The sequence below is a fragment of the Schistocerca piceifrons genome, chromosome 2 (genome assembly GCF_021461385.2).
Source record: "Schistocerca piceifrons isolate TAMUIC-IGC-003096 chromosome 2, iqSchPice1.1, whole genome shotgun sequence".
Classification (NCBI taxonomy): domain Eukaryota; kingdom Metazoa; phylum Arthropoda; class Insecta; order Orthoptera; family Acrididae; genus Schistocerca; species Schistocerca piceifrons.
In genome coordinates, this window is record NC_060139.1 from 530,724,110 (window position 1) to 530,796,198 (window position 72,089).

Here is a 72,089-nt window from a genome sequence, read left to right on the forward strand (position 1 = left end):
GAGCGATGGCGGGTTATGACCGAATGAGCGGCGGACACTGCTCTCAACCTATCAAGGAAACAGAGCGGGTGGACCGGCGACAATGAGATGACTAGTAGTATATGAAGATTGTGTGTATGTCACTTACACTGGATGTATTAAATCAATGGTTTTTCCTAGATGATGCTGATTTTTACTTACACGAGAACCTGTTTCAGAAAATGCCGACACATCCAGAACGTGTGAAAGCACGCTGCTGTTGACCATTGAGTTGTTCGTCTGTGGCGGACAGTCAGGTATTTCGCTATTGTTACAAGGGGGGGGGGGGGGAGGGGGGGGCAGTCTTTCCGCGAAATACATTTAACGGCTTCCAGGAATGGTCCTTTTCTTGAGTCTTCCGTCAATCCGTGACTGATTTCTGCAGATTGGAAATTGTATAGCACTGCCAGCTGATCGATCTTTTTGCCTGGAATATCTGTATCCCTACATATGGGGCGCGGGGGCAAGGGGGGGGGGGCGGCTTGTGGTGTGGGTGGGGGAGGGGAGCAGAGGGAGGGATGAGGGGAGGTAGAAGGGCAGGTCTTAAGCTGGTTAGTGAACACAATGAAGTTAAGGAATTCTGCTACCTAGGCAGAAAAATTACCAATGACGGACGGAGCAAGGAGGACATCAAAAGCAGACACGCTATGGCAAAAAAGGCATTTCTGGACAAGAGAAGTCTACTAATATCAAATACCGGCCTTAATTTGAGGAAGAAATTTCTGAGGATGTACGTCTGGAGTACAGCATTGTATGGTAGTGAAACATGGACTGTGGGAAAACCGGAACAGAAGAGAATCGAAGCATTTGAGATGTGGTGCTATAGACGAATGTTGAAAATTAGGTTGACTGATAAGGTAAGGATTGAGGAGGATCTACGCAGAATCGGAGAGGAAAGGAATATGTGGAAAACACTGATGAGGAGAAGGGACAGGATGATAGGACATCTGCTAAGACATGAGGGAATGACTTCCATGTTACTAGAGGGAGCTGTAGAGGGCAAAGGTGACCCCACTCTCTCCCGGTGCGATCTTTGGGGTCCTCAATCATCAATGCATGTGTTGCTTTATGATCCACTGCTTACGAGTTTTGGTTTTTTCATGGTGATGGGTTATTACAGCAGTGTAGTCTTTTCCATTAGTTGAGATAGCGTGTATCATTCTTCCTGCACGTCTGTGATAGTTTGCTACCCTGTCCCTTCTCGCCATGTGTCTGTGTGCAGGTGGTTCCTCAGCAGCACAACAGTTGCAGAACGGTAGGAGGCAACTCTTCCCACAGTTCAGTGATCATCTGCTGTCATATTTCTTCTTACCACGTATTTGTGTACAATTTCATCAACAGCTATACCAAGATAACCTCTCCGGGGCAATGGAATAGAACGAAGTTGTGGAGAAATAAAGAGGGCAATTTATATTTGAATTTCGAGCACCAGGTCTCTATGGCGTTTGGCGAGTAGTGCTTACAGTGATGCAGTAGGAGGCATCTGTAGCGAACTCCAACGTCAGACAGCGAGATACACAAGCAGTCGGGGTAAAAAGGGATTGTGATTAGTGTGCGATGTCATCTCCTGTAATGTTGATTGACGGGCCAGTTCAGAAACAAAAGCAGTTCCAAGAAAAGCAATATTCTCTATGAATTGGGAAGTGCACGTTCAGGCCATACTGTTGAACCACCATTATTAGCTGAAAAGTATTCCCCCTTCGCTTGCCCATTATTACTTCCTTTCATTTTTCATGTAGAGAGGCTATGGACACAATCCTCAGCTGTATGATTACAGGTAATACACCTGTATCTTTCTTACGCGACCTTATTCAATATGTGTAAGGGGCAAAATTATACAAGTCACATTTAAAAGAAGTAAGTAAACTATTTAATATGTCAAATATAATTGCCAAGATGTTAATACCATCCCTTTGAGAGACAAGGTGATCATTGCTGTCATGCAAAAATGCCTGGGGATGCCTACGCAATCATAAGTGTACTCAGGCGTACAGCACTTCGAAGGAAATCGATGACCACGGCTGTCCATCTTCAGGACGCCAAAAACATGGATATCTCATGTTGCTCGTGTTTTTTAGAGTATGCTGTGCAAGTTTCGCGGGAAAGCTCGTACACATGGTCTATAGTCCCTATTTCTTCTCAAGCCATTTTTATATTTTTTGAGGCCGGAAGATATACCTGGCTGTCGATTTGTTTTGGTCGAAGAGATGCAAGACTGGTTCCGTAGGCAGCTGCAAACATTTTCCCATGAACGCACTGACCATCTTGTCTGACAGTGGGAAAAGTTTATTAACAGTTACGGCATTTACTGTTTGAGATAAGAAACAGTGCACTCGCTGTTTTCCATGTGTTTCATTTTCATTTGACTACAGTGGGATAAGTTTATTAACAGTTACGGCATTTACTTTTGATATTATAAACGGTGCTCTTGCTTTTTTCCATACGTTCCATTTTCATTTGACTACCCTCATACTCAGAGGAAGCACTAAAGGAAACCAAGCAAAGATTCGGAGAGGGAATCAGATTACAGGGAGAAGAAATAAAAACTAATGTTTCTGTTAGAGATAGCAAAAGACGTGGAAGAGCAGATGAATAGACTGGATAAAGTCTTGAAAATAGTTTCTTAGATGAAGAAATAAAAGAAGGGTATTGGCATATAGTAGAACTAAGTCAGGTGATTGTGTAAGAATTACATTATAAAATGGTACACTGTAAGTAGTAGGTGACTTTTGCTATTTAGTCAAGAAAAAACTGATGATGGGTGAAGTGCAAAGGATATAAATTGCACGCGTGGTAAGAAATATATCACTGAAAAGAAGAACTTTTTCTGAAGGTATTCGTCTGGAGTGTAGCCTATGCAGAAATAAAAAGTGAACGATGGGCAGCCTACACAAGAAGAGAATAAGAGTTTCAGAAACGTTAGGTTTTATAATACAAGTGGAGATAAGAAAGGTAGATCGAGTAACTCATGAACAGAATACAAATGGGGGAAAACAAATTTATAACAAAACTTAGATAAAAGAGGGGATCGGTTCATTGGACTTCTTTTGAAGTATGAAGGAATGATCACTTTTGTAATGGAGGCAAGTGGCTAAAAATGGCTCTGAGCACTATGGGACTTAACAGCGGAGGTCATCAGTCCCCTAGAACTTAGAACTACTTAAACCTAACTAACCTAAGGACATCACACACATCCATGCCCAAGGCAGTATTCGAACCTGGGACTGTAGCGGTCGCGCGGTTCCAGACTGAAGCGCCTAGAACCGCTCGGCCACAGCGGCCGGCTGGAGGGAGGTATTGGGGATAAAGATTGTATTAGGAGACCAAAACTTGAATACGGTAAGCTATTACAGTATCCGTAGGTTACAGCAGTTATTCGGAAATGAAGAGTCTTGAACAGGCTAGAGTAACGTGGAGAGCTGCTTCAGACAAGTCTTTGGACTGAAGACCGTTGCAGCAACATTCGCTGTCTCAATATCGTTAATGCAGAAGGCGCCTATTACTTTCTTACTGGTACTTATTACTTGAGAGAAAATTCCATTTGCTTCCGTAAAAGCAACAGTTCCCCGCCATTTCAGTTACTGACATATAAATGACTGAAAGTATGGCCAGTTTCGTATCAATAAAATTTGGGTCTCAGCACGAAATACGAACAGCTTCATACCAACGTTACGTGACGTCCTGATTTAATGTTCATTTGGATATCCTCTTTCCATACATATTCCCACGCAAACAGGCTGACGTCAAAAAGAGTGCAAGCTGTAATCTGAGAAGTATGAACAAATCGCTTAAGCCAGATGCCGGAATTGTTTCGCTGGAAAGAACACAGAATGATTTCTGTCCTCATCTTTTCCAAATCCGAGCCCGCACCTCATTTATAATGATGCCATCGTCAGGTGTAAAATTCTTATCTTCGTTCCTAAGCTGCTGATACTTGTACCGGTAATCCAAAACACAAAATTTTTCTCATTCAGTATCTTTTTGCCAACTCATTCTATTTCGAGAGAAATGATAATGTGTTCTGTAAGTAGTTTGTCGTTTGTAATGCTTTCCCACTGGTCAAAATGATAGACAGAAAGAAACTATTTATAAAAACAACTTAAAACAACGGTCGCAATTACATAATCGTGATTAGATAATATAATATGGCGTAAATCGTTAAATGTCTCTAGGTACTTTAACAACATAACTAAATAACTATCGCTTCATATACAATCAGTAGTAGGCTTGAAGGGCAAAATTTTATGATACGTAATTTACACCATGTTAATAAATCGCATCTATGATCTGCGATATACATATGTAACTGTTCTTAATAATCCACTACTAGGCGCATTTAATAACCCGTAACACTGTGGCTACCATCTAACTAATAAACTGCAAATAATACTTATATTTATAACTGTACAGAATATTCGTGTCTTCCCTTCAGAATACTTACCAATTTACACAGAAAACTGCTTTGTAATCGCCGAAAGAGTGTTTCATCTCCAGGTTTGGGTCTAATGATAACCCCGAAAGGTCTCAAAGAGTACGCGGCTGTTGCTGAGCTGATTGTGGAAGATTTATAACAGCAGACTGCAGACTGCAGCTGGCAACAGAAAGCAACCCGCCTGTTCAGCATGAAGTTTCGTGCTTTGCTTGTGGTCGCAGGTACTCGTATCGGACATTATTAAACTGTAATCTTGCTATCGTAATTACTGACCTTCTTTGGTAATCTTGCTACACGACAGGAAAAGTTTCAACGAAAGTGAGGCAGATGTGATCGGTTTTGGAGAATTATATCCATCTTCTAATCAACGTTATGTTGATTACGTGGCTACTGCCAGTCATCGCAAGCATGAACTCACTGGTGTTTTAATAGCACGGCCTCGAAAAGTAACTGCTGTTTTAAAAAACTACCTGACATTTGTTGAACATTTTTTCAAGACGTGGTAGCGATAATAATCTCGTGTTCGGAATGCAAACTTTGAAAGCGGAGACTGGCCAAAGTAGCGTGCGTTGGCACTGAAAGGATTGTGCAGGAGGTAGACTGCTAGTGTTTAGATGTCTAAGGAGTTTTTGATCATGATGCGTAACACCGTAAAGGTTGTGTGATCAGCATTCAACACATTCCGAATTCACCATCCTTACATAAGCTAGATAGATCATCAGAAAACGTTGCACCTTCCCGTCTAATTTTATTTCCGAAAAATTGTTTCACTTTTTTCATTTCGCAAGATATTGAACATTGGCTGCAATCTGTAATTCCCGTTTCAATTCTTTAATCAATGACTTCTCCCAATCTAAGTACAGATTATTGATACATCTTTACATGTTTTAAGGGAATCATGAATGGATGTAACTTCATCAATACAGTATAATTTCTACAAAACAACGTAACACGACATTTATTTCTTTTCCGGCAGATAACATCACTGTCCCATTCCGTAGATATTTACGTAACATGGATGACAGAATTTGCGTCATTGCTGGATTGTGTTGAAAGAAAAAAAGTACAACGTGTTGTATCAGATTACTTGGCATCAGGAAGTTAAGCTCGAACTAAAACAGTGGGGGAGTACAATTGGCTAGACAGCCAGCTGACGACCCAAGTTACAGTGGATATTGTTTTCCATATGAAATACGGCGCATCATGAAAAGGTATCACATATAAGGTGTTAATGTAAGCAACTGCAGAGTATTCATCTAGCGAGTAAATATTAGCTACATCATACAGAATTAATGACATCATTATTCGTAATCAGTGTAAAGATATTCATTCCTACAGTTATCACATGGAAGTAGGAATTTAAATTTTTCTAACTTTTGTTATCTCCTACGCTACGTCACACACGAGGCGTACGAAGAATGTGATAGTAGCTGGCAGACATTTCGGAGGCTGTCCTGGCTGTGTATTCAAGTGGATGAGAGCGGTGGAGAGTCGCTTTTGTCTTGAGTGATATTCCTATAAAGCAGATATGACAGAAGAAACAGAAATAATTCGGAGATGAGGTGATAGGATGCTGATATGGCGATGTAAGCCATAGGAATGTGTTATAGAGGTGCTCTCACGGGATTTAAATTGGAATTTTAGGAAGGAAAACAACGTTCTCCACTCTAATTCTTGTCGTGCTAATTTAGAAGATCCGTGTTTCAGAATGATCGTGCAACAACACAGCTGGTAACCTCGTATGTCTTCCTAAAGGACCGTGAGAATATCAGAAGAGCGTTTACATAGGCGTATTGACGGTCATTTTCCGTCTCCCAGAATACGAATGGAATGAACAGACGTTACCATTGTCGGGCGGAAGTATCTATTCGATATGGAGGTACAATGAGTTGCTACGCCTTCGAGTGATACGTTGACCCGGAGATGATGATGATTATGATGTTTGGTCTGTTTGGCGCTCAAGTGCGCGGTTATCAACGCCTGTACAAATTCGCAACCTTTGCTCAGCCCAATCTCTCAACTTTCAGGAATTGGCCCGGAGAGGACAACTGTTTGAACGTAACAACGACATGCCCGACTAGATCCGACCATTACTCAGTGCGAAAGAGTAAGAGTAGGGTTTAATGTCCGTCGACATCTAGGTCATTAAGAGACGTCTCAACAGCGGGGAACCGTGGCTTAGACTGGCTCTTCTCCTCTGGAGTTGGTTGACGAAACACTGAACTGGGGAGGAGGCAACCGAAGTCATTCAGTCCATTTTTCTGTCGGTTCTACAATGTTACCGATAGTCTCTGTTCAGCAGTTACAATCGGCAGATCTGAAACTCCACCCGCACTGAATGTTCATTGGACATGAAGGGACTACGTCTCGTTGCGGTAGAAACACCTGCAGCATCCGTTCTCCTGTGTTGTTCAATGCCGCATCAAATTATATTCAACTCCTTAACAATCTCCTCTCTAGTGCTAGCTTCAGCTCACAGCGGCTTCACCATATTTGAATTTCAAGAAGGCAGTGACTTTATAGTACTGCCAGATGTCACTGTACCGTTATTTCTACGCTCTTCTGATATTTTGCTGACGTAGAATGGAATGTTTTAACTAACTTCGTGTCTGTCACACTTTTCTAATTCCGATCTTGTGTAAAGAAGGACAGAATCTAAGAAACATTTTAAAATAGCAACATCATGTATGTGTAGACCAAATAATGTTTTGTCTGTAAGTAACCCTACACTATAAAAACAGTTGATTAACGACCACAATAGCTGTTCCTAAGCCTCCCCTAAGAGGCATACCACTTTAAATATACAAATGTGTCGATTTGCATTTACGCTTGACAGAGTGTCCCCGTTCCAACTCCCACCGAAAAGAACTGCATTTCCTTCGAACACTCAGAGTCGAGTGCTCTTTCTCTGTTTCCACAGCTGCAGACAGATCAAAAGACTCCAATAACAAGAGTTGCGGCAGCGCGGGTATGAAGGGATTATTTCAATAGTGGTACAAGTCCCTTTTTGTTCATTCTGAGATACAGAGTCCTAAGGTTTAAAGAGCACAGAAAAATCTGCAGTTGAGATACCAGAAATATTCAAGTACACATACTTGAATTTTTCTGGTATCTCAACTGTAAATTTTTCAGCGCTCATTTAACTTTAGGACTTTGTATCTCAGAATGAACAAAAAGGGACTTGTACCACTATTGAAGTAAGCGCTTCATATATGAGTAGACTTTCGTATATTTTATTTATTAACTTTCATTGATTTGTTTATTTATTTTCTCCATCAGTGTCACAGCCTCAAGGACCTCTGCTAGAAACACCGAAAAAGTATCAATGTTTTAACAGTATATTCATTATTACACGTATATTACCGTAGGTCTTGTATTTTGTATAAAATCTAAATTTTAGAAATAGTAATTAAAGACAGAATGGAATCAGTAACAGTCAGTAATCACACTTTACGTATGTTTTCGAATAGTAGAAGCACAGAGATACAGGGTGCTACAGTTATACTATTGGCCTGACACCAATGGACGTGAGGGAACAGACGGACACAGAATCGATTGGGAAAAGTAACTTAGTAACGTTGGGAGTAGTGGTATTAGCAGCAGTGGTGGTATGGACGATGTGGGCGAAAAGCTCACAGCAGAATTTGTTTTGCTTGTAGTTCTGGCGGCGCCGACTTCGGCGGTCTTCAGCAGGGAGTCGGCGTCCGACGACTCGTCAGTTACGGAGGCGCCGTGCCCGGGACCCTGTCCGGCGACGCACGGCCCCGTCTGCGCCACCTTTGACAATCGATACTACTACTACTCGTTCAGCAACTACTGCATGTACCAGCAGTGCCTATGTACTCTCAACTACCGTAAGTAGGCATCTCGTTCGTGCATATTACATATAAGTCGCAGACACTAAAGGGCTTCCATGAATAAAAAACACTCGGCAATATCATCGTGTGCAATTAGTTCAGATATTCGGTGTTTCAGTGTCTGCATTAAGTTTCATTGTCAGGAGCAAAGGAATGGTTTTGTTGCTCACGTAAAGGCGGGAGAGTAGAAACGTCTGAAGAGTAATGAAGACTGGGGCAGATTTACGAGGATCACCTTTGGGAGTTTTTAATTTTTTGTTGTTACACTTATCGTGTGTAAAATGTTCCGTCTTACAATGAAGAGACAAAGAAACTAGTACAAGTGAATAATAACGTGAAGGGTCCCCGCGAGCCCGCAGAAGTGCTGTGACACCACGTAGCATGGACTCGATTAATGACTGATGTAGTGCTGGAGTGAACTGATACCATGAATCCTCCAGGGCTGTAAGAGTACGAAGGGGTGGGGGTCTCTTCTGAACAGCACGTTACAACGTATCCCAGATCAATAATATTCATGTCTGGGGAGTATGGTGGCCAGCGGACATGTTTAAGCTCTGAGGAGGGTTCCTGGAGTCGCTCTGTAGCAATTCTGGACGCGTGGGGTGTTGCATTGGCCTCCTGAAATTGCCCAAGTCCGTCGGAATGCACAATAGATATGAATGGATGCTGATGATCAGACAGTATACTTACGTACGTGCCACCTGTCAGAGTCGTATCTAGTCGTATCAGGGGTCCCATATCACTCCAACTTCATGCACCCCACACCATTACAGAGCCTCCACCAGCATAAACAATCCTCTGCTGACATGCAGTGTCCATGGATTCATGAGATTGTCTCCATACCCATACATGTTTATCCGCTCAATACACCTTGAAACGAGAGTCGTCCGACCAGGCAATATGTTTCCTGTCATCAACAGCCCAAATCGGCATTGACGGACCCAGGCGAGGCGTAAAGCATTGTGTCGTGTAGGCTTCAAGGGTACACTAGTGGGCCTCCGGCCCTGAAAGCCACATCTTTGATGTTTCGTTGAACGGTTCGCACGCAGACATTTGTTGATGGCTAAGCATTGAAATCTGCAGCAATTTGCGGAAAGGTTGCACTTCTGTTACGTCGAACAATCTCTTCAGGCGTCGTTGGTCCCATTGTTGCAGGACCTTTTTTCGCCTGCAGCGATGTCGGAGATTTGATGTTTTACCGGATTACCCACATTCTCGATACACTGGTGCACGGTCGTACTGGAGAATTCCCGCTTCATCGCCACCTCAGTAATGCTGTATCCCTTTACTCGTGCACCAACTATGACACTACGCTCCAACTCACTTAAATATGGATAACCTGTCATTGCAACAGCAGTAGCCAATCTAACATCTACGCCAGACACTTGTTGTCTTATATAGGTATTGCCAATCGTAGCGCCGTATTCTGCCTGTTCACATATCTCTGTATTTCAATACACATGCCTATACCAGTTTATTTGGCGCTTCAGTGTATAACACATCTATTAAAGTGTAACTTGGTATACGTAGTTCTATTTCAACATCTGACTTAAGAGTGTAAAATAACTTTATATTGGCTCAAGTAGCCCTCTGTATGGGGCAGGTTCATGTCCATACGGAGACACATTTACGCATATCGTAGAACACAATAACGACTAAATAAAGCACTCTACAATTTTCGAAATATATTTTACTGGCAGTAAACAAAATTAAAAACTTGCTAACAGCGCTCATCATACTAAAATAAAAAATTTCATTGGCAATACAGAAATTTTTTGGTGAAATTCCATGAGTAAGCATAATACGGCATCCATAGAAATTTGAATGTTAATTATAGGCCCATTCATCGTTACGTCCGAATTGTAACATAAGCACACAGAAAGCAATGTCCCTCCCGTCGTACAATCGCAGTGAGTCCCAATTTTGCATCTATCGAATTGGAGGCATTTCTTTTTGATTGGTTGTATCGTTTCAACAAGCCAATACAAAGCCAGTTTACATACCTTTCATCAGTCTGTTGCAGGCTGTAAGAGAGAAGAAGAAACACTTGGTTGGTTATCCGTTGAGAGTTGAGTGATTGCTAACAGACGCTTTGGAAGGATTAGTTTATGAAAGGAGATTGGGAGGAAGAAGGAGACGTAAGGTAACAGACGGAGGCGGAACTTCTGCGTGTCTTAAGAGGATGGCTAACGACAGGAGTACATGGAGAGTTGCCGTGTGAAAAACTTTCTTTGGCAGGACACTAACGTCGATATCAAAAGTAGGCCCATCAGCAATTTCCCGTGTTCTTGCTCCTAGCAATTTTTTAGCCTTATTAATCTTTGCGCCCTTATATTAATTCGTTCAGCTTGAGGTTCATCGCCGACCGATGTGACCAAGCGGTTCTAGGCGCTTCATAGCAGAACAGCGCTGCTGCTACGGTCGCAGGTTCGAATCCTGCCTCGGTCATGGATGTGTTTGATATCCTTCGGTTAGTTAGGTTTAAGTAGTTCTAAGTTCTAGGGGACTGATGACCTCAGATGTTAAGCCCCAAAGTGCTCAGAGACATTTTGAAGTTCATTAGCTTTTAATACGCTCTTTTTAACAATGTCTACCTTTTATTTCCTTGTTCCTCTTTTTTTAGATTGCTTTTCCAACTTCTGTTCTCGTGAAGTTTTCTTAGCGCGGTATCAGTAAGGATGGAAATGCTAAACAGTGCGTAAACGTGTTCCGACAGACATGCGTAACGCTCCCATGCTTGCTTAGTTTCTGAAGTACAACAGTAACTTCCGCCCTTTGAAATTGTAAAAATGTACCTTGCAAATTAAAATAATCTATTGTAACCGAAGACATATTTTTCTTTCCTCAGTTGCAAAATGTACCCAAGGAGCTTCGTTATTTGTGTAATAAAATTTACTCGCCTTGCACAAAAACTCAAATATGTTCAGCGCGCTAAGACACTCATCATGCTGGTGCCGTGGAGTTTGTGAGAGCTGTCAATAGATGGCAGTACTGATCTTTCGTTCTCAGTAGAGCTCTAGCAAGAAAGGTTCCCGAGAAAGGTGCTCTGCATAAACGTGCACCGTGGGTTAACGACCCTCGATCTCCACTACAGTCTGTTTACGATGGCCTGACCGAGTTCTATCTGAGCTGCGGGGAGTAGAGGAAGCAGGCTCCACCCACAGAAACCTATGGTGCAAACGTCGATGCGCGGCTACAACCCGCATTTTCCTCAAGTAGCACTGTCACTCCACATGTGCTTAATACTTTAGCACCTCACCGTACAGTCACTCTGTAGCTCCCACTGTACACATAGACAGAATTTCTTACGGTCGCTAATCGCTAATGTTGGAACCGGTCAAGGATAAAACTATCGCAACTAAAGTCGTCTGACTTCAACTGACTTCTGCCAATTCAGGATTAGGAAGCCCGGTGTCGTGAACACACGGTACGTTCATAAGCCGATATATATGCAGAATGAAGTGAATAATGAATATTTGTGCCAAAGTCGGGATTTACGAGGCAGATGCTGAGACGTGAATGGGAGTTAAAATCGACAAGGGTAACATGCCAGGATAATCCGTGTAGTTGTGCAAAGCCTCTGTGCCATAGTGGCATAGTGGTTAGAGCATGTGGCTGTCGAACAAAAGAACCGGGATTTGAATCCTGGCTTGGTACAAATCTTCATTAATCGCTTCAGTGCGCGTATACACACAACAGTTTTTGAGACTTAAAAAAGTCTATGGAGACATGTAGTTCATTTAAAAAATATCATCTACCAACGAGGAAAACATTCACTGTTTCTTCCTCAGTCGCAGCTTAACAAACGTGCTTCAGAATACAACGCCATGCATCATTTTCCTATTCTGGTAGCATATATTAATTGATTTTAGAGTTTTGTTCATGGTTGCAGCAGCAACCATAGGATGAAACTGTTTGATGACTTAACAAACAGCCAATCAATTGCAAACTGGAAGATCTTTGGCTGGCCGCTGTAGCCGAGCGGTTGTAGACGATTCAGTCCGGAACCACGCTTCTGCTACGGTCGCAGGTTCGAGTTCTGCCTTGGACACAGACGCGTGTGATGTCCTTAGGTTGGTTAGGTTCAAGTAGTTCTAAGTTCTAGGGGACTGATGACCTCAGATGTTAAGTCCAATAGTGCTTAGAGCCATTTGAAGTTATTTTAAAACCCCTTGACCATGGTTTGAATCCCCATAAAAAACGTATTCTTCAGAAGGAAATATTAATAAAGAATTATTCAGACTCTGTTGTTTATTCTTGCCTATGCTCTACCTAGTATATACCAAAACGAAGCACATAAAAACGGGATTTTTCCGGAGCTCACACATCGGGTTCTATTAGTGACAGAAAGGTAAGCTCAAGTGTTCTTATTAGCCCTTCGGCTAGGGACCATTATATACCCAGCATAAGGATCGTCTTACTGAAACTATCCTACAGTACATGGTCAAAGTTTGAATATTACATACTACATCCAGCTTAGGCAAATGGAGCAAATCTATTGTTTCTTTTTGCATTTTATATGATCTTCGGTGGACCTTAAGAATCTTCTGGAAGTAACATTTAGTTCATGGGTGGATCCTGAGAAAACTCGAAAAAAAATGTTTTCAAGTAATAAAACTAATCCGCGATTTCCAAGACGGCTATGCCCAAAAAATTGCTGTAATTTTTACAGTACGCTCCTAAAGATTCAGATCTCGATTGACTTTGAATGTTTTCGTGATATCTGGATCTGTTTCGGAGATGCAGAGGTTCAAATTTACCCTACCCTTTCAAGTAAAATCCGGTGTTAGGTGAAACGTAGATTGTAAAGTGACGTCGCAAGGAGAAATATGCTATACAGAGTTTCCGTTATCATTGCAGTGGTTCTGGGAACACCATTTTGTTGCAGTACAGAAGCACGTGCTAAATTCTTGTACGCATAAAATCCGGTATGAGGTGTAAAATAACGTATTTATGCGTTATTTTAATTTCACACAAGTAAACTACGAAACCCTTATTGACGTATAAAGTTGTCTTCATATGGGTGCATGCCTTCTGTAACAGGCGAAAGAAGGGAACCAGTGGGATAAAGTTCCTATCGGACAACGTAAAAGATAAATACGCTCTTGTTTATTAAGAAACTCTGGCTGTATGGTGAGGTACCAGTTTCCTCATTCTAATTTTAAAAATTTTCCCAAGAATTTTGACGTGTGAACGTATTCGCACGTTTTATTCTGATGGTGGAGGAGACAGAGGCAGCCGGAGAAAGAAAAGTATTGAATATTCGAAAATCGTTGACGGCAGTTGTTGTGTAGAAAGAGCCCAGGAGAAAATTGCTGTGTGAGAGAAAGGGAGGAGCACAGTTCAATAGAACGTAGCTGACAGTGAGTAACAGTGCTACGAAGAGATTGAAGTAGACAGTGCCAGTGGGAGAGGAATAAGCAGAAGGAGAAAGTTAAATTGGGAGGAGCCAGTGATAACGAGACACACAGTCTACGACAATGGCAAAGATGGTGAGACAGATAGTGAGAAGAGGCAGCAGCAGTGAGTAGGATTGAACGAGATAATAACAATAAGGGAGAGAAAGGGGGAGGGGGAGACGTGACTGTGAGAGAAGGCAATATTAGTAGAAAACAACGAAGGAGTTTGTGACATCGAGGCAGCGGATAGTGACCGAGACACAAAGAGATAATGCCCTTGAGTTAGGCTCAAGCGATGAACTGGTTGGTGTGAGCCGGCCACAGTTATTGGAGCTTGTGGAATTGAGAGGGTAGTTGCATGTTAAAAATAGCGCGAAAGGTTTTGGAGAAATTCCGAAGTTGCTGAGGGAGGTAGAACGAGATAGCTGGTACCCGAATTTTGAGTCAAAGTCTTTTAATAACCAGGAAAATATTCGCCTTATTAGTGCTCCAATTAAAGCAATCTTATCGTGGTTGAGATACGATCGATTTGTAAGTTCTGTCTCGCCATGTAATTAAATAACACAAAACAAACTGAAAGATTCGCTTTGTTGTAGTTTTTTATGTTTATTTCATTTCTGTTACGAAAGATGACAGCTGTAATGTTTTAAAATTGAAGTGAGTTCGGTAGATCAGGTTACGGGAGGTTGTCGAGCACAACTGCCCCCATGCTATTATACACTCGCTACAACAAATGGTGTGTGTTCGCAGTATAGAATATCTGCATTTTAACGGAGCTTCGTGTTATTCTACAATGAATAACTTGAGATAGTTCTATGGTGAAATGAACGTCTCCGTGCATGTAAAAACGTAAATACAAAGAAACATTTTCTGTTGGGTGTTCCCTAGGAAGGTAAAGACATTCTTAATTTATACAGTTTCATAATTTATACAGCTGTATTATTTTCTTCGTGCAACTTTGTTTAAACTACAACATCAAATGCCTAGCCACAAATAATAAATAGCGAAGAAATAATTTGTCTGTTCCACTTACATCACTATTCGTTGACCAGATCGGCTATGAATGTAAAGAACAGGGCCCTTCATTTACGATTGCTTTGAGATAGCTCAACATGGTACTTACTAAAACTGATACGTACTCGAAGAGTGCTAGTAACTGATTTGTAATACAATCTATTGTAGACGTCCTTAACAATTTCAATGTGGATCATAGAACGCATACTGTTTGCAATACCTCACAATAAATGATTTACTTCTTTCGGAAGCACGTACTAAACTGTGGTTCTACAGTTAAAATACGGTATAACACCTGCAGGTATCATTTTAAGGTCTCTTTGTCGATTTACTAAACTTTCAAAATTTAAGTAAACAAAGATCTTTGTAACAGTGTTAAAGGGAATCATGAATCGTTTGCTAAACTCTGCATCCCTACCTGATGGAAATATCTGCATGTAATAACAGATATCCCCAAAAGTTTTTACATGTTTTGGAAACGAATAATGCGGTGCACGTAATATTTTATTTGTTAGTCATCGGTGTAGTAACATCAAATAAAAATAACTAATGAATGAATCAGTACTTATACAGTATGAAAACAGTTTATTAACAGTAAACTCACAGAATACAGATAGACATATGTTATATGTGAAGTTATACGTTTATGAATATAACAAAAGGCACTGAATGATAAAGCCTCGTTTGTCAGCATTCGTCTCTGAAACTTTTCAAAACAAAGTATCTATTAATTTTTTGATAACGGAAGACCATTTACAAGTACCATTTAATGACAAGTTTTTTAACACTTTTTCCAGTTTTACCAAGCTGTCATAGTGCCCAGACGACGTTCAAAACTTCATGGCATGAACCGTGTCAGCACAAATTTTATTCTACTCGACCCTAATACTTACTGAAACTTCAGAAAACGCCCTAAAATATTATTAAACTACTTGGACGACGTCTGGAACTCTCTACTACCGTCCGCCAATTTCTGGACGTGTTCGCACATGTTCGCTAGTAATATTTCTTGGCAATGACCTAACAGCTGTAAGTTTTGTACACCATCAGGACTCGAGGGCAAGCCCTTACCTGTCATAGTAGCATTAAATGTTGACGCCCTCGGGCACAACTCAGTACATACGTTTACATCTTAGTAGCTGCGGAAACTTCCTTTCCAGATTAAAGCTCTATAGAAATCCTCTACATAACTAGCTGACTAGCAGCCTTGGAAGAAAGGACACGGCAGGGGAACTGGTTACCCACAATGTGACAGTGTTTGCAGAATGATTATCTTACTCTGCGGGTATTGGTGCTCTCGCGAACCTACCTGACTGACTGAAATGGCCGGGATTCGAACATTCGTCTGTCCATCCTGCGCCTGTTAAGGTCCATAATCATACACGTGAAGAGACGTCTCCAAGAATGTTGCCTCGAAAGGTCAGAGCCCCATTTTATGTTCCTGTCAGTAGCACTATTTTTATATGTTCGTAAAGTTTGTCAGGAACTGACAAACTAATAAAGGTGTTGCAGGGTGGGTAGTGCTGGGAAATTAATACTGAGAAAAAATATCGATATGTTGCGCCGTTTCTTAGGTAATTATCATGGAAATTGGCCACTCAGGCCTTTGGGCGCACAAATTCAAGAGGCCTGCCAGAGATGGTGTGGCTAAACGTGTTCTTTCTTTGGTTTCTTAAAATCGAAGGAGAGAGCGATACAGTACTGGACAAAGGAAGGTGGTAAGAATCGAACCGGAGCCAAACATTAGGTAGTCTCGTACACTACCATCTGCAATAGGACAGCACAGAAACAGAAAGGAATGTTAGGGTTTAACGCCCTGTCGTTATCGACAGCATTAGGGACAAACTCGGAAATGTTTCAGGGATGGGGAAGGAAAAGGTCTTGCTCTTTTAGAGGAACCATCCAGGCACTTGCTAGGAACGGTTTAGGGAAATCACAGAAAACCCAAATCTCGATGGCCGGCCGCAAATTTGAAGTGCTGTCCCAACGAACGCATGTCCAGTATGTCAACCACTGAGCCACCATGCTCGGTGCTGTCAGAACAACTGACACTTATTGTTTCTGGCAGGCCCCTTGAATTTGAATGTGCAGAGTTCGTTATGGGTTAACTTGCTACTTTACAAAGAAACAGAGTAACTACTACATTGTTTTCCTTAATAATTTTTTCTCCTCACAACCTACCCTGCAACATCCTTCCCACATTTGCAGTGTTTCTGACCACACTGTAAATCCGCAGCAATGTATAAAGTGTTGTTCAATGTCGAGGCGACAATTTAATCTTCCACAGCTCTTTCTTTCCCTAAACCAGAGAGTAACGGACGAGTCTCCCAATTTTTCAGGTGCTTTTATCCTCTTGTTAATTTATTAACTCCTGTTCAGTTATTATCTCCGATGTAATTAAAACCTTCTGGGTCTCGGCTCTAATCCCAGCCAGTAGCAGGACAAGGAGAGCGTCACCACAAAGTAAGTCACCCCAAAATGGGTCACCCCAAAGAACCGTTATCCAACATGGCGGCCGTCACCCCAGGGGCAGCGTCATCCCAACGTACCATTATCCAAGACGGCATCCGTGACACAAGTAAATGACGGCACATGACGTCAGCTGATGATCCGATTGAAGTCGGCAGATGATGCAGGTACCCTTATCAAAGATGGCGCCTTTTTGAGGGAAGATAGCTCAATTGCGCTACCTCTACTAACCTATGAAAATGGCGGCATAGAAAGGGCCACATCCATTTACCTAAGACCACTCTTCCTAAGAACTGGGCGTAAGTCTTTATTTAAACAATTAGAGGCAGTACCACCATCAAATATGTTCACCATCCTCTTGGAAAATGTTCACGAATTTTTCTCTAAGACCTTCCTCCTGCAGCTGAGGCAAGTTAGTATGGTATTGTCGTTCAATTTGAATAAGAGTTTTATAAATTTGTTTAAATTTCCTTAAATTTGTTTAAATTTGATTAAATTTATTACCTAACTACAGCATTTGTGTCGTGTTACCGCCACAAGTTGCTGAGATATCGGTAGCTGTATTACATGCACTCATTCAGCCATTTTAACAATCAGAGGCAGTACCACCATCAAGTGTGTCCGCCATCCTCTTGCAAAAAATGGACGTTAATTTTGCTCCTAGAGCTTACTTCTGAAGGGTTACAGCGGTTGATAAGTTGGGCTTTTTACCTGCAGTGAGTGTTTGTGCGTTGAAATATTTTCGGGTGATTAAGCGTTGTGAGCGTGTTTGAATGCATTATATCAATGATCTACGAGTAGATTGCACGTTTGCTTGGTACATACTAAATTATTTCGGTAGTTTAGGAGATGGGTTGTTTGCAACAGGAGACCAGACAGCCAGATCATCGGTCTCGCCGGATTGGGGAAGGACAAGGAAGGAAGTCGGCCGTGCCCTTTTAAGGAACCATCCTAGCATTAGCCTGGAGCGATTTAGGGAAATCTCAGAAAACCTAAATGAGGATGGGGCCGAACGCGGGATTCAACCGTCGTTCTCCCAAATGCGAGTCCAGTGTGCTAACCACTGCGCGACTTCAAAATTTATAAGTTGTTTGCATCTCGGCACATCATTTTAATGTATTATTATTTAGGAGTAGTTTCGAGGTCTGTAAACTGTATATTGTGACTATAAGCACGTTAGGGTGAGTGTTTTGCATCAGCTTAATAAATAAATTAGGTGAAATCCGTAGTTAAATAAATTGTTCAAAAAAATTAATAAAGTACACTACCTCCTCTCTTCAGTAGCCAAAAACAGGCTCATTCCTTTTTTCACGTCAATTTTCCTCCCCTCCAGACCGGTGAGTGTTTTGTCGCAGCGTAATAAACTAGATGAGATATGTAATTCGATTTATGTAGGAAATGTGGTTGGATGATGTTGAAAGGTAGTTAAAACTAGGTGTTTGGAATCGTAGTGAACTCTTTTTGTTGCCTATATGAATGAGCAGCCTCTAGTGGGAGCGACACCATACTAACACTCCTCAGCAAAATTCATGCATATTTTCCAAGAGGATGGTAAAAACACTTGATGGTGCTAGTGGCTCTAATTGTTTAAACAAAGACTTACGTCCTGGGCATGTAGTACAGCTATTAAAATACCGATATCTAAGCCTCTTGTGGCGGTAGCACAACACCAATGCTGTAGGTACATAATAAATTTTAAAAATTTAAACACATTTAAAGAAATTTATACAAATTTAAAGAAATTTACACAAACTTAAAAAATTATAGTAATTATATTCGAACTGGATGGAAACACCATACTAACTCCCATCAGTTGTTAGAGCAAATTTCGTGAACAGAGATGATGGTTGTAGTGGGTCTAATTGTTTAAATAAGGACTTATGTCCAGTGATAGGGCTATCGATATCTCACCCTCTTAGTACGATAGCACGACACTAATGCTGTCGTTAGATAGTATATTTAATCAAATTTAAACAAATTTAAGGAAATGTAAACAAATTTATAAAAAATTTTATTCGAATTGAAAGACAATACCATACTAATTTGCCTCAGCTGCAGGAGTAATCTCTTAGAGCAAAATTCGGGAACGTTTTCCAAGAGGATGGCGAACATACTTGATGGTGGTACTGCCTCTAATTGTTTAAATAAAGACTTATGCCCAGTTCCTAGGAAGAGGTGACTTAGGTTCGAGGAGGTGGCCCCTTCTTTCCCGCCATTTTCTTAGGTTAGTAGAGGTAGCACAATTGAGTTATCTTCCCTCCAAAAGCCGTCATATTTGATAACGGTATCCGCATCATCTACAGACGTCAATCGCATCATCTGCAGATGTGAATCACATCATCAGTTGACATCGTGCGATGTCACACACTTACGTCATGGACGCCGTCTTGGATAACGGTAGTTTTGGGGGAGGCTGCCTCTTGGATGACGGCCGCCATCTTGGATAGCGGTACTTTGGGATGACCCACTTTGGGGCGACCTACTTTGGGGTGATGCTCTCCTTGTCCTACTACTCCCAGCCATTGCTTAAAACATCAACACTGATCAACTGTCAACGGCCTTGTCAAAGAGCACTTCAGATTAGAGAATGTTTCAGGGCACTCTCTAGTAGTTGAGATGAGGGATTGCCACTAAACAGCGGAAGAATCAGTAATGATCAACAACATGAGTTTGCAGAAGGCAACGGAAACAACTTGGTTAAGGACACATGTTATGTACCTGCAGGACATGTGGTCTCTAATTGAAGAAGTGTCATGATGATCTCTCCATTGGCAACACGTTCCGTATAGTCCCCCACTGTAATCTGCAGGGTTGGGGAAGTAACCGTGAGATACCCAGAAATATAAAACATATAGGAATTAAGTAAATGGAAGAGCAAAGAAGTCAAGACGGAATGGCTGCGCGAAAATGTGAAGAAATCAAAAAAGAAACTGTCGTCGGAAACATTAATTCATCGTGTAGAAAAGTCGAAACAATCTTCCATGAAATTTAAGGCAAGAGCGTAAACATTAAGAGCGCAATAAGAATTTCATTGTTAAACGCGTAGAAGAATGTGGGTAAGTGAAAAGCGAACACTGAAGGCTTCTATTTGGGGACTATTTGCCTGATGCTATCATGAGAAGAAATTTGATGTGGAAGAACTAGGGGTTCCAGTATTAGAGTCGGTGATTGAGGGAGCTTTGGAAAATATTCTACAGTTATTTCTAGATTATTTGGGGGAGTCACAAAATAACTACCATTCAGATCAAAGGGTAGAATACATGACAGACAACAACAGAGTTTACAGAGAATATCACCCAAATATCCATTGCAGGTAAGTCGAAAACTATCGTACTATCAGCTCAACGTCTCAGGCATCCAGGTTACTGACAGTGGCAATGTACAGAAGTATGGGGAAGATTATCGAGAAGTTGTAAGGCGACGATCAATTGGCACTTAAAAAGATAAAGGCAATTAAGTCTTTGTAGGTGATAATGAAAGTAAGACTGAGGAAAAATCAAGAAATGTTCGTTGGATTATTCAGCTTAGGAAAAGCTTTAACAATGTGAAATGGTGCAATATGTTTGATATTCTCAGAAAAATAGGAATAGGCTGTAGAGAAACACAGATAGTGTGTAATACTAACAAGAACCGGGAGGGAATAATCAAAATAGCGGTGCTTCGATTACAAAGGCTGTAAGAAAGGCGTGTAGTCTTTCACCACTACAGTTCAAACCGTACATCGGAGTAGCGATGCCAGTAATAAAAGTAATGTTCGAGAATGGGTTTAAAATTTACGCCAAAGGTTATCAATGATAGTGTTCGCAAATGGTAATGCTACACTCAGTAATAGTGAAGAATAAGTACACAGCCTGTTGAGAAGAACGAACGGTCAAGTAAGTTCTGTTTTCCAACAGTCCTTGCTTCAATATCATACAATACCGTGCTGCAAAAATGCACTCTAAATAATTTTGTCTTGATATTAAGTCTAAGCTTTGATCGTAGTAGACTGCTTGACCACGAATTTCCTCTTTTTCCTGTGCCAGACTGCTTATATCCTGAAACTTCCTGGCAGATTAAAACTGTGTGCCCGACCGAGTCTCGAACTCAGGACCTTTCCCTTTCGTGGGCAAGTGCTCTACCATCTTTTTTCTTTTGTTTTTTTTTAAATCTCATTTTGTTCGTTTCCGTTCGTTGTATCTGTTCTGGACGGACGTCGAAAGACACCCGTTTCAGTTCGTTGTTGATCCTTTAACTCAGTTTCTTTATTACAGAGGGCAGCTAGCCCTCTGACTGAACACGCTGAGCTACCGTGCAGGCGTACCATCTGAGCTACCGAAGCACGACTCACACCCGGTCCTCACAGCTTTACTTCTGACAGTATCTCGTCTCCTACCCTTCGCAGGAGAGCTTCTGTAAAGTTTGGAAAGGTAGGAGACGAGATACTGGCAGAAGTAAAGCTGTGAGGACCGGGCGTGAGTCGTGCTTCGGTAGCTCAGATGGACAGTCGGCTTTCAGCCGTGTTACCGTGCGGACGGGCTCGGTGCGCCGGGCAGTGCTCCGTAGGTGTTGTTGTTTACCCGCTAGCGCGCGGTCGCGTCGTTGTCTTGCCGTATAGTACCTGTACCGACCCGACATGGCGTTCTCATATCGAAAAGCTACAATCAAACTAACGTTCAACGCATCGTACACGAGACCGAAGGCCCATGAAATTGAACGGTTTCTACGAGACATCATGCACATCGAACCACAAGAACTGATAGGAATTCATCTGTCTATTGTAACCAGCACAGTGTACCTCAAACTGACTGACGAAGCGGCCTGCGACAGATTACTCTAACGATCTGCAAACGGCTTTCGCTTCTGTCACGCAGACGGTAACGTAAGGGTGGTAGGAGTTGACCATGCTGGTCTGTGGGTGCGTACCGTGCGCATCTTTGAACTACCGTTCGAAGTTCTTGCCAACCTAGTCGTTGATGCGCCGCGGCCATACGGCACTGTTCTGAGCCACACAGAGGAGAAATGGAACACATTCGAAACGTACCCTGTCCTTAACGGGGTACGACAAGTGCGCATAGAACTTAAGAAGCACGTTCCATCGTATGTTTTCGTTGGTGGCTGCCGCGCAATTGTTATATATGATGGACATCCGAGGGCCTGCTCGGGCTGCGGCCAGGAGGGCCATGTTAGAACTGAGTGTCTGCAGCGCCGCCTCGTTCAGGTGCCCCGCAATGAACTTCCCCAACGATCCACTATGACCTCTCTCCAGCTAACATATGTGGAGGCGGCACGACATGATGTGATGGATGCTCAAAACCGGCTACCTCCTCAAGCCGCTGCCAGCTCCGTTGGAGAGTCAGCGCCGTCGACGACGCCGCAGCCCAACGGTGCAGAGGTTCCTACAGCCTCCGCCCACCGCAGCGTCGTGGGCACCCAGCCACCGTCACTGTCGGGATCAGACACAGGGGTTCCTAGCGACCGAGACTGTGTCGAGCCCCGCTCTCCAGTGGATGTCGAATCTCGGAACCGAAAGCAAAAATCACCCAAGCGACACAAGAAGAAGCGATTGTCAGCTGACGAACAGGACAGGAATGTGAAGCCGGCGGAAGATATCGACTTCGTTGACTCGCCCACAATTGCAACGGACTCCAGTGGCATCATTCACCAGAAGGTGCCTGTAGACAAGGAACACTCTCCTAACTCTGGTGGCCCAGAAAACGAGGCGCACTGCGTCGACTCCCAAAATGTGGGCTCCTGTGAAAGCGTCCAGCCCCCAATGACATCACAATCGTCTCTTGGTGATTGGGCAGACGATATGGAGGCAGATGATGCACAGCAAACATCGATATCTCCACCAGAGCCCATGGCTGCCATTGAGCCCGGAGGGCTCTGCCAGTCAGGGACTCCTACGGCACAGTAAATTCACAGAATGCAGATGGATGGCTGTGTGGTGTGTGGTGTGTGAGATCACTGTGGGATTGCACCGGCACACTGCCTCCGCCACTTGATATGTCTCAGTCATATCGTGTAGGAACAGTCAACGTAAATGGTGCCCACTCCACTGTCAAGACCCGCATGTTACACGCCATGATCAGAGCGGCAGACTTGGACATTGCCCTTCTCCAGGAGGTCCGTCCCGAGCTGTGTTTAGACCTATATGGCTACACCACGTACAGCCTACCCGTAGGTGATGGCGCAGGAGGAACGGCCATCCTTCTCCGAGATGGCATAGACGCGACGGACGCGACGTACTTGCCGAACGGGCGAGGCATCGCACTCACACTTGGCGCAGTCCGCCTCATTAACGTCTACGCTCCCTCCGGTAATTCGCACCGTGGTGACAGGCATGTCTTCTATTCGGAGGAGTTGGCCCCACTTCTGCAAGGAAATATGGACCATTACATAGTGGACGGCGATTTTAACAGTGTTCTGCGGCCCGAGGACCAGATACCGCATTACGTCCCATGCCCGGCTCTACAAGCATTGATACGTGACCTCGCGCTCCACGACACATGGCTGTTACATCATGGGACCCAGAGTGGATATACGCACTTTACCAGCCATTCTGCCAGTCGTCTGGACCGGATTTACGTCTCGCGTGCCCTCCGCACAGCAACCCGTGATGCAGAACTCTGGCCGACGGCCTTCACAGACCATCTCGCGTACATCTGCACTGTCACCTTGCCCCGACAACTCACAAGACGCAGCAGGGGCCCGTGGACGCTGAACGTCTCCCTCCTTCGCGAGGAAGAGTGTCGGCGAGCAGTCACTGACACGTGGCGTCGATGTATCAGGCGCCTGCCTATGTATGCTTCCACGTTGCTGTGGTGGCTGGGATGTGTCAAACCTGCCCTCCGAAAGACCTTAATGGCCTACGGGCGTGACAGATCGAACTGGCAAAGGGCAACATCGGAATTTTACTATACAGCGTTACGTGAGCTGGCGACGCAAACGCCGTCTCCCGAACGTCAGATGTCCGTACAACGCATCAAAGCTCGTCTACTACGCATCAGGACAGAGCAGCTAGACGGTGTCCGCATCCGTGCGCGAGTGTATCACATTGTGCGTCAGTGTATCACATTGTGCACGAGAGGCGCCACCGCAAACGTCAGCTCATTACGGCGGTAAACACGGAGGACGGCGGGCGCGCAGTGACACAAACGGACATCGCGCACACGTTCGCCAGACACTATGGGACCTTGTACATGGAAGATCCGCGAAATGTACGTGATTATGACGAGGTGTTGCACGATTTTCCCGCCCCTCGGGACGTGGCACCCGATGATAGTCTGCTGTTGCCCATTACACCCGACGAGCTGACATCGGCCTTGGCACGTGGAGCACCGAACAAGTCGCCTGGACCGGACGGTTTACCCCTGGAATTCTACCGCACTTTTTACCGCCTTATGGGTGACAAGTGGCTGCAAATGTTTCAAGACCTGATCCGCCCTGATTTCACTGTCCCCACAGAATTCACAGAAGGCATCTTGATCCCAGTTCCGAAACCGAATGGTGGTTGTAGGTGGCAGGATTTTCGCCCACTCACACTTCTCAACAACGACTACAAGATCTTCGCCCGTATCCTCCGCGCGCGTCTCCACACCGGTATCGGGAAAGCCATCCACACCGATCAGACATGTTTAGGTGGTGTCAGCAACATTCATACGGCGTTAGGAGCATACCGCGACGTAATTCCTTTGACGGCGGCCTGCAAAATACGAGGCGCCCTTGTCGCCGTAGATTTTGACCACGCATTCGACCGCGTCGATCACGGCTTCTTACGCGCAGTTTTGCAACACATGGGCCTCTCTCCGGAGTCCGCACAGGTGGTCCTTCGACTGGTCCACGGAGCGCGCTCCCGCATGATGGTCAATGGTTATCAGTCTGGTCACATTGTTGTTGGACGGTCAGTGCGACAAGGGTGCCCCCTGTCGGGCATATAATTTGCTGCAGCGCTTGAACCAGCTTTACATGGTCTACGGCAGCGATTAACTGGTATCTCCTTGCGCATATCCTTCCCTTGACAGCTACGATGGCCGACAGATTTCAAGCAGCATATGGACATTTCGTAAGCACCGGTCTGATTTTTAAAGTCCGATACGCCACTCTGACACTGCCGCAGCGGGCGGGCGGTATCGGTTTAATTCACGTATATAACCGTGCACGATCGCTTTATCTCAACACTATGAGTTGCACGTGGACCTCTGCCCACGCCACTCTGACGGCCACCCTGATAGCGGAAGTGGCACCACACTCTCTGCATCCGCCGGTTTCTGTACGACACATTTCACCGGCACTCACCCACATCAGAGACTTCTTTATTGACTTCAGCTACTTACGGTCAGAACTTCCGACGACACGGAAGCCCAGCACAAAAGACTATTATCGCCTCTATCAGCAGCGGCAACCTGTAAATACGGTCACCCACAGACATCCTGAAGTTGCCTGGAACACGGTGTGGCGAGCGGTACACACGCCTTTTCTATCTACGACGGTGCGTTCATTGTGGTACGTGGTTGTGAATGGGAAGTTCGCTACTCGTCAGAGGTTACATTCCATACATCTGACGGACGACCCCTTGTGTCCGACATACTCAGTCGCTGACTCGGATGCACACCGTCTGATGTGTGCCGCGACCAGCGAGTGCTGGCTACTGACGCAGCGCATGCTGGCATTACTCTTGCGGCGATTGCCGGAGTCTATCTCTCCTGATGACGTATTGCGCCCCGACGTCGTATACTTTCCATCAACCAGAACGGACGCCGTTGACTGGCTGAAAGGCATGGCCGTTTACTACATATTTTGCGATGCTCCCAAAGGCACACTCGACTTTTGGTCCCTATTGATGACGACACATGCAGCTTTCAGCCGCCACCCGAAGTACAGAACTCGTTTCGCAAATTATTTAGGTTCATTATTTGCGGATCCTCCTGCTCACGGGGGCGTTCCGCGTATGAGACGCTGAAAATGAAGAAGAATCCTGGAGCATATTGATCCTCTACGGACGGAATAGGGGGGAACCCCTCCCAACAGACGAGAAGACGACTCGGACGCTCGGCTACGGCAGTTGTAGGATCTTTCTTTGTAATGAAGCAAAAATAAATCTATAATACAAAAAAAATGTTATAAGAATTAAAGAAATAACTAAATAAAAAGAACAACATCGACAAACCCACTCCATCCTCTTCCTGATCCTTCGATCCTCGAACTCGAACACGTTGCAAAAAAGATGGTAGAGCACTTGCCCGCGAAAGGCAAAGGTCCCGAGATCGAGTCTCGGTCGGGCACACAGTTTTAATCTGCCAGGAAGTTTCATATCAGCGCACACTTCGCTGCAGAGTGAAAATCTCATTCTGCTTATATCCTCCTTGTTCCGTCTATCATGGATTATTTTACTGCCTAGATAGCAGAACTTCGTAACTTCACTTTCCAGAATCCTAATGTCAAGTTTCTCTTTGTTCTCTTTCCTTACACTTCTCATTGCTGTCATCTTCCTTCATTTTACTCTCAATTCATATTTTGTATTCATTAGACTTGATTCATCTCAAGAGACTCTCTATTCTATTCCACTTTCACTGAGAACAGCAATGTCGTCAACGAATCTTATAATTGATATCCACTCATCTTGAATTTTAACGCCACTGTCGAACCATTCTTTTATTTCCGTCACTGCTTATTCGTTGTATAGACTGTACAGTAGAGGCGAAAGAATACAACTCCGCGTTACGCACTTTTTATACCAAGCACTACGTTCTTGGTCGGCCAGTCATATTATTCCCTCTTGGCTCCTGTACATATTATATATTACACGTCGTTCCCTATAGCTTACACCTATTTCTCTCACAATTTCGAACATCTTTCTCATTATTAGGTTGTTGATCAGTTTTGCTTCTATTGTCAATCGCAACATCAGAACTGCCTCCCTGATACCTTTGACTTTTCCTAAAGCCAAAGTGGTAGTCATCTAACACATAGTCAGGCTTTTCCCTTTTTCTAATTACTATTCTTCTTGGCAACTTGGATGAATGAGCTGTTAAGCTAATTGTACCACAATTCTCGCAAATTGTGGATGATGTTTTCCCTAAAGTCTCATGGTATACCGCCGCTCTCATATATCCCACACACCAAAGTGAGTATTCGTTTTGTTGCCACTTTCTCCAATTGTTTAAGAACTTCTGATGGAATGGTACCTATCCACCTTGTGTTATTTGATCCGAATTAGTCCAAAGCGCTTTTAAATTCAGGTTCTAACATTGGATCACAGTTCTCTTCCCTGTCGACTTCCGTTTCAACTTACATCAACTCATCACACAAAATCTCCTCCTTATAGAGGCCTTCAGGGTCCTCTGTCTACCCATCTGCTCTAGACTCTGCGTTGAACTGTGGAATCTCCACTGTACTCTTAATGTTATCGTCCTTGCTTTATATAATTTCACCGGAGGCTGTTTTGACTTTTCTGTATGCTGAGTCAGTCCTTCCGACAATCATTTCTTTCCCGATTCCTTCGGATTTTCAAGCACCCATCCCATCTTAGGTTACATGCACTTCGTATTTATTCCATTCGTAAGTACTTGTAGCCTATACCTGTAGTCCTGAATTTTTCCGAACATTTTTGTACTTATTTTTTCGTCCATAAACTGAAGTATTTCTTCTGTTACCCATGGTTTTTTCGCAGTCACCGTCCTTGTAATATTTCTAGTTTCTGTGACTGTCTTTGTTAGAGATGTCAGCATTCCTCTAGAAGTGAATTTCCTACTGAGCTATTCATTATTGCAGCATTTATAGCCTCAGAGAACTTCAAGTGTATCTCTTCGTTTCCTGGCACTTAAGTATGCCACTTTTTTGCACACTGTTTCTTTCTTACTCCTTTTGTTAACTTCAACCTAATCTTCATCATTAATAAATTGTGATGTAAGTCTGTATTCGCTCCTGCGTACGCCTGAAAATCCAATATATGATTTCGGATCTTTGCCTCACCGTGAGGTAATCAAACCCTAATATTCCCGTATCTCCCAGCATTTTACAAGTATACCTCCTCCTCTTGTTAGCGCTGAGCACAGTATTCGCTATTACCAACCGAAATTTATTGAAAAACTCTATTACTCTTTCTCCTCTCTCGTTGCTACTACCAAGCCCTTATTCTCCAGTAATTCATTCTTCCACTCCTTTCGACACAGTCACATTCGAGTTCCCCACGACTACTAGATTTTCATCTCCCGTTACGAACAAATTACCCGTTCAGTACACTCATATACTTCCTCAGTCTCTTCATCTTCTAATTTCGACGTTGGAATTATACCTGAACTATTGTTATCGGTGTCGGTTTGTTGTCGATTCTGATAAGGACAACATTGTGACTGAACTCTTCCCTAACTACCTACTCGTAATGAATCCTACTCCCTCTATACCACTTTCTGTTGCTATTGGTATAACCCTATACTTGTCAGACCAGAAATCCTTGTCATCTTTCCATTTGATTGACCCCCAATGCATCTGGCTTGAGCCTCAGATTTTCCGATTTTCTGATTTGTCTACGATATTCAATCGCCTTACATTCCACGCTTAGAGTCGTTGGTCGTTACTGTTTACTTCGTTATTCAATCTTTTTCTCATGGTCACCTGCCCCTTGGCAGTCTCCTTGCAGGAACTGGAATGGGGGCTATTCCGGAATCTTTTTCCAATGGCGAGATCATCATGACATTTTTTTTTCAATTACAGGTCGCACGTCCTGTGTCTTTAAAGCAGTGGTTTCCGTAATCTTCTTCATCCTCATGTCATTGATCGCTATTGATTCTTCCGCCTTTTACGAGCAATTTCCCACCCCGAGGGCAAGGGAGTGGTCCTGAATTTCCGCCCGCTTCTCAGCCCTCTTTCATAAGGCCGTTGGCAGAACGAGGGTGATTTCTCACGCCGGAAGTCTTCGACACCATTGCTAATGATTTTCATACAAAATCTAAGCAGTGGGGAGATTCTACGCCGGGACCTCCGACTTACTGAGTACCACTTTTTTGCCCAATACCTCTTCATTTTGCTCCTCATTGTCCTCATTTTCTCTGTGTGGACGTCACTTGACGACCATTCAGATTCATCTTTGAATACTTCACTCGGATTTTCTTCTTTTTTTTAAGTTCGGAGGGCAGCCAGAGCTATGAAAAAACACGCTGAGCTACTTTGCTGGCATTATTACATGCATAGGATGGGTAGCAGCAGTCCTTTGCAGGGAGCTCGGACGTAGAGTAGAAGGTCACCAAGAAACAGGCCGAAGAATACTATTTGTACAGTTTCACACAAAAATGAGGAAAACAGTGAAATCCAGGTGTACATGCCGACATTGTCTTATGACGAAGAAGAAGTGGAAATAGCATACACTGAGATGCTGTAAGCATCCTAGCATCCTCAAAGGATGAGGCAACCTATTCATTATGGGAGACTGGAATGCATCGGTGGGAGAAGGAAGAGATTGGACTATAAACGGATCTTTTGGGCGTGGAGGAATAAACGAAGGGCGGAGGGGGCATACTTTAGAAGGATTCCCAACAGAACATCATCTAGTACGTATCACGTGGTTACAACACCATCCACAGAGAAGGTATACTTGGAAAGTACCTGGTGGTATGAACAGTTATCAGATCAACATGATTCTAATGAGACACAATCAAATAAGAGGCTGCAGAAACAATCCAGGTGCAGACATTGATAGTGCCCATAACACAGTGACAGGAAAATGTGATATGAAGTTCAAAAGCCTTCCGAAAGAACTTGTGAGAAATAGGATGAAATGAATAAAGGATGATATGAATAGGTCGGCATACGAGGAACAAACACTAGAAACCTTGTAGACTGTTGGGAGTCCCCTCAAAGGGAATATCCTATAAGCGGCAAACGAGTGTAAGGAGATAGATTGCAAAGCATAAAAAAAGAATGCATAATAAAGAAAATAATATGATCTAATCTGAAGCAAGACCAAACTGAGGGAGTACAGACTTAATGTCCCTACTTAATGTACTATGATTGCAATATTTCGGTTGCGAGTGCCAGCGATGATGCTCTAAGTAATTTGATACGAGAATGCTCCTTGCTCTGATGACAACGCTCTTTGCTGAAAAAAAAGGAGCATCTATGTTTTTTTTAGAATTGTTGGAGATAAGTTTGCATAAAGAACTAATTTGAAGTGCAGGGGTCAACATGTAATCGTGATTATCACGAATAAAAATTGAATTTTTTGGAAGAAAGAAGATAAATATCGTTTACGAACCTTTATTCGATATTGGTTCCTCGGACTTTCATAAAAAGTATTAGTGTGTTAAGTAGTATAGTGCATAGTGATTTCTTCGTGAATTAGCAATACTGGGCGAATCTGCTACTGTCACGATCCGAACGACGCGCAATATTTTACCGACAGCTTGTATGTTCAAGACGTTCCCTTAGCGACAAGTTTGTTAGTCAGAAGATATCATACAGCCACTGTTGTTCAGCCTTATCATTCTGAAAGTGTTTCCAGAAAAGAAAATTTACGGTGACTGTGAACATTATAGCTGCTAAGAGAGACGGCGTCTTCATCGCGAGTTGTAGCAGTTTTTCTCCGACTCTGCGTGCCTTTATCTGAGAACCGGAGATGCAGGGACCTCCGGCCGCCAACTCATCCTGCACCTAAGCCGTTCTCTTCTTACAGCAGCCACGAAGAAAACACATTCATCTATAGTAAAAATTTTTGACAGATTGTTTGTATTAGATATTTAAATATTATATAATGTATGCATCTAAGCAAAAAAATTCAAAGGAGAGTTTTTTAATGCAGTACCTGTCTTATCTTTGTCAGTTAGTTAATTAACAAATTTATCTTATTAGTAGCAGTTCACAAAGTAGTGAGGAATGAAATCAACCGAGAGTAAAAGAAGAGTAAACAACAATTCTTGGAGGACCAGTGCAAAGAGGCGAATGAAATGATTAAGACAGGAATCTGCCTATAAGTCACTTAAACAGTACTTTGGAAACAGGCAAATAAAATCCAGTAGAGTCCAGAATGAAGATGGAATAGTATTATATAAACAGAAAGACAGAGTAGAAAGGTAGAAGGAATATGGAGGAAATAATGAAGATCTGATACTGGCGAACGCTGAGGAAATCTATCTGGAAGAAACGAAGGCTATATCTTGAGCAATCAGTTAGAGGTTGCATTCTGCCAGCTAAAAGCTGGGAAAGCCACTGTAGTTGATGATACATCACTAGGAATCGTCAAGGTCGCTGGAGAACAGTGGAGAGCTGGTCCATGTCTTACGTTATACAGGGTGTTACAAAAAGGTACTGCCAAACTTTCAGGAAACATTCCTGACACAAAAATAAAGAAAAGATGTTATGTTGACATGTGTCCGAAAACGCTTAATTTCCATGTTAGAGCTCATTTTAGTTTCGTCCACCTACGCTCAATGGAGCACGTTATCATGATTTCATACGGGTTACTCTACCTGTGCTGCTAGAACATGTGCCTTTACAAGTACGACACAACATGTGGTTCATGCACGATGGAGCTCCTGCACATTTCAGTCGAAGTGTTCGTTTGCTTCTCAACAACAGATCCGGTGACCGATGGATTGGTAGAGGCGGACCAATTCCATGGCCTTCACGCTCTCCTGAACTCAACCCTCTTGACTTTTATTTATGGGGGCATTTGAAAGCTCTTGTCTACGCAACCCCGGTACCAAATGTAGAGACTCTTCGTGCTCGTATTGTGGACGGCTGTGATACAATACGCCGTTCTCCAGGGGCGCATCAGCGCATCAGGGATTCCATGCGACGGAGGGTGGATGCATGTATCCTCGCTAACGGAGGACATTTTGAACATTTCCTGTAACAAAGTGTTTGAAGTCACGCTGGTACGTTCTGTTGCTGTGTATTTCCATTCCATGATTGATGTGATTTGAAGAGAAATAATAAAATGAGCTCTAACATGGAAAGTAAGCGTTGCCGGACACATGTCAACATAACATTTTTCTTTATTTGTGTGTGAAGAACGTTTCCTGAAAGTTTGGCCGTACCTTTTTGTAACACCCTGTATACGAAATAGAGGAGCACCCAACAAACATTAAAAAATGTATCATAGTGCCAATAGCAATGAAAGCACTTGCAGACCAATATGAACAATATACAACTCTCAGTTTGGTAACACACGCCTCGAAGATACTGACCTGTATCATTCTAGGGTGGATAGAAGGCAGGATAGATTCAGTGGTCACGCATAATCAATGAAAAAATGTAGGCACACGAAAACAATATTTGGCCTACAGTTGATCTTGAGAAAAGACTAATGAAGGAGCAAGACACAATATTGCTTTCATCGACTTAGAAAAATCATTTGGCAGAATATACTGGCTACAGCCTTTTAAGATGATGATAGAGACTTGCATAAAGTACGAGGACGGAATAGTAATCCAGAGACTGTACAGAGACGAGTTGTCTGTGATAAGGCGTGGAGAATATCAAGAAGAACCCAATGTTAAGCAGGATGTAAGGGTTGAACACTCCCTCCTATCTAGTTCAGTGGATTTTTTCAGGCGGCAGTAGATGAAGCTAGGGAGAAACCAGGAGCTGTGGGAGGAATTTAAATTAATGGTAAGAAAATAGACAAGCTGCAATTTACTGTTTTTGTTGTTGTGGTCTTCAGTTCGAAGACTGGTGTGATGAAGATATCCATGCTACAATAACCTGCGTAAACCTCATCCTGTCCGAATAAATAACGCAATTTACATTCATCTGAACTTGCTTCATTCATTCATCTATTCATCACCTTCTACAGTTTAACACCCTCCCCCACACTCTTTGCGCTAAAACTAAATTGTGGATCCGCGGTCTCAAAATGAGTCATACCAACCCATTCCTTCTTGTAGTTAGGTGATCTGACCATCTAATCTTAAGTGTTATTTTGCAGCACCACATTTCAAAATCTTCTATTCTCTTTTTATCTGAACTGTTCATCGTTCATGTCTCACTTCCATATACGGCTGCAATCGAGACAAATACTTCCCGAAAAGACTTCTTACTACTTAAATCTCTATTCGATGGTAACAAATTTCTTTTCTTGATAAACGCTTTCCTTGTCGTTGAAAGTTTACATTTTATATCCTCTCTACTTTTACCATCATCAGTTATTCTGCTGCGCCGGCCTGTGTGGCCGTGTAGTACTAGGCGCTTCAGTATGGAACCGCGTGACCGCTACGGTCGCAGGTTCGAATCCTGCCTCGGACATGGATGTGTGTGATGTCCTTAGGTTAGTTAGGTTTAAGTACTTCTAAGTTCTAAGGGACTGATGACCACAGATGTTAAGTCCCATAGTGCTCAGAGCCATTTGAACCATTTATTCTGCTGCCCAAATAACAAACTCATCTACTACATTACTTGTTTCGTTTCCCAGTCTTGTTCCTGAGCATCACGTGATTTAATTCCACTAAATTCCATTATTCTTGCTTTGGTTTTGTTGATGGCCTCCTTTCAAGGCACTGTCCATTCCGTTCGGTTGCTATTCCAAGTCCTCTGCCGTCTCTAACAGAATTAATAAAATTACAAGTCATTGGGAAACTTCAAGGTTTTTATTTCTTCTCGCTGAACTTATTGCCGATGATATGGCAGTGTTAAGTGATGATTCCGAACAATTATAAGGAATGCTGGTCCACATGTAAAACATCCTCAGCTCTCCATACAGCATGAAAATTAATAATGTTGAAACAAAAATCTTAGTGGAGAGCATATACTTAACATTGAGCGACTGAACACCCTTGCACACTTTGCTACCTAGGGAGTAAAATTTCATCAGACGGAAGGTTAAGGAAAGATATTTCAAGCAGAATCAACCAGAAAAAAGCTGTTTTTAACAAGAGAAGAAGTCTTTTCACATCCAGGAGCATAGATAAATATCTCACGGGAAATCTCATGAAGACGTTTGTTGGGACTGTGCTGCTGTACGGAAATGAAGAATGGACAGCAGAATGGGACAGCAGAAAAACATAAAGTACTGTAGCAGCGCTCGGAATGTGGTGCTACAGCAAAGTGCTCAAGATTTCCTGGGTAGAAAAGTTATCAAATGAAGAGGTGCTACGGAGTGGAGGAAGAGAAACCTAGTCTCCTGAAGGTAATGAGTTACGGGACTCATGGATCGATCGTCCATGTGCAGAGACATGATAGTATCATTTGAAGCATGATGAAAGGACAGTAGAAGCAGAAAATAAAAGACGCAGTCCGAGACTAGGATACTGGAGGCAATCAGCTGCACCACCTTTACCGCTCTCAAGAGGAAGGACGAAGGCAGAAAAGACGGAAATGTACGGTAACGTGCTGCTGACCAACCTGATTGTTGAAGAGGTAAGAAAAAGATCCTCAGTTAACTCGTGGATTCCATTTGAAGCCGTGCAAAATTCACTGTCTCATAGTAAAGGAGTGAATACCTCGTTTAGGACTCTAGTAAAATCTTTGTCTTTCTGGTTGGTTTCTAGCTGCTCGTATCTTCTTCTCGTGGGGAGAGGAAGGGGACAGGATCTTACTCAATTGCTCTATTCGTCGTTTATAGGTGTTTTACTGTTCTCTTTTCTCGCCCTTCGGTTTCTTATATTCGCATCTTAGTTACTGGATCTCTGAATCATATTCTAGTTCTGTTGCCTTAACCTGTTTTTCACTGTATCTCGGAAAGTGCTGGAGCCCCGCCAACTCGGAGTGCGTCCTCCGCTGTCTCTCACGCGCTCCCTTCGTCGTCGCTGAGGCTTTTTGCATATGTTGTGAGTGTGCGCGTTGGCACATTTAACACAGGCGAAGCGATGCTGCTGACAATTCGCGACGCGCCCTAGTTGCTGACTCCAGAAACACCGCGCCATTGTTCAGAGCTTCAAAATGGAAGTATATGAAAATGTAGAAGCTCAAAGATCTTCAATTCGACGTTAAATGTTGTTACGTACCAAAGAACGAGGAAGACGAATTCCGCCTTTCTTAAAGCAATTTTGCTAGAAACTGAATCAAAAATTATTCGGAACTTCTTTTACATCTCCAATCGTCACGAAATACAGCACTTCTGTGAATTGATCTTGGTTTGGTTGTTGCAATTCTCTAATGCTTTGGTGCCTGACCTATGAACACGCGAGCTCTGGCGAGGAAAATTTTTTCCTATGTCTGCAAACTCTCTGTACTAATGAATTACACTACTGGCCATTAAAATTGCTACACCAAGAAGAAATGCAGATGATAAAGGGGTATTCATTGGACAAATATTTTATAGTAGAAATGACATGTGATAACATTTTCACGCAATTTGGTTGCATAGATCCCAGAACAACCACCTCTGGCCGTAATAAAGGCCTTGATACGCCTGGGCATTGAGTCAGAGTTTGGATGGGGAGTACAGGTACAAGTGCCCATGCAGCTTCAACACGATGCCACAGTTCATCAAGAGTAGTGACTGGCGTATTGTGACGAGCCAGTTGCTCTGCCAGCATCGAACAGACGTTTTTAGTTGGTGAGACATCTGGAGAATGTCCTGGACAGTGCAGCAGTCGAACATTTCCTGTATCCAGAAAGGCTCGTACATGAACTGCAACATGCGGTCGTGCATTATCCTGCTGAAATGTAGGATTTCGCAGTGATCGAATGAAGGGTAGAGCCACGGGTCGTAACTCATCTGGAATGTAACGTCCACTGCTCAAAGTGCCGTCAACGCGAACACGAGGAGACCGAGAAGTGTAACCAATGGCACCCCATACCATCACGACGGGTGATACGCCAGTATGGCGATGACGAATACATGCTTCCTACGTGCGTTCACCGCGATGTCGCCAAATACAGATGTGACCATCATGATGCTGTAAACAGAACCTGGATTCACCCGAAAAAATGACGTCTTGCCATTCGTGCACCCAGGTTCGTCGTTGAGAACACCATCGCAGGTGCTCCTGTCTGTGATGCAGCGTCAAGGATAACCGCAGCCATGGTCTCCGAGCTGATAGTCCACGCTGCTGCAAACGTCGTCGAACTGTTCGTGCAGATGGTTGTTTTCTTGCAAACGTTCCCATCTGTTGACTCAGGGATCGAGACGTGGCTGCACGACCCGTTACAGCCATGCGGATAAGATGCCTGTCTTCTTGACTGCTAGTGTTACGAGGTAGTTGGGATCCAGCACGGCGTTCCGTATTGCTCTCCTGAACCCACCGATTCCATATTCTGCAAACAGTCATTGGATCTCGACCAAAGCGAGCAGCAATGTCGCGATACGGTAAACCGCAGTCGCGGTAGGCTACAATCCGTACTTTATTTAAGTTGGAAACGTGGTGGTATGCATTTCTCCTCCTTACACGATGCATAACAACAACGTTTCACCAGACAACGCCGGTCAACTACTGTTTGTGTATGAGAATTCGGTTGTAAACGTTCCTCATGTTGCCACCGGCTCCAACCTTATGTGAACGCTCTGAAAAACTAATCATTTGCATATCACAGCATCTTCTTTACGTCGGTTAAATTTCGCGTCTGTAGCACATCTTCGTGGTGTAGCAATTTTAATGGTCAGTAGTGTATTATTGTCTTCCAAGTTTTGGAGCTCTCCAGCACACTCTTCAGCAAAACATTAATTGTGAGTTCGCTGTTAGCCATATGGACTTTGTCACACCGTTTTTTACTTTTAGTTGACAGTTCTTGCATGAAAACCACATTGTCTGATTCGACCATCTTGTTGCTTTGCCCAGGCACCGTGGACTGCACTTTCACTTCACATATGGTTCACGAGATAGAAAGTACGCTTTGGCATGTGATGTAGCCACAGTGGCTAGCATGTCTCGTGCCTTGTCACTAATACACGAGAAAAGACGGATTATGAATCACCATTTACTTTAAATGGATGAATATACTTCCAATCGTTGATAAGTACCTCTTGAACTGAAAAGCAAATATTATTACTGTTCCCTGAGAAACATGTCACATAACAGGGACAAATTTATGCTATCACAGGGAAGTACGCGGCACGTCGATGTAATCCTTTGTAGTTGCGGTATAGTTACCGGAACTTTCCCGTAATTAGGCAACAACGAACTCTCACTTTCATCAGGTCAGTCTCTTCCACCACCCTTCTCACGATTTTCCTTCTCACGATTTTCAGAATCTGTCTTACGGCAGGTCAGAACAGGACGAAGCACAACACACCACCTATCTGTTGCTGCTCAAACTTTTCCTAACATCCCGATGTCCTGAATGGATGGGGAGAAAGCCTTTGTAGAGTGCAGTTATGCTGTGGTTTAATAGTGGGCGAGGTGAGCGCTGAGCAGATATGAAACAGCTTTAGTGACTTACATTCTTCAAGTGAAACATAAAGCGGCAGTGCATCAGTAACAATGGTTTTTATCTCAGCACTGGGGGTCGTTGCAGCATTAGAACAGGCACACAGTACCCCATAATAAAGCTTTTGATATAAAGCGATGTAAGTATAGTCACAATGTATAGGCAATGTATAGGAGTTGTATCACAAGGGATTATGTAAAATTGATTTGCTGTTCCCTTACGAATTGAAAGTGTTGAAATAATTTCAACCAGTACATCCACAACCAGAAGCAGAGAGAGAGAGATAACTACGGATGATCCATGGTCATTATTTAAATCACAGTACGATGATGAAGTCCCAGACTCCGCGATAGAGCGTAGGGGAATGATGCGGGATACTCGTACTGCCGTACTAGGCAAGGTCCTAGTGGAGTGGTTTGACATTGCATGAAGATGATACAACAATACCCAGTCATCTGGAGGCAGGGAAAAATCCCACTCTGCGCCGGGAATCGAACCCGGGACCCCTTGCGCGAAAAACGAGAATTCTACTGCGAGACCACGAGCAGCGGATAATCGCAGAATAGTAGCAAAAAATATAATCCATAAATTTGGTGCCGCGGAGCGGTTTACCATACCTCGTAGTATGTACAAGACACGTATTATATCTAGGCATTCTTGTGATCACAGCCTGGGCCTGCTGCTGTGCAGCTGTAACGGCGGAGAACTTGGCGACTATCCCTCAGTTCTTTGCTGGGCCACTCTGACGAGGTTTCAGGTAACAATTGACTGTAAACCTCTGCTTGTACCTCCCTGTATCGATGTTCATTACTAATAAATGGCTCTGAGCACTACGGGACTTAACTGCTGAGGTCATCAGTTCCCTAGAACTTAGAACTACTTAAACCTAACTAACCTAAGGACATCACACACATCTATGCCCGAGGCAGGATTCGAACCTGCGACCGTAGCGGTCTCGCGGTTCCAGACTGTAGGACCTAGAACCGCTCGGCCATTCCGGCCGGCACTTAAAGTAACAAAGTATTTTGTCCTACTTCATGGATTATGATGTATATAGGATGGTCATAAACAGTCTGGAAAGCTTGTAGGGTGTTGTATGGCTGTATGGTACGTTGTGCTGAGAAATAAATATCACGGAAAAGAAAAATCAATATCTTGCACCTTTCCCGAGTTCATTAGCATTCCAGTTACCCAGTCAGGCCGTATTGTGCGCAAATTCAAACGGCGCATCACATTCAATTCATGCCAGTCATGCAGGTCATTGCGCGCGAGACTGATCAGCTTCTGTCTCTTACTCAGTCCTTCCTACCATCGACTGCTCAACTGTTGTGTCGCTCTCATGTCAGGTGTTAGGAAGAACGCCTTTGACGATAACATCTCACGCAGGCCCTTTAATTTTCGCGCCGCCTAATTTGCTAACTTCAACTTTTATCAACCCAAGGATGGTGTAACGCATGAAATATTTTTCTTAACAACTATTTGGCAGCACAGCCTACCCTGCAAACCATTACAATCGTTTCAGATTGAATCTGACCATCCTACAAAACGAAAAACCTTACCATTTATTTGATCGATTTGCCAGAGTGTTGTACCTGGAAACATGTAGGTCACTGTTCCAAGTCTCGTTCATGACGGTGTGACGATCCCATTACTCAAGGGCAGTAAGAAACACAAAATTGTGGCTTCTTGCAATAGTGTTCGTAGCATAGGAGTTTATAGAAGGGTTTTTTACTAATTAAAATTTTAGTGGACATAACAACACGAAACATTATAGTCATTCCTGAAGTACCATTGTCACATTGCAGCTGTCCAGTAAAAATTGCCCACCATTCCAATCTAAATATTAATTTCAAATTTAAATTAGAAAAATATTACATTCAGAATGTTGATGAATGATAGGAGAGAAAGAGAAGAGGGGGAAAAAGTCGTTTTATTATTGATCTGTGGAGAAGTTTGTTATATTAAGTTGACAAAGAAATTACAAGACGTCAGTCAGCTTCTTGTGCCGGGCACGAGACTGATGGGGGCTACATGCCGTCTAGGCGTGGAACAATTGGCCGAACAGCACCGACTCCACAACCCATGTTGCCATGGCGAAAGGATAAAACTCTTATATTAGTTATTTTGCGACATTTCTGGACTGACCGACATGCATGATGTATGTATGACGCTTTTTTTAGGCAACAGGAGTAAAGTTGTGTAGCCTGTATGACTGGCTATTGTTGTTATCTGATATTACTTTTCAAAGACTGTTGGAGAATTAAAGATTACACGCGCAGTATCTGTAGTGTTTCACTCAGTAACATATTCAGTCTTTCAATTTAGAATACGAAATGATTGAAAGTGAGAATATTTATTTTCAGTCAGTTTGCAAAGGTGCATTATTTAAATTGCTGCGTGAAGCTGAGACAGTTCTTTGTACCTTGTTTTGTCATTTAGTCATATTCTTGGGACCTTAACGGAGCCCTCAGCAGCCGAACTCCTTTAACGGCAGTCGAATATCTACTATAGGCCCTCAGTCTTCTTTTACGTGGTAAATTAATATTTCAAGTCGATTTTAGTTTTAGGCCCTGCTGGTGGTTCTACTACCGCGAGACACGAGCTGCGGACCAACTACTTATCGCTACAGAAAGACATTAATTGGAAACATGGTGCAGAAGCCATAGAGACTTGACCATGCAGCAGTGGAAGAAATCCACTTCTGTAGATGAATCTTATTTCACAGTGTACACATCTGGCTGAGTATACATCTCAAGAATGAAATACGGCTAGGGTTGAATGAGTATTATGGACAGACATAACATGGTATTCCGTGAGTCTCGAGGTTACTCTGCAAGGTCGCATTGATGGCAAGCATTATGCGACCATTTTGACTGATCAGGTCCCTCCTGTGGTATGATGTTTGTTTCCCAGTGGTGATGTTATATTCCAATACGACAACATCCTTTTCCACACAGCTCGTATCTTGGTTTTGTGAGCAGGAGGATGAGATGTGGCAACCTCCCTAGCCACCATCTCATCAGATCTCAATATAATGGAATTTCTGTGATCTACTTTGCAGAGCAGGGTGCGAGATCACTATCCACCTGCATCGTCGCTATCTGAGCTTGTCACTATTTTGCAGGAAGAATGGTACATGATTCCCTTGAAAACCGTACAGGTCTTGTATTTATCCATTCCGAGAGGACTGGGAGATATTTTCAATGCCAGCGGTTTTCCTGCTTATATTTAGGCATGTAACAAGTTGTATTCTGGTGTTTCCGTAATCCCCCGCCCCCCACCTTTTGTATCTAACTGCAATTTGTGAACTTGTATGCGTTTATTTATTAATTACTATATTTTCCTAAATAACAACACAACACAACACGAATTAAACAATTTTTGAAGAAGGCACTAAGGTATCTGAAATTATTTTTGCTGTGTAGGAGCATCTGGTGTGCAGCAATGGTATTGTAGGGATTGAGGGAACTGACACACCTACCAATACGAACAGAAATGCATTGACAATAATGGTTTTTTCTTTCATTAATACAATTAGGTATTAAACGGAATTTTTTCTGTCTATTTGATGTCTTTATGTAAATCAGTGTAAAGCAGGTAAACAGTGGTAGTAATAAGTGTGCGAGAGTGTAATTAACACAAAGGCTGCCAGAATTAGCTTCAGAAGGAAAAGGAACTTTCTTTACTTGGCTTTCATCTGTGTTTGTGAAGTATCGACACGTTGTGTCTTACCTTCCATCGATATACGTAATTTTTTCTTTATCTTCGGGTTTCCCCTTTTCTTGATAAGTTTCGTATTTGTAATGGAAGATAACATAGCCCACTGGCTTACATTATTGGACATGCTACTTGTTAAGTGCAATTATACAGGTGATATTATATTTACTGATGAAAGTGGGTAAACGTATGTGATAATAGTAGCAAATATGTTTCATCAAAAATGGGTCGAAAAACGATTGATTTTCTAAGTAAGAAGCTACCATTGATTTCAGATTGAAATGTTGTCCTAATTAGTTCAAATGTATAACTGTAACCTCTATGATCAGATCACCACCTAATTGTGCTCAAATTTCACTATTGGTCTTCCTTAGCAAGCACTACTTCAGAACGTTACGTGTTACAATTTGTGTGACTGAGCGGTGTCTGTTCTTTCGGACACAGCACATTGAATCCGCAGCTGTGATACGTCTATTGTAAATTGAGAGTGGAGTGGGAAGACACAAAAGGAGAGAGAAAACAGTTGTTGTCAGCTGCCTTTGGACTTTATATGGAATCAGCGATACCGTGTGAAAATGTCTACTGGAGGAGGACTCTAAACCGGGACCTCCCGCTTACCGCTTGCTGGGCAGTTGCGTTAACGAGTGCGCCATCCGGACGCAGCGTTTATTATGACTGCGCGAACCATCTCGTACGCCTCCCAGCCGACCCACATTCACACCTAGCGCCACCTGTGTGCGGTCCCCGCACGGACACCACTCTTTCATTAAACTGATTCGCCTCAATGAGCAATGAATCCACAAGGTTCAGTGTGGACGCACAATTACGGTCGACCTCCTGAATCTCATGATGAGAGTCTCATAGTGAGCGTGGAGGACATGGACGGAAACCGAGGATACCTGGCGCTAGGTGGGAATGTGGGCTGGCCAGGAGGTGTACCGACATAGTCCATCCAAGTGCGATAATCACTCTGTCCGGATGGGGCAGTGATTAACGAAAGTGCATAATATGCTGCAAATCCCATGCTCGACTTCCGGTCTTCCTCATATTTTTGCTCAACACTGCTCATTCTGCATAAATTTCCGACGCAGCTGACATCGATAGTTCCTTCCCTTTCCTTTCCTTTCTTCTCCATCCACCTTAGATTTACATGATATTTTACTGCTACTCTTGACAGTTAAAGGAGATGTTCCACGTGGCCTCTCGCCTTTGAGTGCAACACTGCATTTGTGTCTATAGTAAGTCACCAGTTGATTCCAGCACCCACGGATCATCTCGTAGATCTTGACATGTCTGTACAGCTCGTTGCGCCTCAAACGTTATCAGTGAGATCCTCGTACACCTCCCTTTTGAAGCAAACTCATTAAAATCCCAAGGACACTAGGCAGATGATATTGGACGCCAAGCCGGCCGCTGTGGCCGAGCTGTTCTAGGCGCTTCTGTCCGGAACCGCGCTGCCTCTGAGGTCGCAGGCTCGAATCCTGCCTCGGGAATGGATGTGTGTGATGTCCTTAGGTTAGTTAGGTTTAAACAGTTCTATGTCTAGGGAACTGATGACCTCAGATGTTAAGTCCCATAGTGCTTAGAGCAATTTGAACCAGTTTTTGGTAGGCCAAGGCCCACTCCCTGCTGTAGGTACCACTGGACTATATTGGTGCGTCAGGTGTCATGTTACATCCAGTTACATCAGCAGCAAAGTGTGCTACATCGTACATCTACTGCATTCTCCGAAAATAGGCCATGAAAGAGAGCCGAACCCAGTTAGGTGAGGGCTCACTCGAAAAGTTCAATTTCAAATATACTTGTAATCTCTAGCAAATCATTGCATGCTGAGGTCAGCGGCGGGTGGTTACCTCGCTTGCACGGCAGTCTCACAACCGGTATGTTATCACTAGATCATCCTGCTTCTACTATCGTGTATTTTAATCAGTTTAAATTTGAACCATTAATTATGAAAAAGCTTGTACAACATTATACGTAACTGTGTACAAATTGGCAGCACTTGGACGTCGCTCCCTACCCTGTTGCAGAATTCCCCCTGGTGCCTCTGTTCCGCTGCTTCTTCAAGGTGAGAAACGTGTGTCCAGCCCGCGGCAAACTCCGGCAGCTGAGGCCAAACGACGACGACGACGACCTGTCCTACTCACCGCATCTGGAGGAAAAAAACAACCTTCGGTCCACCGCGCAGGGCTACCAGACCAGCTCGGAACAGAGCGGAGAGGTTTTCGATTGAAAGACTGCGGCCTGAAGAAAGATCTCTTTCTGTCATAAATAACATAAGTGAAGTTAACATTAATTTGCAAGTACACTCATCCGATATGTGATAAGGAACTGTTCAGTAACATAGAAAGAATTTCTGATCAAACGAAAAAGAATCAAGATAAATTAAAGGTCATATGTAGATTTTAATTTTACGCTTACAGGAAAATTGTTTAGGATAGTAAATTCATTCGATCTCGTAATTTTTGTGAGTGTGTGATTAAATTTTCTTTACTGACAATTAGTGGCTGGCTTGAGTGGCCGAGCGGTTCTAGGCGCCACAGTCTGGAACAGCGCGACCGCTACGGTCGCAGTTTCGAATCCTGGCTCGGGCATGAATGTGTGTGATGTCCTTAGGTTAGTTGGGTTTAAGTAGTTCTAAGTTCTAGGGGACTGATGACCTCAGCAATTAAGTCCCATAGTGCTCAGAGCAATGTGAACCATTTGGCAATTAGTGATCCATTTTACAGCAGCTTTAGCTCCGTTGTCTCCACTATTTGGTGCAGCCCGTTAACAATGTGTTTTACGAAACAGTCTTAATGAAATGTGCATGAAGTGAAATAACACCCGTTTGTAATAATTTGAGCATCGATGTCTATCTTAAAACAATCTCTGCCCATTGTAGACACGTTCAGTGTCAAAGTTAACTTAGCAGCTGAAATTTAAGAGGTGGAATAAATTACACATGAGGCTCTATTGAAGGGAAGTAATTGAGACCTTAGTAGTATCTGAGAGTAAGTTAAGAATAATGTATTTAGGTGATACAGATCAATCACAAATCGTCTTGTTAGATTTAACATACTCTCAAATGGCATGTGGTCCACTGTACGTCAGAGCTCTTAATATATCTGCTCAATGCATTAAGGTCCGCAATCAAATACATGGGCACGTGTTACTTAGAGAAAAATGTGGACAGTACATTATCCTGATAAACTTTTTAAACTACTGCAAATACATGAGAAAGCTAATACTGAACAGCCAAAGAGCACTGAAAGGGAAAAAGAAGCTAGGATGTTGCACGTGGTTCCACAAACAATTTTAGCTGGCAATTAATCATTACATAAATTTCGTCACGTACCCAGTACAAAGTCCTATCTAAACACACAATATACACTAGAGATTACACCGGGCAATGATGTTAATTTCTCATGACGTATATAATAAAAATACTGGATACACTTAGACAGCTTCCTACACATTCTTCTTGTTTGCCAAGGAGCGGCGTCAACAAATAGTGACTGGGTGTAACATGACATGAGAAACCTGCTTCAGTAAGTGAAATCAATAGTTTACAATATACTCTGTCACAAAGTTCACCTCTGTCCTACCGCTACAGAGTGTTCTTTTCCAAAGACACGTCCTATATTTTTAATCTTTTTACCTATTTTGTAAAAACTGATTAATAAACATTAGCGGGAAAGGTGAAATATATCGTTTTGTGCAGTACTTCCTATGCCACGGTGAACACAGATTTTCTAAGGAGTGGTGCAGCAGCTGTCGTCGTAGGGAAACTGTACAGGAGCAGAAACAATTAGTGAAGACATAAATACAATAAACAGAAGTTTACTTAAGTTATATCTTTCTCCGAGTACTGCGAAGAAACTTTACAAAAGAACAAACGGCAATAAAGTCCAGCAAACTGAAGAGGATCATGCAGTGTGATACTCATGTTACTGAGACACGAACGGTCAAAGGCTGCGTAAGACTGCAGACTGTCGGACGCTGAGACTGAGACAGGACGTGCTGCTGAAGACGTGGCTCAGTGGGTGCGCAACGCTGGATTCGCTTGGTCCCTATGCGTCTGCTATCGGTGCCTGTCAGAAACGTGCGTTTCCTTTGCTTCGCAACAATGCTACAAGAACTTTGCCAGCAGTTCCCAAAGCACAGGGCGCCGTCGGTAGTGCGTGGCTCTAGATGACGAGAGGGGAGGCAGGCATTCCTTCTCCGAAATACGACACTAAAGCTTCTACTTCTGAGCAGAAGCTGATGTTACAACATCCACCAATTTTACTGACAACACGAAATCGTCTTTGTGCAAAACCCGAACTCAAAATATCAGCTTGCCGTGAGACTACCAATAGTAGAAGAGGGAAGGTTATGTTTGTCTCAGTAAACATATGTTAAGAAGATATTAATGTTGTTTTCGCTATGATCTGTGGTTTGATGCAACTCTTCAGGCTAATTCCTGGTGGCTGAGGATCTGTCCTGTCAACCGATCTTATCTTTTAGTCAGGTTTTTCGACTCAGTACCTACCTCCTCGTTTCTTATTCGATATATCCATCTCAACTTCAGCATTCTTCTGTAGCATAACATTTCAGAACCTTGTATTATCTTGTCGTTGAACTGCTTATCGTCCACGTTCCAGTTCCATATGAGACTACCTTACAAAAAGTAAATAAACAAATAAAATCAAAATAAAACTTCAGAAATGACTGCACTTTCTAAAACTTAAAATACATTTTAGAGTCAACAAACTTCTCTTTCCAAAAATGATTTTCTTACTAGTACCATTCTGCATTTTATATCCTCTCTACTTCATGCACCTGCAGCTATTTTGATGGCCAAATGACAGACCTCATGTACCAATTTTAGTGTCTTCTTTCCTAATCTAATACCCTGAGCGTCACCTTACTAAATTCGAGAATATTCCATTGCCCTTGTTTTATATTTGTTGATGTTCATCTTATAACCTCTTCTCAGGATAGTATCCATTTCTTTTAACTACTGTTACAAATCTTTTGCTTTCCCTAGCCGAATTACATTGTCATTTACAAATTTTAAAATTTTTATTTCTTCTTAATGGCTTTATTTTTTTCCAAATAGTTGCTACAGCCTGCACAATGTACAGATTGGATAACATTGGTGGTCAGCTACATCCCTATATCATACGTTTCTCAGTCTTTCGCTCACTTTCACATTCTTTAAGTCTTTTTATTGTAGTCTGGTTTCTACACAAGCTGTAAATAATCATTCCCAGCCAGGTTTTATCCCTGATATATAAAATTTTGAGCCGGTTTTGGCCAGTCAATACTGTCAAAAGCTTTCTCTAAATGTAAGAATACTGTAAAAGTATCTTAGACTTTCCCGGCGATTTGATGACATCTCGTGGAAATCGGGTTTTCTGCCGGATATCAGCGTCTTCCAAACATTTGGAACACCTGATGAAGACGTCAAGTAATGACGTCGAGATATCATGTTTGGAAGACGCTGATATCCGGCAGAAAACGCGATTTTCACGAGATGTCACTGTAAAAGTACTTTTACTTTCCTTCAACCTAACTTCTACGAATAGCCGTAGGGAATTATTTGGTCATACGTTCCAAAACTTCTCTGGAACCCAAACTGATCCCGTAAGTTTGGCGTGTAACAGTTATCCATTTTTTTAAGGTAATCCTTGCAGTATTTTGCAACCATGACTTAATAAAGTGATGGTTAGGTAGTATACACTCCTGTCACTATCTCGCTTGTTTGGAATTGTAGTTAGTGGATCCTTCGTGAATTGCGAGGGTATTCCACGTGCCACATATATTTATCACACCAGATGGAGTAATTTTGTCATCGATGGCTCTCACAAAGGTCTCAATAAATTAGAGGGAGTGTTGTCTACTCGGGGGCATTGTTCCCATTTAGGTCTTTCAATGCTCTGTCAAATTCCTTTCTTAGTATCATATCTGCCATCTGATCATCACCTGTCTAATCTTCACCTACTTCTTTTCCAACTATAATACCATCTGAACGTGTTTCTCTTATATAGACACTCCCTATATTCCTTTCACCCCTCAGCGTTCCCTTCTTTCCTTATTATTGGTATTCCACCTGAGCTCCTGATATTCAAACAGGTTTTTATCTTATTTTCAAAGGTCTTGCTTTAGGCGACATCTATTTTTCACCTAGGTCATTTTATTATTATGTAGTAGGACTAAATAATTAATATACACATTTACTATCATCCACAAAAAATGTGACCTATATGTCATCTTTTATCTTCTGCAACTGTGAAGAATAAATGAAATAATAAGTTCTCCTAGTTACGGACGTCCTACAGCGCTACATTTGACCTCCGGCAGTTCCAGTTCAGCTATTTTTCATACATCTGAATTCCTTCTTTCGTTTCAGTTTCCGCACTTCATATTTTCTCCTTTCGTCACTTAAATTCAGAATATTCTATGTTACCCAGAGATTTCTAAGAGGCCTTGTCTTTTTACAGGTGTGATCATCCACCGACTTCCGTATTTTATCTCTGAAAGCTACCAATTTGTCTTCTGTTGTTTCAGTCCAACGTTGCCTGTTGTACCCTCTAATACTTTCAACAATATCTCGTTCTTACAATTTATTCAGGCCGCATCTCATTAATTTCCTAAATTTTCACCATTTACTAAGTTTTAATCTGCAGTTAATAACTGATAAATTGTAATCGGTCTTTTCATTTGCCACTGTGAGCGTCTTAGATTTTAAAATATATTTTTGAAATCTCTTTCTTACCCATGTGTAATCAGTGTGCAACCTTTCAGTGTCCCCAGGACACTTACAAGTATATTACCTTCGTTCACGATTCCTTGACCAAGTGTTAGCTGTGTAACTCAATGTTCTCCTGCACTATTTCCTGCTCTTCCTTTTTCTACTACGGAATTCCAGTCACACATCACCACAAAATTTTTTCCTAACTTCATTTGTTGAATAATTCCCTTTCTTGTACATTCTTTCCATCCCTTCATCACCTGTAGAACTGGTTGGAATATAAACTTACAGAAATGGCAGACGCAGATGTGTAGGGGTTACGATTTACTTGATGTACAATAAGGCAAATCTCCCCTGTGAATGTCAGACTTGGATCATCCAGAACCTTGATGATGTATAATCCTGCCATAGAGTTCCCATACAGTACGACAACTAAACACTGTCACATCGGAATGGAGCACAAATATGGCTATTGCGCGGTTACACCAAACATCCAAATAGAGACTTACATGAGGCCACTTTCAAACTCGGTCAGGTGCTGATAACATTTTCTCAAACAAGTATCCTTCATTTCCATCTCCTCAATATTTTACACTAGACATGTCAATTATTTACTGTACGAAACCTGATTACAGCTCTAAACACGACAATACTGATATTCTTGTGACCATTCTGCTTGTCGAATAGAGTTTCAGCTCAGATGATTTACATATTCACTGACGGTGGATATCTGACGAAGTCTTCTAGGTGCCTCACTGTTCTTGTCAGACAGTGGAAATAGCTAAATCTATGGAGAGGTTAGACAGAGGCTACACTAAGATATGGACCCTGAAGAGGGGTAGTAGACTTTTTAGAAGTCGACGGGGGGAAAAATTTGTGTGAATGAATCATGTGCCCTTAAATCATTATGCAGCATTGCGTTGCTTTGTTAGTATAGAGAAACAGGTGAAATCAAAGCAAAACTACATCCGTTATCTTATGTGAATTTCTGGACAAAACTACTCAGGATGTTGATGTCATAAGAAAAAAGAAATCTGGCGTTATGTAAGTAGGTGTGTGGAATGTTAGATCTCTTAATCGCTGCGATAAGCTACAGAATCTCGAAAGAGGAGTGAGTAGATACAATTAGATACAGTGAGAGTTAGTGCGTTGGCAGAGAGAACAGGATTTATTGTCAGCTGAGTATGTGCTATCAACATAAACTTACATAATCCTATGCAGGAGTAAGTCTAATTATAAAGAAGGATATAGGAATGCAAGTTAACCAGCATGACCTGCGTAGTGAACGGATTATCCAGATGAAAAGAAGCCACGACTCACAACAATGCAACACATATAGATTTTTGCTGACTCCACAGACGGATGAAAAGAAATTTAAAAGAACCTTGGCAATAAACTATCCAGTACGTCAAAGGACTTGAATATTTAGCAGTGGTGGGGTACTACAGTTCGTTAATGCAAAAAATACAATAAGGAAAAGGGCTGTAACACATGAGCAGGAGGATTGGAATGAAATGACAGAATGCCTGGTAAAATTTTTCTTAGCTACTGGTTTTAACGTCATGGATGAAAGATGCATATGCAGAAGATACCTGAAGGCATCATGAGATTTCATATAATGTACATAATGGTACGGCGGAGATTTAGAATGCATATTTTGAACTCTAAACATTTCAAGGAGCAAATGTGGACTATGACAGAAATATATCACTTATGAACTATACTATGAAGTTCAACGATTTGCAGAAAGGCAGGAAACGGGGTTTACATAAGTGGAAAGAATCACATTGTTGAGAACAGAAACAACAGATGGCGTCTAACCGGAATGGGGTGATGGAACGCAGGGAAAGATGAATGTGCAGCTTTGATATATTAAACAGTGAAGACAGAGATTGGTGAAAACTAAGCAGCAAGAATAGGCCCACCAGACACTTGTGGATAATGGGATATATTATAGATTTGATACATGAAAATTGGAAAGACAGGACATGCAGCAAAATAAAGAAGCAAGGGAACACTTAATTTTAATAAGTTATATTTACAGAACCTGTAACGCTTTAAATTGGGAATGGCTAAAATAGAAAAGCAGAAACTGTTGAAGCAAGCATGTGTGTAGGAAAGGTAGACGCTACTTAAAGAAAAATTAAGCATTGTTTTCGAGAAAGGAATAGAAACTGAATAAAGAGCCAGAATTATGATGCTACACTGCTACTGGGCGAAGAAGAAAATGATGAATGGTAGAGTGAATGCACGAAAAAAGTATATAAACATGAAAACAATATTATGGAAAGTGGATGAAGAAGTACTGTGAAATAGATCTGACAAAACAGTGGTAAACATAAACCGAATCAGTACATCTGGAGCAGGTGACATTCCGTAGGTTGTATATGACATTATAATTAGATAACAATTATAATTAGATGTATATGACATAATAATTAGATAATCAGATAGGTCAGAGAATTTGTAAAGTCAGCTACAAGATAGTAAGATGAACATCAGTAATGGATGAATAAAGTTGTTTCCTCCTCTCTTCAAAATATGTTTAAACTGTAATTCAAGGAACGTATAACGGTTCATTATTTTTAAGATATAGTGTATTGCCTTGGATAAGCCTGTCAGTCTTCTTTTTCTTAAGTAAGTAAGATATTGCTGCAGGTCTATGATGTAGCCTGTTACAGGGTAGGAGGGTATGTAGTTGTCAGTCTGGCTGATAACCTCACTATTCCTCGCAGGCAAGACAGCTTTCCGTGTTTGTCAATATACACCACATGAGTGATAGTATCGCACGTTACCGCTAATTTCCTGTTGGAGCAGCACCTGCACCCCTGTAACAACAGATATTCAGGGCTTACTGACCTGCACTGACACGACACAGTGTGGATGATGCTTTTACTCAACTTTGACGATGCACACCGAGCAGTTGGTTGTTCAGGAGTTGCTTCCCGTAATATGTACAAAACGTTCAAATGATGCAGACGATAACCCATACGAATTTCTCTTCTTGTTACTCCTCGCTAACCATGCACATTGTTTCCTTTTTCAGACACATTTACCTGTCTTCTCTCTGTCTACCAGAACATATTATGTTTTTTACTAGCAGCTTGGTTCTTCTAGTAATATGTCAAAATGGTGCACGTATTGCTAAGTTACTTCAGATATTCAGAAAAGTAAGATTTTGCACTTCGAAGGCGCAAGAAAGTAGTATCCTATGTCTGCATTATCAGTGAGTCACAACTGGAATCAGTCAGCTCAAGGAAACACTGAGATGTAGCAGTTTTTAGGCGAATGAAATGAGACGTAGAATCAGTTGCATGTAAAGCAGGTGATAAACTACACTTCATTGAAAGGATACTCAGAAAATTCAGTTAGTCTACAAATGAGATTAAAAACCACCCTTGCTTCTCACCTTAATAATATTGCTGAAGTGTATGGGCCCCATACTAAATAACGCTGACAGGGGATATTAAATGTACACAAAGAAGGATAGCATGAATAATGATCGTAGGTTTGTTTGAGCCACGGTAGGGCATCACCAAGATAGTGAAAAACCTGGACTGACAAATGCTTGAAGACAGATACCCAAAGAAGGGATATACAATCTACGAAGATACTCAAACTCTAAGGTGTCACTCCCAAACGTACTGCAAGATGTCACTCCCGTAACGAACGTATAGATAAGCTTAGACCAACTACAGCTCGTGCACAGATATTCCGCATCAGCTTCCCGAACGTTATTAATATTATTACGATTATGATTATCACCAACGGTTTCCAGTTCCTGTCTTTATGAAATTAATCAGGTTTGCCATTCGCTACTGTAAAGATTCCTGTACTTTGAACACCGAAGTTAGGGACAGTTGGTAAAGTTGACACCCGACCTTCGAAAAACATACATTTCTTCAAAGATCTTGATTGATATGCGAAAGTTCTATTGTTAGCTGTAGAAAATTTCAAACGTTCTGCAGAATTTCACAAAAAATAATTCTGATCACAATTATGAATAGCTCCCCAAGAATTCTACAGAAAAACCTACTGAGATTCTTTTGTGCACACAATAGATTATGAGATAAATGCAATCATGACCGAGCCATTTTCACAACATAATATATACAAAATCGCAATAGAGTTCTGACAACAGTTCTGGTACCCAGTGAGTGGTATCGAAATCCTTAATGTAATTGCTTATGTCCCTACTTCATTCTCCTTTTCCTTTTTTTTTGTTCTCATTATTGGAAACATTGGCTCTCAAAATTTATTTCTGTGATATAAGTTCTACCACATAGGCAATGGAAATAACTGTAACATGCCTACCTTTTTAAGAAAGGTTGAGGACATGTGAAATTACTTTCACACATAGTCATCACCATGAACTTTATACAATTTTAAATCCACTGAGGGACCCATAAGTGCGCATCTGTGTAGCTAATACATGTTTTCCAATGAAATCCATCCCCGTCTCAGATCTTGCCTCTCGCAATCAAGCAAAGCTCCATCTTGATTTTCTTGCCATATCAACTCCGTGTAAAAATTCGAGCTTTCTTCGGTCACCTCCATCACCATCGTCAGGTGCAGCTCATGTTTGTGTCTGCAACTGTGGTGACACAGAGCAGCAAATGGCTTGAGATTAATCTGCGTATGCCGTCATTATGTCATGCATCCAGAGACTGCGCCAGTGTCAGCCTTGGTTGGGCCACTGCTCTCTCATGAAACTAACCAATTCGGCTGAATCGCCAACGCGGAGACCTCACTTCCTCACTGCACTGAACTTATAAGACATAACCCGGGTTGAAGATGTTTTTGCACCCTTTTTTATCTAAAGCTCCTTTAGTAAATGAATCTCAACATATAGAAGAGTGAGAAATTATATCATTATCATCGTAGTTCTGGTTTGTTAGTGAGGCTCTGACCAGCAACTGATGATATCTTGAGTTCCCGATTTTTAACGTACCACTGGTGTTTTGCAGAGCTGTCGGCAACGGTACAGATGGAATGACCGATATAGCTACTTCTGCCCTCTGCAAGTGGAACCAATATCCCCTTCGTCGTCCTAGGTTTTAATCCTAGTTTTCGAGGAAAAGTCTTCTTGAAGTAGCACCACAGAAGAGTCATTAGTGATTCAGTGTCATAGTTCAACATTTTGGTTTCATGGACAGCTCTAACTTAGTGCCTCAATCTTGACAGCCAATATTTCGAACCAGTCCCTTAGCTGATTAATGTCTTAATCCAAGTACATCAATGTACTTCAAACGGCTCTCTTCTGGACTGAATGAGGAAGTTTTCGTAGTCTGGGAGCACTGTGTATCACCTTGTGGGAGGCAGATTGCCGGAGGGGTCATCCGGCTTTAGTTAATCTGAAACATAAATGGCAGCTTTTCTTCTCTGGGTCTCGACAGTGAACCAGACGTTCAGGTGGATTCTATTTTTTTGGTTCAGAAACAACTTCGGCACCGTGTGACCAGCTCATAAAACTGCCGTCAACATATCAATGAATTAATATGGTAGAAACGGAGACAAATTTAATCCGGACTGCTCAAAATGTTCCGTAAAGAAAGTGACCACTGCAGGAGAGCGCGCTGCTATTCCGTCAGTCATTTCATGCTATATACCGCATTACAAATGGAAAGTGGTCGTCAAAGCTTGTTGGATCATTTTTGTGGTTTAAGGAGGAATGTGAGTTGCCAAGTGATTCAACACTGATGGTAACGCTCTTCAAGAAACGGGACACGATGAAAGTTGAACAGTCACACGATGATCCATCTTCGACCTATCGTCCCCAAATAATAAGTATTTCTAGCAGTATATTTTGTTACGTCTCTCATAGTGTGTTTTAGGAAGGGTACAGAGAGCAACGACGTTAGAAGTAGACAGGCTTGATGCACGGTCTGAACTTCAGGCCACAACTACTTCGGCTGGAGATCCACCCAGCCACAAACCCTAACATGTCGTCAGAGCCTCCAACAACGCTATCCGTCGTATATTGTGTACGAGGACCAAAAGATTTCGACGAGACAGTTTGGTGAAGTTGGCTCCAGACTTTCGAGAAATAAGTATTTTTTTTACGTTCTTGATAGATATGCTGCGAATTTATAGTAGTCTGTACAAAATTTGAGAAGATTTGCAGAATTTCAAGAGAAAACAGGTGATCACATTTCTAAATAGTTCCCCAAAAGTTCTTCAGATGAACGCTATGTCGTTTTTTGTGCAATAATATATACACAAAAACGACGCACAGTTCTGATGAGAGATATGATCACTTTTCTGGATAGCACTCAGAGAGTTCTAGCGCAAAGTCTAATGTAATTTTTGAAAAGATAATTGTTCAGCAGATAATGTGGTAATGTATTATGGTTTACAAAATTAGTTACACCAGAGCTATGACTGCCCAGCTGCACCGGCTGAGCGAGCACAAGCTGTTTAAACGAGTTTGAGTAATATTCTTGCGGACAATCCTTATATATTTCTTAGTTATCGTCTTCTGTTTCGAGTCTTGATATCAACTTTTTTGTGAATAATCTGTAAATTCTTATTTTTAATAAATGCTAGAAGAGTACCCGGCGTTTTCTGGGTATATATTTGTTGCAGACTTCTATTAGTCAACCTCCTGCACCACTCCCAAACTATCTGCCAATTTGTCTCTCGCTGAACTGTACATCAACTTCGGATCCTCTGTTCGTCTACTTCTTCCCCTATATCCAGCTCCTCCTCTACCTATGTCCATCTCCTCTCCCCATCTATCTCCTCCTCAGCCCTTCTAATACCATCTCTGCATTTCTCCCACGCGCTGTCAACCTCTTCCTCTCTACTCTGCCTGTCCAGCTCCTCCACTTTCCTTTCTCCGTACATCTCCGCCGCTCCCCTCTCTTTCTCCCGCTGTTTTCGATCTCCTCCTTCCTTTCTATCTTCGTCCTCTTTTCTCCCCTCTGCATCTTTTCTTTTCCCCCTCTGCCCATCTCCTTCTCCTTTCTCTAAGTCCCTTTCCCCCAACCATCTTCTCCTCATCCCCTCTAACTCCATCTCCTCTTCCCCTCTCACTCACTCACTCTCTCTCTCTCTCTCTCTCTCTCTCTCTCTTTCTCTCTCTCTCTCTCTCTCTCTCGTTCCTTGGCCCCCCCTCTCTATACATATCTCCTTGGCCGTCTCTCTTGCTGTCTAACAAAATAAAGTGTGAACCTAAAAAAAGGCCTGTGCGTTACATCGTCGAAACCTATTGACAGGATGAAGAATTTTAGGCAATAATGTAGAAGTATGGGTCTCCCAATAGTACATGAAAGTGTGGGTAGTGTACCGTTTCTACAAGACCAATAGATTTTTGCTGTGGATAAAGAAGACGTGAGTTAGTTGATTAGAAAATTGGAGACTGAATGCGAGAAGTGGGATGTTGATCGGAAATATTCAAGGCACAACTCTCGTGAGTACTTCCTGTAACTCATACCGCGTGGAATAGCTCAATCAAATAGCGGTTATATCGTAACAAAACTGCTGAAGTTTTCGTTTTATCAAAGGTTCTTTACCCTCTTTGGAAGGCTGAATGCGAATTTAATTTTTCAGCATTGTAGGAGGTCAAGTTTTTAACGAACAACGCAAAAATCCTCAACTTTTTCGCTGTTTTTCGCTTTTCCACTTATATCTCGATAACAATGCGTTTTTTGACAATGAATGACCACTCCATAGAATATTAAAGTACGGAAAATATCCAACAAAATGCAGTAGTTGGATCTCATACTGTAAAGAGCGACACCGACGCTAGAGCTCGCTTAATACCAGCCATTTTTTGTCCGTCTGCGAAAGTCAAAACAGCTAACTCCTACCTACTACAACTCGAAAAATGTACTTATTATCAACAGTAAACTCTACACAACGTGAAAGTGCATTAAATGTACTCCAATGGACATCCGAATCATGTAATTGTCTCATAACGGGGAAGAGAGTAAAGTGAAAAGTACGAGAAATTTCTTGGATATTGGTGGTCCATACCACGTTTCTTGGCCACTACAAGGTCCAGGTGAGGTATCTTTGGCATTTGAAGGTCCTGCAAAGGTCAGGAGCTGTGGAAGATTTAGTCCGAACAATGACTTGTTGCTGTTCTTCAATTGAAACATTTGTAATTGAACCATCAGTGTTATGACAGAGAAGTATGAATAAGCACTGTGTGACTGGTCCCGGCGGAGGTTCGAGTCCTCCCTCGGGCATGGGTGTGTGTGTTTGTCCTTAGGATAATTTACGATAAGTAGTGTGTCAGCTTAGGGACTGATGACCTTAGCAGTTGAGTCCCATAAGATTTCACACACATTTGAACACACACATTAATAAGCAGAGGTACATAATGCTGAAAAATATTATATGAACTAATTCCTTCTTACGCCTCGGCTTCAAATGCTTCAAATGACTCTGAGCACTATGCGACTTAACTTCTAAGGTCATCAGTCGCCTAGAACTTAGAACTAATTAAACCTAACTAACCTAAGGACATCACACACATCCATGCCCGAGGCAGGATTCGAACCTGCGACCGTAGCGGTCGCTCGGCTCCAGACTGTAACGCCTAGAACCGCACGGCCACTCCGGCCGGGGCCTCAGCTTCTTTAGACAACGGTACAGCAAGGGGCTTGTGAAGGTCGTCTTCGTCTTTTACATTAAAATTGTCTCCTATGTTGCGCCACGACCCTTGTCACTGTTGCACAACTCCGAGCAAGACAGTCCTGCTAACCTGCACACACCGACCTTAGCAATCTGTCTTCTATCTCCATGATATAAACTAAAGGAACCTATCTGAAGCTGGGGATTTCAGTGTGGTAATGAGAGCGAATCCATTCTGTGTCAACCCCCATCCCTACTGCCGTGGATCCAATTAGGACGAATACGTGATTGATGCGAGCATTATGTTGCACAAGTTCATCGTATGGCCGAGTGGAATTAATTTACGATTCATATATCCATTATGTCCAAGTAAATACAGTCAGAGAGCGAAAATTGTGAATGATGGGTGGTCGAATGAACAGAAGATTATAAAGTCCATGGAACTCTTGTGGACGGCGAACTAAAAGCAGTGTGTAGAGGTACAGTTCAGCAGCGACGTGACACCAACACTTTCACAAGTAAATTTCTGTCTAATGTGGAAAACAGTGACAGACTCGTGACAAAATGCAACGAAAGTGTAATCGTCTCCAAGCAGGAAGATGATGGTTCAGACATACCGATAGTGTGGACACCTGAATCCCTGGCTTCAACTCAAAAGAGTGTCGCAACTTCGAAGGAAGATGTTAAGATTCTGGTCATGATGACGTGTCTCCGAACTCCCCCCTCCAGTGTAAATTTCCTCAAGCCTCAGCTCCTCTACCATCCGGGATATGCAGTGGTGAATAGAGTCGCCAACCACATGCTCTTCCACCAAGCAGTGAATCGTGACGACGTTACGTCCGCGTTATTCAACCAAGGGAACGTTATATATTTGTAGATCCTCTCCAAAAACGGGATCTCACATTAACAAATTGACCGATCCCTCATCCCATTCAAAAGAAATAGCCGCTCATGGTCAAATATTCCTGATTGCCCTCTATGGTGGTGACCATCCAACTACGACACTCAACAAGCTGTGGTACAAGCAGTACATGGCAACAGTCCACAAGGTAACAGCCTACAAGGAACCAGAAAACACGAAACACGGCTTCCATTCCTCCAACGAAAGCTGCATCTCAACAACACACACTCAGAGTCCACCAGCAGTTGCATCGGAAACCACTTAAATGCAGAGCAGTGGGTGTGGGAGTTGACAAAAAACTGATTGGCTTTCATTACCACAATGAAAACCCCAACTCCCCAGAGGCTTCTCCAGCTTGTGTCTTACAAATGCCAGACTGATTGCCGAGATCAGTTTGTGTAGGCTAGCAGGACTGTCCTGCACGAAACTGTGCTCTCAGTGTCGTGGGTCGTGTTGCTACGCCGACGACAATTCTGATACAGAAGACGAACACGACCTGGATATGTTCCTTGCTGTACCACAGTCTAAAGCAGCCAAGGCGATAGATGCAACTATTTCATGTAATATTTTGCAGCATTATGCACCTCCGCCTATAAATGCCTCTCATAACATTATTCAACTGAAGAAAAGCAACTCATTTGTTCATCCTGGACTTTCCACATCCCTGAGGCATTCTAGACCTTCAGCTGCCAATGAACCTTCACCTGGACCTCGTAGTCTCCAAGAAACATGGTCTGGCCACCAACATCCAAACGGAGACGAGTAAACTGCGCGCATTACATCAGTACAGGCATTTATTCATACATCGATTGTTCGCTATAACTTATCTTTCTATTCTATACATATTCGATCACTAAAGTTTTCTTTCGTTTCCAGATGAAATACCGACTCAATCTGATTACACATTTCTGAGCCCAATTCACTCATATCATGATTCATGTACATTACTACATACAGATTTAACTTTCACCTTTCTATTCAGTGCCATGTAAATAAAATGTAAATATAATTTGCTGATGTTTTCATCAAATTTGCGTTCCCGTCAATCACTTGAAAAAATCACATTTAAGCGTAATATACTGAATGTATAGCTCCGAAGAGAGACAGAGAAGTGGAAGCGGTCGTTTGTCTGCATGGTGCAGAACATTTCGCTGCTTCCTCCCCCTTATGAAGGAACTGAATGGTTCGGAGGTCTCTTGCAGTAAAATTAGTTGTGTAGAGATTTTTTGTGTTGAAAGTAACTACATTTTCACGTTGTAATGGGTGGGAGTGTGCGTTTTTAATGTTTCACAGAAGGGCCAAAATATCGCCGCTTTTAAGCTTGCTCTGGCGTAGGTACCACTTGTCAGAATATCAGACTTGGCCAGTGCATTTTGTAAGAAATTTAGCGTAGTTTAATTCTGTATGAATTGGTCATCCACGTATAAGCGAAAAACTGAAAAAGTTTTGGAGTTCTTTTTTTTTTTTTTTTTTTGCTTTTTTTCGTTGAGAATCCGACATCCTACACGGCAGAAAACATAACATTCGTCTCCAGTATCCCAAAAAACATAAAGGACGGTTCAGAAAAGAACATTCGCAATTTTGTTCCGAAAACCCCTATTTTGATCAGTAATTGACTTGACTAGAAGTGATGTTCATGATCTACGAAACAAAACATGAAAAGCAGGTATTGTATCTAACTACGTCGAGTATCATGGAAGGACAATATTTTCAAAGCTACAAGAAAGAGACTGCACAAGTGTTTCGTGCAAAGCACCGTGTGCTAGAAGTGTGGACATGATAAAGGAAATGGGCCGCGTGGGATTAGCCGAGCGATCAGCCGGCACGGTGCCTCAGCGTGTTCGGTCAGAGGGCTGCGTGCTCTCTGTAATAAGAAAGCAGCGATCAATTTGAACGGATGTCTTGTGACGTCCGCCCCGACCAAACGCAACGAACTATATCGAACATAATGAGTTAAAAAAAAAGCGGTCTAAGGCACTGCAGTCATACACTGTGCGGTTGGTCCCTGCGGAGGTTCGAGTCCTCCCTCAGGCATGAGTGTGTGTGTTTGTTTTTAGGATAATTTAGGTTAAGTAGTGTGTAAGCTTAGGAACTGATGACCTTAGCAGTTAAGTCCCATAACATTTCACACACATTTGAACATTTTTTTTTGGACAAAGGAAATGGTAGATAGATTCCAGTCCATGGAAATCGTGTTTTGGAGAAGGTGCTATAAAGACATAATAATCGAAGGATCAGGAATAGCAATTTATACGAATGATTGGATTACAAAGCAGTGCACTGGATAAAATTAAAACAGCTAGAATGGACTGCCATATGAGACGTATAACCATCTGAGTATAATATTACATGTAATGCGGAAAAAAAAGCGATTTAACTGAACTCCGGGTTGGCATGCTCACTGGTTTTCAGCCCAAGGGCGAAAGCAATTTCGAAAGCGCTAAGTTTTTGCCTCCTTGGCTAAAGTATACAGTGCGTGGCAAAAAGGCTGTATCCAAAACAGGTGGCGAGGCAAATGCGGTGCACCACACGTTACAGATTACGGCGGTGAACGATGTGTACTGGTGAATAGATGTGCAACTGTTGAGCAACTGACCACCGAGGTGAAACAAGGGATGCCAACAGTGTCTCCTGCACGACAATTCAGCGACCGTTGCTGCGTATGGGTTTCCTCAACAGGTGATACGTTCATCCACCCATGCTGTCTGCTGTTCATAGGCAACGAAGGCTGAAATTTGCACGTCAGTACCCCAAATCTGAGTGGTGACACATGCTCTCTTCAGATGAATCACGTTTTATCCTGGACAGATGGCTGCTGACGTGCACAGAGTGAAACGTCTGAACACAAGCTGCAACATTTATCGGAATAGTCCGGTCGAGACTCGTGACGTTGGGTAACATTTTCGTGTCTTTTCCTGAGTGATCTCGTCATTCTGGAATGCACAATGGATCAACACAAGAATCTTCTATCCTTTTTAGTCTAAGTAGTGTGTAAGCCTAGGGGCTGATGACCTCAGCAGTTTGGTCCCTGCGGTGGTCTAGCGGTTCTAGGCGCGCAGTCCGGAACCGCGCGACTACTGCGGTCGCGGGTTCGAATCCTGCCTCGGGCATGGATGTGTGTGATGTCCTTAGGTTAGTTAGGTTTAAGTAGTTCTAAGTTCTAGGGGACTGATGACCTCAGATGTTAAGTCCCATAGTGCTCAGAACCATTTGAACCATTTGAAGTTTGGTCCCTTAGGAATACACACACACACACACACACACACACACACACACATTCACACACACATACACTTCTCGACAGGGTGACATCTACCAGCAGGACAATGCAACGTTCAATAGAGCTTGCAGTGCACTTGCGTGATACGAAGAGCTCTAGCATGAGTTTACCGTACTCCCCTGACCACCACAGAAGTAGGACCATATCATTTGGCTCTTTGCACCGTGGCTTGTCAACGGCGAAACTTAGCGCAGCTGTCTACGGCACCAGATTCCATATCCAGCCGCGTGGGGTACCCGTGCGGTCTGGGGCGGCTTGTCACGGTTCGGTAGCTCCCCCCCCCCCCTCACCCCCCCCCCCAAGTCAGAGGCTCGAGTGCTCCCTCGGGCGGCGTAAGTTAGTTTAAGTTAGAATAAGTAGTGTGTAAGCCTAGGGATCGATGACCTCAGCAGTTTGATCCCATAGGAACTTACTACAAATTTTAAAAAAAGAAGAAAAAACATTTTCTCCGTCAGGTGTCGGGTCCTTCAGAACAGCATGACTCTCTTCCTGAACGCGAAGCGGCGGTCCGGTGCAGTAGGTGGTTGATCAGTGTTTTTACCCGTGCTCGCACTAATGCGGCTAGACAGGGTAGCAACAGTATCTGTTACCTGGATTCGTACCTTATGATTTCGAAATCAGGTTCGCAGTGATAGAAAGCCCCGCTGGAAATGGGTTGGTCATGATTGCCGGTCCCTATATGCAGCAGACACAGAGATACGCTCTGCGTAAAGGCTCGTGTTTTCTTACAACACAATCGGCCGGTGTTTCTGTACGAAGAGTGGTGACCGCCGTGTTACGAAATGGACGACCAGAGAGTTTTTCGCTCCCGCTCTGCCGCAGCCTTGCAAAACCTAGCACCGCTAGCATGCACGTCGCCTGCGTCTGTCGGCGCGACGCTCATAAAAAAGCACGCATAAAGGTCATCACGCCACTCGTGGGTAGCGCCGCAGTGTGTGCGGGCGCACGGAATACGTTCTCATCTCTCTCCTACGCAGATGACATTAACGGCCCAACCGCTCGCTAATTTGTACAATACGTGAGCCGCATATTCACCATGATAAATTTTCCACTTTGTTCTCGTCTTTTAGTTGGAATTTCTTCCTAGTAGCTTTGCTGAACAATTCAATGGTCGATTTTGCTTTGGAAATATTCGGAGTAAGTACACAAAACATTAATGCCGCACAGACTGGGTGGAAACTGTGTGTTATAGACGGCTATTGTTTCCGAAGCCTGAAATGTTATCGAAGTTCGCTTGCAAATGCATATTGTTCGCTTTTGTGCACCGTCGTATTTGAGTTGCAGCACTACAGCGGACTGTTTGTGAAATCGTTTTCTGCACACATTATATCGCGTAATGCTTTGTGTATGCGTCAGTGCGAAGAAACTTCGAACGCCTCTGTTATTTAATATCAGAACAGTGATATGTACATCTTTTGGAATTAATGCAGACGACTGGTAATGAGGACTTTAAATATCATTTCCCTCACCGTAATTGCTGAACGCCCAATCGGTATGGTGTAGAAGTCGATTCTATCACGTAATTGTGAGATTTTAGAAGAAATGTTATTGTCAGAATTTGTGAGGGCTGTGGTGAAAGAATGAGATGTGTGATTCATGGAGATAGAAGCGTTACGCAGCGGAGCACCGAAGAGAAATTTAATCCGTCGAGAAACATTTCAAAACAAAGGCTTTCACCTTTCCTGTCCACGACAGAGAAGTGACTGGCGTGTTTTCGCGAGTGATCATTACAAGTTGGATCTTTGCTAACGGTTATGTATCTTGCGAAGCTTCATTTGTTCTTTGAGTATCGTGGCAGTCCTGCCTCGATCTGGGTTGCGTTCTCCATTGTAATGATTATAGCTCCTCTGCGAAACTTTTTTTTTTAAATTACTGCCATCGCATTTAAGAATTGTTAATATATGTGTATGTACCGGTATACGTGCACGCTAAGTTGTGCATTACTTTGATTGTGTTTTGGTATTGGCATTAATTACTGCCTTTCTGTATCCCTTAAATATTAACAGGTTTTTCACTCATTGTGATGAGGTTCTGTGGGTTTATAAATATTTATTCATAATTTTGAAAGATTTTCTATTTATATGTCGTGTCTGTAGCTGGGGGTTGTCTGTTTTCATATTTTTATTATTGTGTATGTTTTACCCGTTTCCATGTTCCATGAGAATTTTTCAAATGTTTTAATCTCCGTGTATGGACAGTTTAACACTCTGGAAATATTGCAAAACTGCGCCGTCTTACCAGGTGGTGTGCACGTTAAGTCTTGCTGACAGAGGCCAGCTGCTTATTGTAAACTGTGCACATTAATGCACAATCTCATAAAGTCCCTTAGTGCATAAGTTGTACATAATTGACTCTTATGTACTTGTGTTATGCCTGATGGCAGTGAACCATATATGTGTCATTGCTTTGTGTTCAGAGCAGCAATGACCTCGTGTAAAAATAATTTTGGCTTATTTATTTTGACGGATTTTTTACTGGCAATCGCCACTCCAAGATTCTCGTTTTCCACTTTATCAGGGACAAAAAGGTTTCCCAAATGATTTCATTTCTTGTGCCACAGAGAAAAAATTAATATTATACACATTATAAACCAGCTAGGACTTACTACGTAAGAGACAATCAAATCTAAATGACACTGACGTTACAAATATACCAACAGTTTCTGGCTTTCTCCTCGTTCTGTCGTTTAGTCACTCGAAGGGTTAATTTCATTTGCGTGGGTATGTGGTTAAAAATCCGAATGACACTACTAGGCGTTAAGTATTCCGCAGAACTGAGGTACTGCCCGAAGATAAGTGGTCTGGGTGCCGTACATAACGAGCAGTTTGCATTCAGTTGAAATACGTCAGCACCACCTACTGAATGAATGCCTTCCTGTACCATCACATGAAGTGCTGGACCCGTGTGGCGATCATGAATGCCTTCCGGTAGTATTTGTCCTTCTGGACACCCTTCCACGTATATATTTCCGTCATCATTCTATACGAATAAGTGGGACTCGGTCTGAATTGACAACATGGTGTAATCCACATTTGCAGTGTTGTCGCTGCGTGCAGCGTCGTTGACGCACCACTTTCGGGCGTCTCGTCAAGGGAAACCGTAACAATCGTGTGACATGTGGAAGTTTCAGTCGGTCCAGGGATCTTGCTCGGATAGCCTAAGTTGTAAGGCGACAGCTCGCGATAAGCGGGAAATCCGTGTTGGAGTTTAGGCTTGGCGCAAATTTTCATATGTCGCTTGCGGTAGTCCATATATACCTACTGCGGTGAAGCTGAATTCAGGAATAAATTTCGATATTTGAAACTGTAGCTCGTCATAAAGTATAAAGAGGCACTCCGTTAACAATATGTGGTGATGAAAGTATCGTGGCGTACTTGTGAACACTGTCCCGGTTACGAGCAGGCCCCTATCCCGACACAAGTTATGCGATGTGGCTGTACAACACTGTAAAGAAGAGCAAACAGTATTCTTGCCCTCACGGGATCTAATCTCTTGGTGCAGTGATAACATCACGGAACAATGTATCACAGGGTCCACAGACCACAATCCAGCTACTCTGGAATAGCAACACTTAGTGAGAAATGTTTCTCCATCTTAAGTGAGGAAAAACACGATATTGTCACAAACAACCAATATTCACATGCTATTTCGAAATTAGTAACCCACTGTGTAATTTTCTGTTATACAAAAATTTAGACAGCGTTACTCCCACCCAGTTTAAGCAGCTCTACTGAAATTGTAATTATTTGCACATCCAAATAAGGGGTACACTTTAGGCCAATATGATATTTGTTGCATGTCGTTTGTAATTTAATGGCCATCAGTGTGTGTAGTGTGGAACATAGTGATACAAAGTGCATGGTGTCGTCAGCCTCAGAGAATTTAGAAGGGTGTTGATGCATTAACTGTTCATGCTGCAACCCTAGGGAACGTTTTACTGCAACCTCGCTGTTTACACATCGCTGCCTGCTATCGCCACACCACACCTCACCATCCGCCGCTAGCGTTTACGTTGCTGCTGTTTACGTTGGTAGTTGAGTCAATTAATAGTGCCAGTGTGAAGCGAAAGCGGTTTTCTCCACATCGATTGGTGACATTAAAGAAATTAGCCCGCACTATATGTGTTACTATTAATAAGGAGAAGGAAGAAGAGATACCTTTGAATGCAGGGAGTTCACACTGCTGATAGGTTCCAACAAAATTTATCCAGAGCATATCTTTCATTTCGAAAGTAGCAAAAAACTTGCCAGTTTATTTTAAATAGTATTGTAACATATAAACATACGAAATTGCGATTAAAAACTATTAATAATACAATTGTTGTGGAAGAGTCATTTGTGACTTTGAGATAATATTTCGTCAGTTTTTATCCCCATCTGCTCCATAAACTATATCTGTCACCTTGAAATTTTAATCCTGATATCTTAAAACATACAATTATCCATTATGAAGTGATGTGCCCCTACTTCCAGTTAACTTTGCATTCGAATCAGGCTGAAACAAGAACCTTCTAAAGATAGTTACTCGTTGTTTTCACTCTTGAAATTATCTACTAAGCTCAAAACATACACTATGCATGTGGTCGATAATTTCATTGCCAAGATACTTGGAACGTAAAGCCTACATAGCACGCTGCCCGCGTAACACTCGTGCGACCTGTCCCAGTATGTTGCTCAAGTATGTGGGATCCATACCAGATAGGATTATCAGTAAATATTTATCACGTAAAAAGACGGACCTCACAAATTATGTCAGGTTGATTTGATGCACCGGAGAAGGTCACGAAAATGTGGCTCCGACTGATCTGGCTGACGTCTGAAGGCAGCTGCCAACGCTTGAGTCCACTTATGAAGTTCCGCTTACCAATACTGAGGAACTACAGCACCAACATATCGCTCCAGAAAGAGTTCACGAAGACAAAGACTAATTAAAGCATACACAGGGACATTTGGGTATTAAATTTCCCCCTCGTTCCGCAAGTGAGTGGAATTCTTGGAAGTACCCTCCACAAAGGTTTGCGCAGGGTGAATGTAAGAGGCAGGTTTCAGAAGTCCCAGAGAGGGCGCAGGTGAGAAGCAGTCCTCTCAACAATGGCCAAATTAGAGTGGCTTTGAAGCAGCCCTTCACAGCCCAAGTTTGAGACAGCTGACGATGTTCGGTGCTCGAGACACAAATCACGGTGATGTCTTCTGCTGGCTTGCATAGTAGTGACCAGCGGGGCCATCTGCGAAGATGTAGGCTACGTGCACCGGATCCAGTGGGCTTAATTCATCACGGGGCCATGCAGCCGATTTGAGGGCTGCGGGTTGAGGCGTAAAAGTACCACCTGGAGCATCAGCTTACAATAAGCCATTAGAATTACACTTTTATTGAAAGTAAAAATAAACCAAACATTCGTGACAATTAGTTTAGAACGAAGTTCATTGCAGGGAAAGAAAAAGTAACTGAAAGCAGCCCAAAATATCTCAAAGCAGTATTGCAGTAAGTACGTTTAATACCGAAAGCGATTGTGGTTGTGCATCTTGTCTTGTGTCATATAAAAATGACTTCTCAGGGCTACCGCGAAAATGGAGAATACGTGTTACTTTAGACCACATAGCACTAAATAAAATCGCATATTCACAAAAAAGGAACATATAAAATGCATGTCTTATTGTGTCCAAAATTGTAGATATGAAGAAATGAGCAATCTATAATACCGTACTCGTTATTTTTTTGCTACAACTACCATAGGCGAACGTCATCATCCTCTTCATTGTTTCCATAACTCTTCCTCTACCGATTGATCCTCAAATTCCGGACCATCCCAAGATCGACGTCTCCAATTGCTCTCCGAAGTGCTCAATCGATACAAGCAAAAAAAATTTTTAAGTAAACGTTTCCTTACAACACCATAACTGAGAAGATTCCCGACCGCTTGCAGTACGACTAAGTGGAAGAAAATTGCACTCTGACATTGTACACCGGCCATATAGCCACATTTGAACCAACAGCTAAAGCAACTTTGGCTTTATAAAACGAGTGCATTTCGACTAAGCTTATGACATGAGGGTAATACACTTAAAGAAAGAAAAAAAAGACTCACCATGAAGTATTTATCCGATGGAACGGAAGTCACTAAATGTGATTTAAACTTACATACAAAAAATTATTGCGATTACAGAAAAATTGGTTGATTTATTTATTCAAGAGAAACAGCTTCACAGATTGAGCAAGTCAATGACGCTTAGGTGCACCTCTGACTTTCATGCAACCAGTTATTCTGCATGGCATTGATTGACTGAGTTGTTGGATGTCTTCCTGAGGGATATCGTGCCAAATCATGGCCAATTGACGCTTCAGATTGTCAAAATACCGAGCTGGTTCGAGCGCCAATAATTCTCCAAATGTTCTCAACTGGGGAGAGATGCGGCGACGTTTATGGACCAGGTTTGGTTTGAAAAGCACGAAGACAGGGGTGTGGGGGGTGTGGGGGGGCGGTGAATTATCTTGCTGAAACCTTGCTGAAAAGTAGGCCCGGGATGGAACCCCAGACCATCACTTTTGTTACTGGGCCGCATGGGGGGGGGGGGGGGGGGGGACACATCAGTTGAATAAACTGGAGCGTCTCAAGACACGTCTTCGCTGATTATTGCAGCTCTACTCGAAGTGGCATAGTAGCATGGAGAGCTGCAGCAAACCAGACTCAGGACTGAAGTCCACAACAACAACAACACTCGAAGTGGGACTCATCAGACCGAAGACGTGTTCGGACACTTCCCGTACAGCAGTGGGGTACCAACTTGCAAGCAGATATGCAAATGTCCGTTTTACTGTATATTGTTATTTTAAGTCTTAACAATCATCTGTGACCGCTATGTATGTGCACGCGGGGATTTATTCGTAAGAGTTTTATTTCAGACAAACTCTTGTATAAGTCCTTGCATTTATTAACTACTAAATCAACTAGGCATGCAGTTGTAGCTCACAATTAACATATTTTATAACATAAATTTTTGGTGACCGGAAGATCACACACATGTCTGTAGAAAGCGATTGTCGAAACTAAAGAAAAATTTATACGATCTTGGCTATAGGAGTTTTCTTACCAAACTGCTCAGTCTTCAGTTGCGTCAGCTGCGTCACGATGCACAGATGAAATGGAAATTACTTTCGAAAATGTGACAATGTATAACTTTTTACAGCAGCCATCTCAATTTGAGAAACTAAAAGTAACAGAAAAAAGCTTTAACTTATTTTTAATTCTGTATGCAATTCTGTGGGAATTAGTGAAGTTCGGTGGCAGGAGGAACAAGACTTCTGGTCAGGTGACTACAGGGTTATAAACACAAAATCAAATAGGGGTAATGCAGGAGTAGGTTTAATAATGAATAGGAAAATAGGAATGCGGGTAAGCTACTACAAACAGCATAGTGAACGCATTATTGTGGCCAAGATAGATACGAAGCCCACGCCTACTACAGTAGTACAAGTTTATATGCCAACTAGCTCTGCAGATGACGAAGAAATTGAAGAAATATATGATGAAATAAAAGAAGTTATTCAGATTGTGAAGGGAGACGAAAATTTAATAGTCATGGGTGACTGGAATTCGAGTGTAGGAAAAGGGAGAGAAGGAAACATAGTAGGTGAATATGGATTGGGGGACAGAAATGAAAGAGGAAGCCGCCTGGCCGAATTTTGCACAGAGCACAACATAATCATAACTAACACTTGGTTTAAGAATCATGAAAGAAGGTTGTATACATGGAAGAACCCTGGAGATTCTAAAAGGTATCAGATAGATTATGTAATGGTAAGACAGAGATTTAGGAACCAGGTTTTAAATTGTAAGACATTTCCAGGGGCAGATGTGGACTCTGACCACAATCTATTGGTTATGACCTGTAGATTAAAACAGAAGAAACTGCAAAAAGGTGGGAATTTAAGGAGATGGGACCTGGATAAACTAAAAGAACCAGAGGTTGTACAGAGATTCAGGGAGAGCATAAGGGAGCAATTGACAGGAATGGGGGAAATAAATACAGTAGAAGAAGAATGGGTAGCTTTGAGGGATGAAGTAGTGAAGGCAGCAGACGATCAAGTAGGTAAAAAGACGAGGGCTAGTAGAAATCCTTGGGTAACAGAAGAAATATTGAATTTAATTGATGAAAGGAGAAAATACAAAAATGCAGTAAGTGAAACAGGCAAAAAGGAATACAAATGTCTCAAAAATGAGATCGACAGGAAGTGCAAAATGGCTAAGCAGGGATGGCTAGAGGACAAATGTAAGGATGTAGAGGCCTATCTCACTAGGGGTAAGATAGATACCGCCTACAGGAAAATTAAAGAGACCTTTGGAGATAAGAGAACGACTTGTATAAGTATCAAGAGCTCAGATGGAAACCCAGTTCTAAGCAAAGAAGGGAAAGCAGAAAGGTGGAAGGAGTATATAGAGGGTCTATACAAGGGCGATGTACTTGAGGACAATATTATGGAAATGGAAGAGGATGTAGATGAAGATGAAATGGGAGATATGATACTGCGTGAAGAGTTTGACAGAGCACTGAAAGACCTGAGTCGAAACAAGGCCCCCGGAGTAGACAATATTCCATTGGAACTACTGACGGCCGTGGGAGAGCCAGTCCTGACAAAACTCTACCATCTGGTGAGCAAGATGTATGAAACAGGCGAAATACCCTCAGACTTCAAGAAGAATATAATAATTCCAATCCCAAAGAAAGCAGGTGTTGACAGATGTGAAAATTACCGAACTATCAGCTTAATAAGTCACAGCTGCAAAATACTAACACGAATTTTTTACAGACGAATGGAAAAACTAGTAGAAGCCAACCTTGGGGAAGATCAGTTTGGATTCCGTAGAAACACTGGAACACGTGAGGCAATACTGACCTTACGACTTATCTTAGAAGACAGATTAAGGAAAGGCAAACCTACGTTTCTAGCATTTGTAGACTTAGAGAAAGCTTTTGACAATGTTGACTGGAATACTCTCTTTCAAATTCTAAAGGTGGCAGGGGTAAAATATAGGGAGCGAAAGGCTATTTACAATTTGTACAGAAACCAGATGGCAGTTATAAGAGTCGAGGGACATGAAAGGGAAGCAGTGGTTGGGAAGGGAGTAAGACAGGGTTGTAGCCTCTCCCCGATGTTGTTCAATCTGTATATTGAGCAAGCAGTAAACGAAACAAAAGAAAAATTCAGAGTAGGTATTAAAATTCATGGAGAAGAAATAAAAACTTTGAGGTTCGCCGATGACATTGTAATTCTGTCAGAGACAGCAAAGGACTTGGAAGAACAGTTGAATGGAATGGACAGTGTCTTGAAAGGAGGATATAAGATGAACATCAACAAAAGCAAAACAAGGATAATGGAATGTAGTCTAATTAAGTCTGGTGATGCTGAGGGAATTAGATTAGGAAATGAGGCACTTAAAGTAGTAAAGGAGTTTTGCTATTTGGGGAGCAAAATAATTGATGATGGTCGAAGTAGAGAGGATATAAAATGCAGGCTGGCAATGGCAAGGAAAGCGTTTCTGAAGAAGAGAAATTTGTTAACATCCAGTATTGATTTAAGTGTCAGAAAGTCATTTCTGAAAGTATTCGTATGGAGTGTAGCCATGTATGGAAGTGAAACATGGACGATAAATAGTTTGGACAATAAGAGAATAGAAGCTTTCGAAATGTGGTGCTACAGAAGAATGCTGAAGATTAGATGGGTAGATCACATAACTAATGAGGAAGTATTGAATAGGATTGGGGAGAAGAGAAGTTTGTGGCACAACTTGACCAGAAGAAGGGATCGTTTGGTAGGACATGTTCTGAGGCATCAAGGGATCACCAATTTAGTAATGCTTACTTTATCGTTTTTGGGTAACCTCTTAATTTCCGTAATAACAATTTCTATTTCCTTTAGTGAAATTTTCCGTTTTACCTTTAAAATGCCTTTTCATAATTTATATAAACAAAGTAAGTTGGTAGTCTGTATTCTATACACACATCAGTTATTTGGGCCAAGGTACAAATACGACCAGTAGATGATCCAGCTTTCCTAAAACAAGTTACACCTCAGACATAAGTGATTCCCCTACTGGTTCTAATTCTTTATTTATAATTTAGCGTGATGATTGTAAGAGGAATTTAGGAGGCTTATTATTCGGTAGATGGTGCGTTAAGATTTATCTCCTTTCATGCATACAGGATATAGCAAAGCTTCATTCCATTCGTCTTGTTTAAGTCTACACAGCCATCAAACATTCACAAAATTTTACAGTGTGTCCGTTTCTTGATTATCTGGATATTTCATGATGTCCTTGTTTATATTATTAGTGTCCAGCGACTTTCTGTTTTTTGATCCTTGTGTCATATTTTGCAGCGCCTTTATTGTTATCAGACGTACAGTGACACTGGTACTGGTTTTTAATCCTCATTCTTCTTCATTACCAGTACATAAACATTTCTTTAAACTCCTTTAACTATTCTTTTATGGCTATTATATTTATTTATAAGGTATTTTTCTTTGTTTACTCAAAAGCTTCGTAAATGTGATGTATAGTTTTGTCTTCCATGAATATTACTTTCTGTTTCACTTACATATTGATGTGTGAAGGCAATGTAATTAAACCTTCAGTTGTAGTATAATATCTCGCTGAATTCTTTAGGAATTGTTTGTGTGGGTTCCATGTTGTTGTTGTTGTTGTCGTCTTCAGTCCTGAGACTGGTTTGATGCAGCTCTCCATGCTACTCTATCCTGTGCAAGCTTTTTTATCTCCCAGTACCTATAGCAACCTACATCCTTCTGAATCTGCTTAGTGTATTCATCTCTTTGTCTCCCTCTACGATTTTTATCCTCCACGCTTCGCTCCATCACTAAACTGGTGAACCCTCAATGGCGCAGAACGTGTCCTACTAACCGATCCCCTCTTCTAGTCAAGTGGTGCAACAAATTTCTCTTCTCCCCAATTCTATTCAATATCTCCTCATTAGTTATGTTATCTACCCATCTAATCTTCAGCATTCTTCTGTAGCACCACATTTCGAAAGCTTCTACTCTCTTCTTCTCTAAACTATCAGTCGTCCATATTTCACATTCATATACGGCTACACTCCATACAAATTGCTTTAGAAAAGACTTCCTGACGCATATCTATACTCGATGTTAAAAAATTTCTCTCCTTCAGAAACGCTTTTCTTGCCATTGCTAATCTAGAGTTTATATACTTTCTACTTCGAGAATCGCCAGTTATTTTGCTCCCTAAGTAGCAGAACTCATCTACTACTTTAAGTGTCTCATTTCTAATCTAATTCCCTTAGCCTCACCTCATTTAATTAGACTATATTCCCTTTTCCACGTTTTGCTTTTGTTGATTTTCATCTTATATACGCCTTTCAAGATACCGTCGAATCCGTCCAACTGCTCTTC

At 42.3% G+C, this 72,089-nt stretch overlaps 1 protein-coding gene across 1 annotated transcript; it reads left to right on the top strand.

Moving 5' to 3' along the window:
- The first annotated feature begins 4,624 nt into the window (after positions 1-4,624).
- LOC124777722 (greglin-like) lies at positions 4,625-43,598 on the top strand. The gene is made up of 3 exons (XM_047253220.1): positions 4,625-4,671; positions 8,110-8,304; positions 43,220-43,598. The coding sequence occupies exons 1-3, from the start codon at positions 4,641-4,643 to the stop codon at positions 43,420-43,422; spliced, it is 429 nt and encodes a 142-aa protein (XP_047109176.1). The 5' UTR covers positions 4,625-4,640; the 3' UTR covers positions 43,423-43,598.
- The last annotated feature ends 28,491 nt before the right edge of the window (positions 43,599-72,089 follow it).

Bases quoted from the DNA above. Each gene is read 5' to 3' on its own strand.
- LOC124777722 (XM_047253220.1), top strand. From the start codon at position 4,641: ATGAAGTTTCGTGCTTTGCTTGTGGTCGCAG. The intron at 4,672-8,109 runs GTACTCGTATCG...TTTTGCTTGTAG, and splicing joins TGCTTTGCTTGTGGTCGCAG to TTCTGGCGGCGCCGACTTCG. The intron at 8,305-43,219 runs GTAAGTAGGCAT...ACCCTGTTGCAG, and splicing joins CCTATGTACTCTCAACTACC to AATTCCCCCTGGTGCCTCTG.